Genomic DNA, 72,089 nt, shown 5'->3' on the forward strand with positions numbered 1-72,089 from the left:
AGAAAAAAATGAATAACACACCAGCTGCTGACCAGCCTTGGTGGTGCCAGTGACAGATAATTCTTCGATCCTCAGTTTCTCATTTGAGAAATGAAAGTTCTATCACAAAAGAAGGTGGTGATGGTCAGTGAGATTTTTGATGCTGCGGTGAAAGTGCAGAAAATCTCTGATTAAAGAATGGGAGCTTCATGTGGAATTTCTTCTTGGAGCGGAAAAACATTGAAAATAAGCTTTCTTCCTAAAAGTCAGCTAGAAATCTGTATTTTTCCCGTTTCCCTTGGTGTCTTAAAGTGGCTTTTGAGAGAAACTGCCTTCCTCCTCCCTGAACAGGCACATCTCTCATCTGAAAGCAGCTGAATTTCTGAGAAACTGGAAGAAGTTGTCCAGACTTCCACTGGAGAGACTGATCTAGGTCCCCTTGAATGCGTCCCAGACCTCGGCAGAACAGGTGATCTAGGTGAAAACAGATATCATTAATTCAAAGTCTTCAACTGCCCACTGCGGTCTGTTCTTCACAGTAAATCCTGGGATATTCGTGCTGTAACCAGCCTGAATAACAGAACCTGACTCTAAACTCTGCTTTTGAGTGGTGGTGGGCAGTGTCCTCTGTCTTTCTGTCTGGTTGCCAGAATTCCTCAGGGAAGCCAGATGCAGGGAACCAAAGGAACCGTAGGAGAAACCACCTTTGTCTTCAGCAGAGTTCTCACCTCTGTGAATTTGGATACCTCTGTAACTGCAGCCTGGCATGGACTTCCACAGAAACGTATTTGTGCTTGGTATTAGAACGTATGATTGTCATTAACATGCATTTCAGATGATGCTGTTACTTTTATGGATCTTAATTTATGTCAGACTCTACTGATCTGGCACCTGCACATCCATAGCAAGACACAGTCATGGCAGCAGGGAAGGACAGGATGAAAAGCAGGTGAGAAAAGACAAAGAGGAGAGGCTGGGATGGACAAGTAGAAGCTGTGTGAGGGAGGCTCCTCGGTGGCTGGTAGCAGACAGAAAAAGAAGACATGAGGGCAATCTAGGCAAATGCTTATATGAAGGCTTCAGCATCTCAAGGTGTTGTGGGGCCTGTCTGCTTTGCTAAGTATTCCTCCAGAAAAGTGTAGGCCGTGTGCATTTGCTTGCTGAGAAGATTTGGAAAGAGCAACATTGACTATGAGAGCAAAGAAAACTATCAGAGAACTCTCCTGAGGCCATGTATCTCTAGTGGAGTTTGTTTCAAGTCCACCTCTGGAGACACAAACAATGCAAGGGGCTGACCATGAGCAGCTGAGGCGCCGCTGGAGAAGGCACAGGGCAGTGAGCAGCAGACAGCAATGGCTTCAGGCAGTGCACCATCACTGACCATGTCTCTGGGTTTGTTTCCAGCTGTGTAGGAGCCCAGTTGGGAAATGAGTGTAAATTCCAGCCAGCTGGCCGAGAGGCAAGTCTGTAAACTAAATAAAACCTCAGCCTCTGGAGGGGAGCAAGAGCCATGAAAAGCCAGTGAGCTCCTGCTACAGCATCTCTGTTTAGGGTAATCCAAAGCACCATGCCAACACCAACAACGTGCCAACATGCCAACAACCAGCAACAGGTGGGACAGCTTGACCTCTTATGTCACCACGAGCGAATGGAGCAATGTGTCTGGGGACCCCAAGAAGGGCAGCAAGGTCACCCTGGTGGGCAGGTACTTCAGGGTCAGTTCTTAAACCACATACACTGCAAAGTTATTGAGGTGTTCTGAGTCCAACTTCTTGGAAATTATCAAAAATCAAAACTCAAAGCTGAAGATCATATTTGTTGTTATCTGTGCATAAAAGTTCTGAGGTATAATCTGTTCCACAGCTGCTTGCCACTGATGGAAATTACAGAAATGATCTTAAGAGAGGCCCTGTTCAAAGATACTTCTCTTGCTTACATTTTCAAAGTATCTATCTTTTCTTCCATTATTTGTTTTTTGACTGCTAAAATTGGATTAAATTCCACCTTTACTACATGGCCCTTCATGAAAGACATCTATCCACCTCCTTAAAAGTGAAAGCTGAGTTGGCTGTTCAACTGCGAGCATATATATCCCTCGCAAGCACACAGTTTCTGACATATCATATATTTAAAAATGAGGGAGAGGGATGTTTCACCAGCCACCCAAAGGTGGGACTGTGGTCTCTAAGCCCCCCAGCTCTGACCCCAGCATGGGGCTGTGAGATCCATGAGTGGCCCCAGCTGAGGCAGCATTGTGCACATGGCGAGTTGGTTCTGCACTGAGACAACGTGTGAATGGCTGAATGAGCTGCAGTCAGTTCTCTGGGTGGCTTGTAGGCATATGCTGCATCATGACGCATGCATCCAGAGGGTGAATCAAGGTTGCATAGCATAGATGAGTGCATATACGTCCATATGTGCGCAGCAGTGCAAGCTAAAGCCCACACAAGCATGACAGAGGAGAGCCAAGCATTTAGCAGTGGAGTTGTGGAGGGTTCTGAGCACTGGGGAGAACTGCTGGGAGCTGGGTTAGGAAGCAGAGAACAGGTGATCAAATTGCCTCACAGCCAAAATAGGTAAATTATAGCAGCATGCGCTTTTCTCACTGATGTATTTATTTTGCTCGCACCAAGCAGACATGGAAAAAAAAAAGCATCACAGCCGCATCTAATCAGTGTAGCCAGGCTGAGCTGACATCAGCAGCAATGAACCATTGGATGCCCCCTGTGCAGCACAGCCCATGCATGCAGCTCAGCACAGTGACACGTCTCCTCCTGCCAGCCCCCACCTTCCCCTGTGACAGCCCTGCTCCACGTCACCATGCTGCACAGCCTGCCAGGCCATCCCACCCCACAGCAGCTGGCCTGAAACTTTTCTCATGCAACCACCCTTATGGGGGTGTTTTCTTTGCTGGTGATCATTCTGTCAGTCTTGTAACGCACACAGGATGTGTTACCATGTTAAGTGCTGCTGGTGCCTTACAGCTGTTCTGTTGGTATTCTGGCAATGCATTGGCCCTGTTTTTTCTATTTATAATTTAACCAGTGCCAAAGGGCTATTTTCATCTAATGTAAAAAATGGACGCTTATAAAAATGCATGGGTTTTAAATTGCTCCACAGTTGGAGTAGCTAAAAGAACTAGCCCAGGGAATAGATGGCTGCTATTGCACTGAGCGCGTCAGCCATTTCCATGCAGGCTGAAACCAATCGGGATTCATCTCTGTTCCCACAGCACGCAACTGCTTCTCTTCTGTCACTTCAAGCTTCAGTGTCCCTCTTAATGCTTTATTATCACTGTTAAAAGACCACAGTTTTGACTGTGCACAGAGTAAATCTGTCATGATGCATTTAAGCACCAATTGGTTATGCTTTAATGGCATTAATTTTTATCTTCTTGCTATGTGTAAGCCAAGGTAACAAAAGGAGGTAATTCCCCTCTTCCTAAGCCACTGAATACGGTAAAACATACCGTACATGAAAACATAGCAGCACATCCACAAGTCAAAATTCTTTGTTGCCACTTCCAGATATTCTTTGTCCCAGCACCTGGGGACACTTGTCCCAGTAGATGACAACCCAGGAGCCCAGTTTGGCTGTGTCACACAGTGGAGGAGTGTGGCTCTAACAAAGGCAGCGGGAAGTAGCCTCCAGCCAAGGAGACCTCTGCTAGGTTTGCTGTTGCTGGTGAAGACCAGGCTTTGGACCAGGACACCCTGCATCACCCCAGCATTGAGAGAAGATAGGTCCCAGAAAACTTCTCTTGTCAGCAGAGCCACAGGTAAGGCTGCTCCTGTCAGCATGACCTAATGCCCATCAGTAGTAACAACCACTGCTGAATTTTCATTGGGAATTTTACTTCAGAAATACCCCTACTGTCCACATATTCTAGGGAGAGAATCTCTTAAAATGTCATTCTCCAAAGCATCTCTGATATAACTGCTATAGCAGTCTGATATAACGCTAGCACAGAAAATGCTAACCAGCTCCAAATTGTGTCAGGAAAATCGATATTCATCCTCTAGATGGTACTGGTTTTATTGGATAGCTTTTTTCTTGGCTTAGCTATTGCAGAATCCTACAAAAGGATAGAGAAAGAGAAGGCAAATAAGTAAGGAGGTGCAGCACACAATAAACAAGCTGATTCTTAAATTCAACACAAATCTTACGGGTTTATAAACAAGCATAATGTAGTAGAGTATAAAATGAGAAGACAAAGACTGGACACAGTAAAATAGGATGGAGAACACAGGAAATATCTGTTTTTAAAATTTGTTCTGTTGAACAAACATGTTTCGTCAAAATAAATCTTTTGTCCTTCTGAGATTCTGACATGGAAGGCTATTTCCCAAAAGTCATTTGTTGATGCGTGGGCAATCAAGACCCAAGACCTGCTGGCCCATTCAGCATGAGGGCTCTGTGCTCAGCACCTCAGATCGCAGAACATTTGGGGTTGGAAGAGATCTTAAAGTTCGTCCAGTTCATCCTCTGCCACGGACAGGGACACCTCCCACTAGATCTGTTTGCTCAAAGCACTGCCCAATCCAGCTTTGAACGTTTCCAGGGATGGGGCATCCACAACTTCTCTGGGCAGCCCGGGCCTCATCATGCTCTTATTGAAAAATTTCTTCCTTATATCCCAAAGCAGGTATTTCTCTTCTCCTACCCCTGTATGAAATGGATGGGGACTTCTGCACTGCTCTGACACGTACAGTGATGGAACTCCTGACATGGCCTTCAAGTCTCGGGATTTTCTCTGTCTGCTTGGCCTGCAGAGTGGTTCCATGCACCAGACTGGGGCTCTGTGGCAACACCTGGGTAGAATGAATCACTGAGCACTTTAAGCCTTCTCCGCTCTTCCATCTTTGCGGTGAGCAGGACCAAGGAGCAGAGGATTCTCCCATCCTTTGCCCATTGGTGTGGAGCTCAGACAGAAGGCCAAGCTGGGCTCTCCCTGGGAGAACGTCCTCCATTCCATATGGGAATACCAGTGTGTTGCTTTAGTGTCATTGCAGGGGATTTCTCTCCCTGATCCCATGATGGCCCAAAACTGCTGTAAATGTCTATATATAATGCCTATATCCCAAGCAGGGTGCACACCTCAGTCTTGTACCATCTTATTACACATCAGTGTGGCCCATGCTGGGAGAAAAACCTCCACCTTTACCTTCCACCACTTCACTATGTCATATTTTTCAACCTCTCATGCACCAGAATTTCCAAATTTTAAGGCTTTTTAAACCTTTATTTCTTTCTAAGAATTTTTTTTTTTTCTGATGCTTTTCACTTGGTTTCTTCTTGAATTGGTGGCAGACACATAATAGATGGCAAGCAAGCGCAGTTATCCCCACAACAGAGCAGCCAATTCTTCTCTATCCAAGTATGGCAAGCAGTGGTTTATAACGAGTGATCAACCCTCTTAATTAGCAGAGCAAGCAGCATCCGAATAAATTATAATAAATCACGTTAGATCTGTTCTCAATGCACATCAGATCTATTTGCAATGGCACCAATATTTATCACAACTGAGGACTGTACAGAAATGAAAACAGGAAAATACCATCTCGGCACGTCTGATGGCTGCTATACTGTGCTTGCTCAATATGTGAGTGTTCATTTTCTGCAGGTTTGCTGACACACATGGGAGGGACTTGAATTTCTGCTTCTGTTTGTAGTTATTTGCCTGGTTTGCATGATATCAATAGCAGCTATAAGTTCAATGCAATTGAATATCCTGATTGCTGGCAGGAATATTTGATGGGGGAATAAGGACTTACAGCATTCTTATGGGAGACTGAGGTGCCTGGATTGAAATGCTTCTGTGAGCCATGCAAAAACGATACAGAAATATACATAATAGGACTGCTCTTACATTAACTGAGTTGCCAGCAGGATGTGGGAGGAGGATGGGGAAGGTACAGGTTTGACGTAGGCACCATGCATAATTCCACACCTGAACTTTGCAGAGAGACATTATTCTAAACCTGTATCTGGACTAAACATTTCAAAAGCAGCTTTATCAACAAGCTGACGCAAACTCTCATCTCTAAACATGCAGAGATCTTGAAATTCTGCACTGTGTGGAGATCCGTACTCTAAATTTTGCTAATCTTTTAAGTGCTTTGGTGTATTGAGCTCATTTCAGAAGAGGACAAAATGTCGCTTGGCTTCACCTCTCCAAAATCAGGTTTTGAGTCTCCCTCGGTCACACAATTTCTCCCTAACATCGGCGAGAGTCTGGCACTGCCAAAGCACAATCCACAGGATCCAAGCTTGAGAGATGAGTTGCCCTCCAGAGGTGCATGTTTTTCTTCCCTCTCATTCTATATTGACTACAATGGGGGAGCTTCATTACTGTGGTCTGCCGATGACCCGTGAACAATTGATAAAGAAACTGGGCAACGTCAGCCTGTGTTCAATAAGCTGATTAAAATAGCTGTGCCGGGACTGCACTTGCCCTGGCAACGTTTAGGGGTCCTTAGATCAGAGGAGGTGGGAAGTCACAGCTCTAAACAGCCCCTGTTCTGGGAAAGGACAGCAAAGCAGACCGCAGTCAGCGCCCGAGGCACCGCAGCCATTCAGCCCTCCTTGTTTAGGAAACTGCATATTAACAGCTTCTTCCTGTAGCTTACCCCTGCATCCTTTTTTCTCACAAAGAGAATAGCAAAACGGTAAAATAACTTTGAAAGTCAGGTTATTCCTGTGCTTTAACACCTTCCAACAGATGTTGTTCTTACCCAAAGCAGAGTGCCTTGAATTATTAATGGTTTCCAACAGCTCAGCTTGAAATAATTTAGCATTTGAAAGAGAAAAGCCAGTCTCATTATTCAAAGTGCAGAAACATTTTGGTTATTAAAAGTATTCTCCTTAAAAAAAAAAAAAAATCTGTACAATTTGTATCTTTTTCTGATACCAGCAGGGGCACCAGATCTAGGAAAACCTTTGTGCTTGCCAAAGGTTAATTGATAAAATACAATGGAAAAGAAAATCTACATATTCCCTTTAAATTTGAGAAGCTTTTATCTGATCTTTCAGTAGCTTTAATTTTACCAGATTTATCCTTTTCACAGCTGGTGATTATTACATTCATCCTGTGTTTTACAGAGACCAAATTATTCATTGTACTCAAACTTCAGAAGGAATGCAGAGTGCCAACAGCCGTTGGCCAACGCCTCCCATGGACACCAGCAACAGCCCCTGTCCCTCTGGCTCTTGCAGGCCTCTGCTGTGAGCTGCTGTTGAGGTTTCAATGTTCATGTCTGTCAGTGAGACTGCAGTGAAGGCTGGAATATGTGTTAAGTGTTGTTTTGACTTCTAGACTAAGACAATAGGCTGGGTAAAGCTCACTTGTAGCATCTCAGAGCAAGAATCACAAAGGAGTGTCCTGGACTGGATGGGACCAGAGCTGGGATCAATGTCTGCAGAGCAGGGATAGATTTTCACATGAACACCTGTGCTTCCTCCAAAACCTGCCTGATGGAGGAGACAGGCTGATGTTTGCTGAGCATATGTGGAAGGCTGGGCTCAGTGCAGACTTCAGAGCTACTCCTGAAAGTGAGGCTGCATCTGCCCTGCCTTGATTCTACCCAGGACACCTTTCCCCTTCCAGCAGGGACCTCTTATATGGGTTCCAGGGCAACTGCAGTGGTGCATGCCCAAAAGACACTTCTGGAGGTAGATGCTGATATGCAGAAGACAAAATATAGCACTCTTCAAAGTGCTTTAGCCCCGTGTCCTCTCCTGTTTGCTCAGCTCACTGAGTCACATCTTTATCAAATTCTCACAGTGTATTGAAAGCGAAGGGATTAAATATTTATTATTGTGATTACCTGCCACCGTAAACAGCATTATGGTCCTGTCCTTTGTTTGCTTATCGATGTTCCTCTGCAAGTGGACACACACACACAAGGGCAGGGGGAGCCAGGGAAGGGGGAAGGCTGTGCCTGAGCCCCCAGCACTACAGGGAACCACAGACCTGCTGATGGCTTCCAAACAACAACAGTGGCTGGAGATGCAAGATTTAAGCACTGACATAGTGAGGCAATTCATCAAGCCCTCTCTTTGCTCCCAGAAAAGGGTAAGCCTTGAGGGTCTCATGGAGTTCAGCTGTTGTCTGGAAGCAGAGCACTATGTTGATGGATACAGACAAACCAGCTTGCTGTGCTCCTAGCTCCAGAGGCACTGGAGCATGTCTCTTGGATTGTGAGTGAGTGAAGCATCTCTGGAGGCAGGTTTCATGGACTCCCCAAAAGGACGAAGGCCCAGGCATTGCAAGCCCTGCCTCCTGCTACCATTGCCTTGAAAAGCAGTAACAAAGAGCCTGGCCTCTTGCAGGGGGCAGTGAGATGCTGTCTTTGGAAACCTCACTGATGTACGTCTTCAGATGCCTCAACACCTGCACTCATCCAAAAGTCACTTTTCTCCACCTTTGCCCATTCTATTTCTCCATAAACTCTTCTGGCAGTAGAATGACCCTTACTTTTTGCATGGGATCTGACCACACGTGATTCTAAAATAGTAACTAATTATAACCATAAATGTCAATTATAATCCGTGCTTCCATCTGCTCACCTTTGACCGGGATTTTAGAAGGGAAAGGGAGAAGATGAATTGCATTCAAATCTCGTTCAGTGTATTCTACATGCTTTCTGTTTGCTTATGTTCTTCTCATTACCAGCCTGCTCACTGCAGTAGGGCCCCTGCCTGTGTCACCAGCCCAAGGGACAGCCCCATGCTGCTTCTCCCTGTATACAGGACATGGAGGGACATTGATGCTGCCCAAAACTGCACTTGTTTGCAAAAAGCTGGATGCAGAATTTGGTCATTTGGCTTCCGAGCCACCTTTCCAACCCACAAGCAGGTCTGAGATCGGTCTTAGGATTGACTTAAAATCCACAGGAAAGAAAAAAGGCTTCAGAGAAGCAAAGGTTGCCAACAGCTGCAGCCTGGACAGACAGACTTCCTTTTCCTCATATCAGATGCTTGAACCTTGGTGACTTTTACTGCTCTGTCCCACCTTCCCACAGGGCAGTGTGCCCATACACCCATGACTCGCTCTTGCTGGGCTCTGTGTTGCACAGGGCCTAGTCTGACTGTGTATAGCCAAATCAAGGGACAGCAAAGTAAAAACTGTCTATGTCTAGGGAGCGAGGAGTATGGAAGTGAAGGCAGCAGCCATTTTCTCACGCCAGGGACTTCAGGGTTTCCTCACTTTTTCCAGTGGAGAAGTTGTGTCTAGGACTTCAGGAAGCTTCCTGTACAGTGGGCACACATCTGAGTCTGTGTGTGCATGTGTGTGAATGTGTGCACCAGAGCCCTCCACCCGCACTGATGTGCACACACATAGCTATTGATCCTCTCCTGAAGATCTCATGACCACTATTTCAAATGAATAACTTCAAGTTGCACATGGTTTTCTGATGACTCTACAGAATTATGACCCAATTTATGCTTTCTGTAATGATCAGCACAATAAGGCAGTAAAGCTGCCATAGCTGAGCACAACGAATTTATATTTTATCACTGCAATATAATCAATACAATAGGAAACCAATACATGCACATAGGCATCGCATAGGTTGAAGAATTTTACAAGTTCGCATCGTCCTCCTACAGCATTAGCAGGGACAGAGTCTCTTTACTTTGGGTCTTAAGGAAGTTTATGTACCTATTAGCTGTGCCTACTGCTGTTACATGATAAATTTGCCTTCCGCTGCTGCTGAGATCTCAGCCAACATGCTTTACAGTAATAAGAAAGCATTTTTGTAACTAGTCTTTTTATATTCAAAGCAAGAGCACTGAGTAAATAAAGTTGAGTTTTCTCTCTCCCAGAGAAATGTAAAATACAATGTGTTACTGTATTTCACCCTGTTTATTTAACAGCTGCTTGCACACACTGTAAAAGGAGCTCTGAAATGGCTAATAATGCTCCGCATTGCTTCAGCTGCTGTCAACAAAAGATTTCAGAACACTTCAGAGTTGTTCATTATTTGGCTCACAACACTCTGTAAAATATGCTTAAAACATGGCGTATGTACAGACACACGTACACTAATTTGCACGTATACACACACACGTATTCCTGTTTCCAAGTGAGAAAGCAAAGCCCTCAGGTGATTAAATATGGTGTCCATAGAAACACAGAGTCATTACGGATGGAAAGACCACTAAGACCATCCAGTCCAGCCCCAACCCACCCCACCATGCCCACTGACCATGTCCCTCAGTGCCACATCTCCACAGTTCTGAGCACCTCCAGGGGCAGTGGCTGCACCACCTCCCTGAGCAGCTGTGCCACTGCATCACCACCATCTCAGAGAAGAAATGTTTCCTAACAGCCAACCTGAACCTCTTCTGCTGCAACATCAAGCCATTACCAGAGTAGGAGAGAGAGCTAAAGGGAAACCTGCGACCAAACCCAGCAGTTGTGATCCCCATTTACTTTGCTTTGATCACAGAAAAACTCTGCCCCGCTGAATTAACAGCAGCAGAAATAATTGACTCTTTGCATATAAACATTTATAACATCATTTCTGTCTTCTGACTGAGACTCAGGTGAGACCTCTCTTCCATTAGGTCAGAGCTGTTGGTGGTGCAGGGGAAGGAGAGGTCCCCCATCCCACTTTTTAAATTCCTCAAATAAAAGATCCTTTAATTCCAGCAAAGCGTTTACAGTCATTAGATTCCCAGCTTTCTTCTCTCTGTAAAGCTCCAATTTTTCTCCTTAGATTTGTTGCTCTTTCTCCCCTGTTAAATCATGTGTGCTTCCCCTTCCCAGTTAATATAATAATTTAGATGAGCAGTGGTTAGCATATATCTAGACACTGAAGTACTTGCTGCTTAAAGCTGTGTTTTAGGAGAATTCTATTTTTGAGAGCAATGTAGCGTGTAAAGCTCTCTGACTATCTGAAATTGCATAAAGTGAGACCTGTTACTAGTCTGGATGGATGCTACTTTAGGAGAGGTTATTTTATGAGATGTTTGAGAGCCCATACGTGAGAACTACTAGGGCTTCTCAGGGCTGGGAAAGAGGACCAAGCCTGACGTTTGGAAGCAATGGGATCGACTGAGCAGCCAGCAATGCTCCCTTATACCTGTGCAGGTCTGTGAGCTCCAGCAGAGCAATCCCAACACGGCCCTGGAGTGACACAGATCGACTGGCCACTCGTCCATCCTGCTCATGGCACTGGTATACATCACTGGCATCATGGAGTTGGCTTTAAATAAATCATCAGGCTTAAAATAAAAATAATTATTTATTTGCCTCCAGCTTTCTGGGTCATTTCAACACCCACAGTTTGCATTTTTCAACTTATCTCTGCAATAAGAAAGCCAACTAGTTACTCTTCATTAAATATTCAGACTAGTGTAATTGATCCCAGGAATCCAGTGTCTGGATTTGAAGCTCACCTCTTGTGCTATAACTGAGCTGCGCTCCTGCAGTGCTTTCCATACCAGGGTTGGACATGTTTCAGGGATGGATGGGCCTCATGTCAGTGTATTAGAGATTACCCACAGTTTAGAGGAGGTTTCCAGTAGCAGGAAAGTGTTTCCAGAGCAGACGCAGCTTAAGGTTCAGGCAGGTGTCTCAGCAAACAGAAGCAGTATCTGGCTTTCTTGTGCTTCCTAGAGCAAACAAACAACTCCAGGCATCTCTTGCACACAACTTCATTTGGACAGCACTCTCAAAAACATATTGTGCACCCTGAAGATCTTCCATGCTTAAACTTTCCTCTTGGCTCCATATTGAACTACACATGCAGAAACACAAACAGACCCTTAGATGAGAAGTGGCTGGAAATTTATGAATGTTTCTACGATGTATATTGGTCCACAGTGGCAAAATGCAGGGTGGACCCCCTTCCTGCATGTGTAAAACTAGGACTGCACCTTTCAGGTGCCTCATCTTGCATTAACCAACTGTGCATTTCACCAATTGCTGGGATGTGCAAACCTGGAATATCTGTCTGTGATTCCTCACCATCAGCTTTCCTCTTTACCACCTTTCCTTATGTCCTTTGGATAAAAGGAAGACATTTTGCACAGTGAGGATGGTGAGGCACTGGGGCAGGTTGCCCAGTGAGGTTGTGGATGCCCACTTCCTTGCAGCATTCAGGGCCAGGCTGGATGGGGCTGTGAGCAACCTGGGCTAGAGGGAGGTGTCCCTGCCTACAGCAGGGAGTTGGAACGAGGTGATCTCAAAGGTCCAACCCAAACCATTCTATGACTCTATGATTCTATGATTCTATGATATGCTGGGTGGGACAAGAAAATGCTTTGATACCTGCCCTTCTTTCTGAACATAAGCATGATTTTCTTTTTGTTCCTGCCTTGATCACAGCTTCTCTTACACAAATATCTGTGCCATATTGCTGTAAAGCTGTATGGCCAAGCACAAATATCCCATAATCATTTCAAGGCAGTGGGGGCAGGGCAGTGGGCTCAGTTAGTGCTCACAATACCAGCTACAAGACTTGGTTTTGCCTCAGCCCTCTTGTGCATGAGAAACTCTGGGTCTTAGTTTTATAGCTGAAAATGGAACTTAAATGCCTCCAGGTGGCATTAATAGATGAAAGAGTCACTGACATCAGTGTGTTTCCCAAGTGCTATACTGAGGAAATATCTGGAAATATGACAGAAGACAGTGCATGCCTCATTAGCTGTGGACCAGTTTAAATTATCTAGATAAACAAACTAATTTTAATTGTACTTTTCTCCTCTTAAAAAATTCCAGTCATGAGATCAGGGAATAAGGCAGTGCCATGTGGCCCAGAGGGGTTCTGCCATTATAATAAAAGGGCAGCGATTCAATGGTCCAGAGGTGAAAATGCATTCATTCAGTCCATTCATTCAATAGCAAAGGGTGAGGGATGGAATTTTAGAAATCAGGAAAGCCTCATGAACAGAAAAAAGAATTAAGTTTGCTGAAATGAAAGAAGAAGGAGGGAAGTCAGTGATTTAAGTCACTAGACATTACTCACAGGAAAAATTAATACCAACACAGAATTTCAATCTTCTATAGCAGGGGAGAGAAGCTGTACAAATCGGTGGGGTCGTTCATCGAAGACCATTTATCACATAATCTTTGGCTGATAAGACCTTTTTTCTTGCAATGCTTTAAGAAGGGGACAGACACTTCAGCAGGATCTGTTGTGATAGAGCAAGGGGAAGTGGTTTCAAGCTTAAAGAGCAGAGATTTAGGTTGGATATAGGGAAAAAGTCTTTTATAATGAGGGTGATGAGGTACTGAAACAGGTTGACTGGGGATGTGGTTGATGTCCCTTCCCTGGAGATATTCAGGTGAGGCTGGACGGGGCTCTGAGCACCGGGTTGAGCTGTGGTGTCCTTGTGCAGTGCAGGGGAGTTGGACTAGATGGCCCCACCAACTCTAAGGATACTATGATTCTGTGATTCTATACACCTCTCTTCCTCTGTCTGTCTTATCAAATGAGGCCCTGAACTGAATGTAGCGCTTGGTAATTAGATTTCCCATTCCTCCCATTTGCTGCCATTTTTTATAGGTGAACATTTTAATCACATCAGGAGTTCTAGCGAGCAGCTCCAGATATGAGTATTTTCCAATTCCATTCTCCAGTAGTGTTTGCTTTGCAGGAAAAAGAGACGGGCAACCACAGAACAGCCAAAGCACAACTGCAAATCTGGGGCTAGGCCGTCCTACATCAGCAATCAAGATGACTGATAGCAGTTTCTGTAGCTTTTTTGTAATCTGGCTTTTACCAATCCTCATTTAACAGTTTAGCAGTCTGGTTGTGACAAGTCATATTTCAGTGTAGGCTCAATATATTGTCCAAAGAGTTGGCATTTGGTGGCTGAAATCCGTGGTACCACACAGGGCCAAATGAACCAGATGTGACCCAGCTCAGGAAAGTGTGCTTGAATGCAGGGCTGTCTCTGTGGGGCACAACTACAGTAATATCATCCTGGGCATGAGGATGTGAAAGGAAGGCGTTCAGGAAGAGGCAGTATTGTTTCTTACACTAACAAATACTTTTTAGGACACATTTCCCCACTCTCATGTCTTTTTTAAGGTCAGAAGTAGAAGCTACAAGTCTCAAGCTAAATGTAAGTGTTCCTAAGCATGGGAAATTTATAACTTAGTTCTTCCCCTATCCTGTACCTTTCTGCAACTTTTTTAAACCTCTTCCAAACTCGTGCATCTACTGATATTTGATGTATGTGCCTTCTGCAGATGAATTAGGAGCTACAGAAAAATGTACAAGCAAGAAAAAATAGAAAAAATTCCCCTTTCTTCTACTGAATGCCCTTCATTCTCACATTGTTGAGAACTAAATGTGGCTCAAGATCTTCCTAGCCCAAACCTTAAGTACCTTAGTGCTTTTCTTATGTGATACATCAGTCACTTCTTCAATGGACATCTCTCACTGCACCAGCCTCTATCACGAGCTGTGCCTTTTTGGCTTTTAGGCTGGATTAATCCTTCTGCAATCATCCAACAATCCGGAACAGATGGAAAAGGGATCCCTGATCATTCTGAGGAGCCTCTTGCTGGCACTGTCTTCAACAAAGTCTCTTCCTTGGGCAAAGTATTTAGAAAGAAAAGTCATTTTTTTTCCCTCTAAGAGACCCTGAAACAAAAAGCAGTGGATTTTCTACTGTTAAACTTTTGTCCAATTTCTTTTTTTTCTCTGTGCTAACGGACTGACGCAAAAGAGCAAGATCCTAATTGCTCAGAGATAAAGTAATTGAGTGGTCTCCTGGGTGCTATGTGGCACAACAAACTTCAATAGAGTTGACAAATGTCGATCCATAACACAGGATTAATAAGGCTGTGCTTAGCTTCCATTTCAGTTTTCCATTTGCTCCTTCGGTCTAACTAACACCCTGATTGCTTTGGGAAAACTGACAAATCTTTGCAGTTAATGAGGCCCTCTAGTAATTTATCAAGCAGGTTTTCTTGAATAAGAAGGGCGCAAAGAACGAAATGTTTTTTCTATGCTAAAGGAAGGAGAAACACTTCTGCCAGATCCTGGAGAGGCTGGAGGACTTTGCAGCTCTGCCCTGTGAGAGACAGGAGGTGGAATTGCTCAGTGGGATGGGTTTCTCCAGCAGCACTTGATATCCTCCTGTCTTGTGTGGATGTCACCAGCACCCTCCCATGTCACCTGTGAGACCCAGACAGGTGGCTTCCTGGGGTACCTCTGTGATACTCTGAGAAGTATCAGAAATGCATGATTTGATAAGCAAGTGCTTAACCCAGGCCTGGACACCACGGCAGCAAAATCTGAACTTTGTGTCACTGGAAACTGGGCCTCCCAGCCCCACCAGGCAGTCTCTATCAGCACACCAAAATGTAATTCTAAAGCGACTGCTATCAAGTCTCTGTATTTTCTGGAAAATGTCATCACTTCTATAGAAATTCCAGTTTTTCCTCAGCTTTTTGTTAAAATAAAGTTGCAAAAAGGGAACATGGGAAGAGCCAAATTGCTGTCACCAGTAATAGTTCTGCTCTGAGCAGCACAGAGAGCCCACAGCTCTCAGTGGTTCTGTTGTGGCTGTGACAGTTGTAAGTCTGTCCGTCATCCGCCTTATTTTTAGTGCAGCTCTTGGTTTTATTTCTTAACACAACAGCTTTCACATTAATGCAGAACGAGATCAATTTTACCTATAATCTTGATGGGAAACAACTGCCATTAAGCTATGGAAATAACTCAGCACTCGCTGAACGTTTTATCTTAGCGACAATTTCAGTGTGTTGGCCAATCTGAACCTGGATCTTAATGAGAGCTGGGGGAACCTTGGCAGGAAGAGCGTGTTGCAGTTGGCAGCGATTGCTTCTCAAGGGCCACATTTGCACTGTTATGAGAAGGGTTGGCCGACAGGCTTTGTGCCCTGATGTCCAGAAGGCGTTGGTCCCCAGAGCTGTGTCCATACCCAAGTCCACGCTGCAGCCCCATGCAAAGGGAGAAGGGACAAGGCTGCTGTCTGCTGGGAATAGGACTTTGTTGCCCACATCCAGTTTTTCATCCTGGTTTTATACATCTCAGGGATGATTTGCAGCAAATATCTCTCTGGGTGTGCTGCTCAACACTGGGCATCTTCATGGGAAGCAATCAGTTGGCTGTGCAGTCTGCAAGTTGCAGTATCTCTCCGGTACATGAGTTTGGTAACTGTTTGCTGTCGGGGATCTCAGAGGGCATGGCTTGTTCTGCTCCCCCAGAATGTCATTATGACCCCAGGGCTGAGGTTTGTTTTGCTGGCATCCATGCACCTATGGATAAGAGCAGGCAAATAGCTGGATTTATGTCTAAATGGAAGCATTCCCTTTGTGTAGAGCTTTTACTGAGGCTGAACCAAAACAGTGTGCTGAGCTCCTCCTTGCTGCCACTGAGCTGGATGGATAATGGATAGAAAATACTGATTTTAATGTATTTAGCACAGAGATGTCTTTCACAAACATACCTTGTTCTCTTCTGGGGAAATTTTTCTCTCTCTGTGCTTCCTTCTCAGAGTGTGTGTGCTTTTCCATCTCTAGAACACCAGTCTCAGAGGTTTTTTTGTTTATTTTCCAGCAAAATTCCCCATTACAGCTTGCAGCCATGTGAAGCACCACTTGCACCTAAACTCTGGTATGCTTCATCTCTTACTCCCAGCTCTGTGAAAACACAGATGCCCTTGTCCCGTAACAGCACTGAAAATAGCTCCACACTCATTATTTGGAGAAGTGATCCATTTTGGAGAGATCTTTGCCAGAATTATGAGGAGAGAAGGAATTATCAGGAGAACAGATGCTGTTGGATGTCCCCGGAGGGGGGTTTGAAAGAGGAAGAGTCCTCAAAACACCTGTTGTGGTTAAAATCTGGAGAGCCATGGTTATGCTTAAGTTGCTTGTACCTCCCCCTAATATAATAAACAAACACATAAAAAATGTCATATCCACTTTGTTCCCTGTGTTCACACCACCTTTTCTGGTGTGGGATTCCTCATTCTGCATCTTGGATTGCCCTGCTGTGCCCCATCCCTCCAGGCTCTGGGCACGTCCAGCCAGCACCAGGTTTCCAGTAATATACACTGCAAATTGCCTCCCAGCTCGATTGGCTGCAGAGCACCACGCTAATGCCATTGCTTTTAGAAGGCAGCAAATTAATGATCCAGCACAGCTGGCGTCCTCCCATTGCAGAGCCAAACTGGAGGGACAGGAGAGCCCATGTTAAAAGCAGAACGGGGCAGGCGCTGGCTGTTTCACTTCTGTTGCAGCTCCTTAATGAGAGGGATAAAAATGCAAAGCTGAAGCATCGTTTGTCAGAGAGACAAGAAGAACAAGAAGGGATTATTTAGTCAATCATCCTGTCTGTTGTGGTTACGCTGCGGTTTAGATTCAGAAAACCACATTGCTGGAGGTATTATTCTGCATCTCACATCTGACTTGTAAAATCTGCCGCTAAATCTTGACATCAGAACCCAGACTGAGAAGCTGCTTGTTGTAATCATGGGATTTCACCAGAACATCTGACTCCTTTGTAAGTGGGGAATTGTGTTTACATGTTTGTCCCCTGCGCAGGGGTTACAAAGCCTGTAAAAAAAAAAAAAAGCAGAAAATCATAAACCAGTCTCATGATTCAAGGGAAAGCTGAGACAAAAGCCAGACTTGGTGCAGCTCCATGCTCTCTTAACAAGTCGCAAAGGAGTGGCTCCAAACAAGGGGAGAGGTGATTTCCCTCCATGGCAGTCCCCCACGGGGATGATGCTGGTCCTGCTGGACCCTCCTCTCACCTCAGGTTAAATCCCAGGTAAATTTGCTGAATGCATAGGGCAGGATGTAGGGGGTCTCATTTTCAGGTGTCAGCTCAAACTATCCTGAAGGACCCAACGTCCAGAGTCCTCAGCCAGGTGCTCTCAAATGCTTTCAAGCAGACTCTTAGAAAGTGAAGCCCTCTTTCTGTGTGTTCTTTGCTTACCATCCTAATGTCAGTCCTGCTGTCTTCAGGCAAAATAATCAAAATAGACTTCCATGTCAAAACTGAGAATAGAAGAGGCCATTACCTTCTCGCCCATCTACCAAGCTAAGTATTTTATAGAATCAATCAAAGAATCACAGAATATCCCAAGTTGGAAGGGACCCATGGGGATCATGGTATCCAACCCTTGTCTCCAGGCAGGGCCATCCAAAAACCAGACCCTATGGCTGAGGGTGTTGTCCAGATGCTTCTTTAACGACTTTGGTGCCTTGACCACTAACCCTTGGAACATAACTTTCAATTTTGCTGTGGATCCTGGGACATTTATCTTTTTTTTTTTTAAATTACAGATCACGATGATGAAATAATCTTGAGTTTATCTGATTCTGAAGAAAGTTTGGGACAGTCATCAAAAGGCAATGTCAAGAGTGAAACAGAAGGATTTTTTTGTCTATTTTTGAGCTCTTATAAGTTTCTAAGCCTTACTTTCTAAAGCCTTGGAATTTTTGACCATCCATCTTTAGTGATGATGTAACCAAATACACCCACACAGTACTGCACTATAACCGTGGGATCTTGCTAGGTTCAACATTTCAAAAGCAATTTAAGACCCTCATTTGGCTCTCGTGTGCACAGTGGCTGTTTGCACACAGCAGCTGGAAGCCTGAAGCCAGTTAATGCTACAGAGCACGGGGCCCCAGGGGTGCCAAATCACCGTCCTGCGCAGCCTGAAAGCAGGACTTAGAGCTGAAAAATCCCTCCTGCGTCCGCAGAGAGACTATTTACTGTCAGTCTTGTGTATAATTGCTGTTGTCGTGTCCTTATCCTTGTAAAAACGCTGCAAAGGATGTAGAGTTTATTTATATATTTATATTCATTTCTCATAAACGATTCCTTGGGCTCAGATGAAGCCTACGAGCATGGCCAGGAGCAAGGACAGGGGTAAATGCATGGTTCAGGGGAAATGCTTGGAGGCATTTGCCGTGGAAATCTTCAGCAGCTCCCAGTGCCTCCCTGCCTTAGTTCTTCCTTCAATGCGATCAGCAAAACGCCACGGCTCTACAGTTCCCTGAAAGGAGGTTGCAGTGAGGTGGAGGTCGAACTCTGCTCCCTGATAACAGCGGTAAGATGAGAGGTGATGGCCTTAAGTTACACCAAGTGAGGTTCAGGATGGTTATTAGGAAAAAAAAATCTCAGAAAGAGCAGTGATGCAGTGGCACAGCTGTCCGGGGAGGTGGAGCAGTCACTGTCCCTGGAGGTGCCCAAGGAACGTGGAGACGTGGCACTGATGGATGTGGTCAGTGATGCTGATGGGTTGGCATTGACCAGATGATCTTAGTGGCCTTTCCAAAAACGTAATGATTCTATGATTTCATGATTCCGTTCTGGAGGCAAATGGTAGGGAAGAGTTTGTATCCTTGTCCCTGCGCAGTGCCTTGGCCAGGCTCATGGTCCAGCATCCTGGGATGGTTGTTGCCATGAGGTTTGTGTTGAAAGAGTGAGATTTCCTCTCTCAAAAGTGTCAGCAAGTGTAAAGAAGACTTCACTGGGATATTAATTTGCCTCTGAAAATATCCTAAATGCAAATAGCAAGCAGGCAGAGTGCTCTTTGATGGGAGCACACAACTGGGATGCCTGTGCTGCAGGAAAAGGGCTACTGCTGGTGAGCCACTGAGTTCATTTCCATCTTCATTTATCTGAATGAAATGAAGATAAAAATGGCATTAGAAGAAAACAGGATACAGCATTTCAAATGTATAAATTTCTGCTCTTTCTCGTAATCAGACTGGACTGCATGCAACCTGGAGAGAATTAAGGAGGGAAAATTATTTTTATCACTGTTTTCGTAAGAAATGAAGCTCACAGGGCATTATTGGCCAGGATTTCTCCTATGCAGGAATTGGCAGGGTGGAGGGACAACCTGAAAGCTGCAGATTCATCTCTTTTTTTTTCTGATTTTAGTCAGAAATTCTTAATTTTTCTTCTGACTGTGGGTCTAGGGATTTGGGTAGAGGTCTTCACTGCCCAAATTTCCTCAAAACCTCCATTTGAAGCTTTATGGTCTGGAGAGCAGGAGGACTCCATGTACCACAGATATTTGGGCATAAGACAGTTTGAAGAGCAGTGTCCAGATCTTGCTGGGGTCGCTAGGTGGCACGATGTCCAGGACAAACTTTACCTGGGTTTGGCTGATCCGTGGAAAAATTAAGGGGAGAGGTCTTGGGATTTCCAAAAGTGACACAGATCTGCAGAGATGTTCAATTGGAGGCAGAGGGGTATGGATATGAGGGTGAAGAGGCTGGAAAATCTAGGGGATGCCAAAACTGGATGTTCCCAGAGAAGTCTGAGGAAATGCAAGAGTGAGTCAGTGGACTGAACTCAAGACTGCAGGCACAAGATGGGAAAGAGCAAGGACCTTCCAGCCAAGAGCAGGAGCTGGCTGCCAGCACCTTGCCCAGACAGTTGCTTTCAGCTCCACATCCAATTGAGACTGCTGGACACAGCTGGGCTGAAAACCAGCATGAACAATAGTATTTGATACCACATGAACAGAGCTCTCTCCAGCTCTATGTCGTGTCTTCTGCATGAGCAGGTGAGTATTTCTGTACCAACAGCAAAGGCATTTATGCTGTTTTGGGAGGGGAATTATTTTTTCACGAATGACTATCCTTAATAAATATGCATTGCAAAGTCCTCTTAGCCTCCCTTGATTTACATCTGGGACTTTAACTTTGCATTACTGGGAACCTGACTTGTCAAAATCCCATCTATAGTTATAAACCTGCATGGGGAAAAGGGACAACAGCAGAAGGAACGAACCTATTAGGAATTCACTGCTCAAATCCAAGCCTGTAAAATGCGTCCTGTTTTCAGAACGATTTTAAAGGCTGAAAGGCACATTATGTAACAACACAAAGCATCACTTTCACAGCTGCTGATGAATTTAAACAGCGATATTCATTGACCACACTACTGAAGCCTGATTTTACGCTCCATCCTAGCATAGCCAGGAGCTGAGCCTCCAAAGTCAACACAATTATCTGTGCAATGGCCCTGAACTTCTTCAAGTCTGACTTTTGCCTTTGCTGGAGAGGCAGAGCAAGGTGCTGCATGGGGAGGAAGGAGCAGGGGGAAGAAGGGGCAGGAAGTCCCTTGGGCAGCATTTTGGTGTGGGCTCAGAAGTAACTTGCATTTCGTTTTGAAAGTCTTCTTGTAAGCAAAGCCTTGCTGAAAGTTGCTCTACTGAGGGGGATTTCCTCAGTGTTTGCATCAGAACTAATGAGATTTCCCAGAAGTCAGATAGCAAGATTAAAACAAGCTGAGCAAAAAGGAAGAATAAGGATGGGAAGAAAGGAGAAATCTCAGACAGGATGCTGGGGTGGAAGAGAAAATGAGCTCACATCCCTGCTCTCAGATACACAGCGACGTTATCTGCAATGGGATGCATAAGAAGGAGAACTAAGGCTGTCAGAGTGCATGCTTTCCCAGCTCTAGCAGTGAATGCTCGCACTGCATCTCAGCAGTCATGGGCACTGCTCTGCGTTGGGCTGGTGTTTCTTCTCTCTGCAGTGAGACATTATGGGGGCTGTAAAATACCTGTCACAAGGCAGGAGCTCTGCCACAGGCTGGCAATGTGTACACCCTCTGTACTGCAGTAATGTCTCGGGTATTGAGGTTAATGTAGAAAATCAATATGGACCACCATAAGTTCAGTGAAGTGGCAAGGGGCGATTACAGAGCTCAGGACACGTGCCTAGATGCGCCTTCTCTCCCCTCCAGAACAGCTGTGTCCATAGAAACCTCTAATCAGCACCATTGCCCATGTGGTGGTGGCTTTAAAAACTAATTCCCAGTTGCATCAGAGCTTCAACATCAGCAATGGCAACGGCTGGGAGAAGGGTGGGAGGAGGATAGTCTGATTCTGTCACTGGAATAGTGTCCCTGGTCACTAGTGAAGGGAATCTGATGCAGCAGCTGGACTCAGAGGGGTTACTCAGAACATCACACATGGTAGGATGTGGACAACTGCCTCAGACAGAACTTCACCCTGCTGCCCTCGTGTTGGTGGATGGAAGAAGGTTGGAGCTGAGCTCACAAAAGAGATGTCTTGTGCCCTGCTGGTCAGGTCCCTGTGTGTCCACTGTCAAGGAGCAGTTGGTGATGGCTGGTGGACACCAGAGGTTCTGCTGGATCCAGGTGACAGTGGTGCCCAAGAATAGGGCTCCTGAGCTCAGTTCCTTTTGCACAGTTACCTTCCTCCTGGCAAGGAGCCAGGCCAGCAATGCATCCCATCACCTGTCTGTAATGATCCTCCCCACTTCTCGCATGATTAACTGGTCTCTGTAAAGAGACCAACAAGCACATCATCCACCTCAGCTCAAGTTCTGACTGCCTAAATGATGAGATGTGGGAGAGAGACCTTGGGTCCTTCTTCAAAGCAAAGGAGCACATGCTCCCATGAGCTCAGCTGAGGTCACCAGCCCCTGTCCATAAATGTTGTTTCTCTTTATTTGCAGCTGCACTCCTGTATCATGGTCACTGTGCAAACAGTCGGATGGGCTACATGTGTGGGTACAACCCTAGCTGAGTAAAGTCCATCAGCAGCATGAATTTCTCCTTTTCAGAGCAACAGTGAACAGCCTCTGTTCACTGTTCACTTCGTCGACAGCCTCTGCCTGGCTTCTGTGCCTCAGGTGTGATGGATTCCCACCTACCTCTGAAGCAAGTACACTGTCCCAAAGCACTGCCTGGAGCATTGTTCAACCTTGTAGAGTCAAGTGTAAAACCCCACATGCCACAGGCAAATTTATCTGCACTGTGCATTTGGATGAGGAGGATCCAGTCAAAAATCACCAAGTGGCTTTGAGGTGCTACAGCTTTCTTGGGAAAGCAGCCCATGTCCCTAGAAAAAGTAATTCCCCCAGCAAGGCAGCACTGCTGGTTTCTGGACATCACATAGGTCTCACCATTCAGTTCAACTCCTGCAGTTCTGCAGACCCTGAGAGCCACCACCACCACTCTGTCCCTTGCAGATCCCAACACATCCTGTACCAAATGATGGATGTTTGAGTGTGAGAGAGAGTTTTGAGCACCACCCTGAAACCCATGGCCTGGGCCACCTCTTCCATCACTGGAGGTGTGATGTGGACCTTCCTGCTTGTTCAGCTGGGTCCAGCTCCCCAGAACCAGCCAGTACTCCTGCAACCTGTCTTATATCCCTCTGTTGAGAACACCACACAGCAGTGGCTCTGCTCCAGACCTCGCTTTTCTGCTCAATGATTGCCCTGTGTGACTGAGCAGTGACTCAGGCTCTGGGAATGGAAGACAAGTGTAGATTCTGGTCAACAAAGAGTTGGGCCATCCTCATCCCAAAATGCTGCTGATCCCTGTGTCCTTTGTCACATAGGACAATCTCCCAGGTACATTCTGCTTTAGCAAATGCTGCCTGTTGCGTTAGCAATATGGTAATGGTGCAAAGGAATTACCAGGCATGCGCATTTCTGAACCACACAAGGAAACAAGATAAGAAACGACTCCTCTGAGTCCAAACTGAGCAAAGAGGGCAGGACCAGGTCCAGATCCATCGTTCACTGGTTGGAAACTCTCAGTTTAAAGCATGATCCTCCTTTACATTGATGCCTGTCCCTGAGCATTCCCCCAGAAGTGCTCAATGACTGCTGCAGCTCCAGACATGATACTCCTGCAGAAGTCAGGCTCTTGCTGCCATACATAGGCTGCAAGTCATGCAAAAGGTCCTGAGCAAAATGGCATTCACAAACACAAAGTGAAATTCATGAGCCTAGAGGAAACCCCCAAGGCTGCCAGGAGGCAGTGCCTGGGGAATAAGGGGACAAAGCACACTGACACTGTGGATCAGAAATTGCCAGGACGGGCAGGATGGCCCCAAGGAAATGGTGTGGAGCTGGGTGCCTTCTGCTTCAATAGATTTCCCCGAGGTTCAGCCTTCTGCACATTGCTCCATCTGACAAGAAAAGAAATTTATGTCCTTGCCCTGGGGATGCTGAAACAGCCAATGGAAAAGTGATTTTGTTGATGGGATCCATCTACCTCCAGTCACCGTGAGCCACGGGCAGGTAAAACATTCTCCCCTGAAACCAAATGGTTTTGCAGAACTACTCTGCCACCTTGCCACCCTTTCAGCCTTATTCATTAAGGCTGCATGGTGCCATTGTTGCCCAATCCTCTGTGCTTGTCTTTCTGCCCAGGGTAGGGCTGGGAGGGAACCAGCACCTTGTTCTGCTTTGCAGCACTGGGAAGCAAGTACTAAAGCAGAATTTCATCAGCTTTGATTGCTCTTGCTTGCCTGCCTGCAGCACATGTGGGGAGATGGTACTAAATTTTGGCCATTGCCCCCGAGGCAGCGTGAAATGCGTAGCCATGTGCAGAGCAGCACAAAACCAGTGCTTCCCAAGCATCCCCAAGCTGGAAGACAGCAGCTGCTGAGTGCAGTGTATGCAGACACTGACCGTGATAGAAAGATAGAAAGAGGCATTGCAAAGAATGACACAGCCTATGACTTCGTGGGAAATGGATTTATCTTCTCCAGTCTGGTGTAAGGAAACATGTGTCACTGTGGGCATCAGAGTCTTCTGCCCGTGTTCTTACTCTGGGTTATACTGTCTGAGGTCACCTTCCCATTAATCTCTGTCCAAACACCATTCTTTTTTCCCCATGCAAATACTGAACTTGAGAAACAGTGTCTGCTTGGGAGGCTGGGAGATGAAAAAGTGACAAAAGCAGATGAGGACTGGCAACACACACTGCACCCCATGGCTTGGTGGTGCCAGGGCTCAGGGACATCCACGGGCACTGGAGCAGGGGGATGTGCCTGCATCCATCGGCTCTGAGGTAAGCTGGGGGAGGAGGAAAGCACGAGGACTGCAGATATTGAGCTATGCTGGCTGAGGGCACTGGTCTGCATAGACGAGCTCAGTCTGCAGCTGGCTGCTGCTATTAGCATCTCTGCTGCCTGCACTGATTGCTCTGAGGAAGCCTTGGGCTGACAGCTAGCAGGGTTTGGCAGTGCTGCAGCAGATCCTGAGAGGCCACAAGCTCCAAGGCAGGAAGGTGAGAGGCACAAACTGTGAGAGTGCCAGATCAAAGCCAGTAATGGTCTCAAGGTAATTAAAGTCATTAACAACACAAACTAGGATGAATATCTTCATCAGTGACCTGGTTGAAGGGATAGAGTCCACCCTTAGCAAGTTTGCTGTTGATACAAAGCTGGGAGGAGTGGCTGACATACCTGAAGGCTGAGCTGCTATTCAACATGACCTGGACAGACAGGAGAGTTGGGCAGAGAGGAACCTGATGAGGTTTAAGAAGAGCAAGTGTCGAGTCTTGTAGCTGGGGAGGAATAACTGCATACATCTGTACAGATTAGAGGATGACTCGCTGGAGAGCAGCTTTGTGAAGAAAGAGCTGGGGGTCCTGGTGGACAGCAGGTTGGCCATGAGCCAGCAGTGTGTCCTGGTGGCCAAGAAGGTCCTGAGGTGTATTAAAAAGAGCATGGCCAGCACGGTGAGGGATGTGATGCTCCCCCTCTACTCTGCCCTGGTGAGGCCACATTTAGAAGACTGTGTCCAGTTCTGGGCTCTCCAGTTGAAAAAAGACAGGGATCTCCTAGAAGGAATCCAGCAGAGGGCCACAAGGCTGATAAAGGGCCTGGAGCATCTCCTGTATGAGGAAAGGCTGGGAGCTCTGGGGCTGCTCAGCCTGGGGAAAAGCAAATTGAGAGGGCATCTGATAACTGTCTGTAAATATCTAAAGGGAAGTGGGAAGCAAATGGATGTGGCCAGGCTCTTCTCAGTGGTGTGTAGCAATAGGACAAGGAGAAATGGCCTAAAACTTGAACACAGGAAGTTCTGTACCAACATGTGGAAGAATTTCTTTATGGTCAGGGTGACGGAGCACTGGAAAGAGCTGACCAGAGAGGCTGTGAAGTGTCCTTCTACGGAGGTATTCAAAACCCAGCTGGATGCCCATCTGTGAGAAATATTGTAGGGAACTGCTTTAGCAGGGGTTGGACTTGATCCCTTGAGGTCTCTTCCAACCCCTGCAGTTCTGTGACTGACTCTGGGATTTTGTGAACATTAGTACACAACTGCGCTCCTCTCTGAAATGCAGACCTCCTGGGCTTTTCCCACCACATCTGCAGATGGAGCATGAATTGGCACAGCAATTAGAAAGGCATCTGGGAGATGAGCAGAGTGCTGATGAAATGTGGGGAAGTGGAGAAGCTTTTCAAGTGTGGCCCTGGGGGGTCACCCTGTAAGGCTGACTCTCTCTCAGGTGGTTTGTGGGGAGGGTTTGTGTTCATCTTTGTGCCAGAAACCCACCACTGTGACAAAAAAGGGCAGTCTGTCAGTGTAAAAGGGGTAACAGAAAGAGTACCATCAACGTGCATTGCACGCCAACCGCTTCCAGCTGCTGGGGCTGAGCACTCATTGCACAAACAGGAGGTTAAATTTGATTCAGGTCACAGGCACTCCTATACAAATTCCTTTTATTTCCTCTCTCATCTCACAGCTACACAGGTAACTGCAGGCAGACCTCGGCTGCACTCCAGGGCAGCTCCTGGCTGGCACTGCAGCTTGGGCAGAGACGCCTGGGTTTCCTGGCCTTAGATATGTGCCAGTTGTGCCCACAGCTTCCCCTCAAGCCTTTCTTGTGAGAGTGCTGCAGGTTTTTGAAGAACACAACTGCAGCCTCAGGACACGTCAGCAGGGCTGGTGTGTTTGTTGTGCCCTTACAAGCCCGGCAGTACCTCGTGGTATCATCTGTTCACAGACACAACACATCTTCTCCCAGCACCACCAGCTGAGCTCATGCATGAAATCAAAAATTGTGTCTGAGAGGGAAGTGGAGTTAAACAAAAATTGTGCACAACAGGCAGTAGGATGGAAACCTTTCTAGAAATAACCCTTTAGCACCAACTTAAACGCTTTGAAGTGAAGGTTCAGATTTCCTTGAATGTTTGCCGCATGGCTTTGCATTTTTCAAAGCCTCTTTTTCTCTGTGATGCCCCTCACTACGCATTATGCTTGCTTCTGCATGCCCCAGGCCGTAAATGATTCAAATTATAGAACTCAGCTTTCTGCTTGAGCGACCATCCTGTCTGTGTGCTGTTCACTTTGGTCACCGTGTCTGACACGTTCTTCCTTGTGATACGGTGGGCACATTTAAGGAGGTGGAAGCCATTCTTCCTCTGCTTGCATGTTGCTTTGGGGAAAGAAATGGGATATCAGCACCAGTGTTGGGTCGTGTCACAGTTTCCACAGCAAAACAATGAGAACAGTGGTGATGTTTTGGTCCTGACACTCTCTCAGATCTCCAGGTCTGCTGGAGGATCTGCACTATGATGATGTTGAGAAAAAAGCACGTCTCGTTTGCCATCTTGTCCTCAGTGAGCATCGGACATGATGCAGCTCTAGTTCAGGTGGAATGCTTGGTCCTCAGACACTGGAATCTGCTGGAAGCCCACCTCAGAAAGAAATGAGTCTACTCTTGCTCTCTGCAGAAACAGGTTGGCAGTATGGACTAGATCACTGGTCTCATTTCAAAGATAATTTTAGGTTTCTTCACATCCTTAAGTCCAAGATTCAGACTCCCTTTGGTGGAGAGGTCTATCCAGGCAATGCCTATGGAATTTGTTTACTTACCTGAGACCACAGCCCAGCCTCTAGAAATCTGACATAGCTTGGCAGATCCCAGTCCTCCCTCTTATCAGTGAAGATGCTCTTATCTGCACTCAGGTGCTCCAGCTAAGGCATGAATGTCTGTGAAGTGATGACTATTCTTGAGGCCTATCTGCTCTGGGAGCTCCGTTTCTTTAGGGCTGCAGCATCCCTTGCATGACACTGGGTAGCTCTTTGTGTCAGACCTCAAGACCAATTTTCTGCAGCTACTGAGCTCTGCACCTTGGGTTGCTGCATTTCACTGTGGCATTCAGGAGACACTATGAGGACATCAGCACCAAGTCAAGGTAGTGTCCGTGCTCACAGCATGGCACTGAACTCAAGAGCAGTAAATGGAACCACTTAGTCCCAACCATGTGCACTCTGCTGTGGCTCTGCGCCTCCGCAGTCACATTCCTGGGCCCAAACACAGCCAGAAGGGGTGAGACATTCAAGGGCTGAACTCAGGAGATCTCCAGGCTATTTGCTTCCCTGCCTCTGTCTGGGACTGATCAGGGGAGGGTTGGATCAAGATCTGGGGGAGCAGAACAGCAAAGGAGGGAGCGAGGTTTGAAGGAGAGAAATGCTGCAGTTCTCAAAACAAAGCAGCAGGAGGTAATGCATCCCCTCCAGCACTTCTTCAGAGTCTGAGGCCAGAGCAGTCCCAGCATGGATCTCAGATACTTCATTTAATTTTAAATATCAGAAAGAAAGTTCATGTTGGCTAGTCTGTGTTACGGTGTTGGGAGAAGTATCACAACAAGGGATGATTGAAACAGATTGCATGGGAACATCAGAAAAATATTGGCTAAACTTACTGGGCCAAATACTGATTTGATTCTGGAGCTATGGAAAGAGGCTAAAGGAACTGGGATGGTTCAGTTTGGAGAACAGGAGGCTCAGGGGAGACCTTCTCTCCCTCTACAACTGCCTGAAAGAAGGTTGTGGTGAGGTGGGGGTCGGCCTCTGCTCCCAGATAACAGTGATAGGACGAGAGGTTATGACCTCAAGTTGCACCAGGGGAGGTTCAGGTTGGACATTAGGAAGTATTTCTTATCTGAAAGAGCGGTGATGCAGTGGCACAGCTGCCCAGGGAAGCGGTGCAGCCACCGTCCATGGTGACGTTCAAGATAAGGGTAGATGTGGCACTGAGGGACGTGGCCGAGAGTGGTCACAGGCATGGGTTGACAACTGGACTAAATGATGTTGGTGGCCTTCCAGTCTTAATGATTTTGATTCTATGACTCCTGGGGTGCTCTGCACATAAGCTGTTTTCCAGTTCAAAAGTAAAACGTGTCTTTTATGATCATTTGAAATGGAAAATGGGAAAACAGAATTGCTGAAGATGATGGCCTTCACCTCTAAAAAAATACTAAAATAAACACCGAATCAAAAGAAAGACATAATTTCAAACAGGTAAAAGTGTCATTTTGAAAATGCCAGAACTGAACGTTGTGAATAATTCAAATGAAGAGTTCAGCACTGAGATGAAAAAGTATTACCAGATATTCACTCTGCCCTAAAAACAGCATGACAAGCTTTGCCAGTTGGAGTCTTCGCAAATTCCCATCCTGGCCAGCACCCTGAAGCTGGTTTTTGCTGGGGAAGGCTCTGCCTGGAGCCTGTTAGAGGCACTGGTGGAAACTGAACCTGCAGGAGCCAATGTGGGGCTTGCTGAGACACAGAGTGCTTTGTGGGTAATGACAGTGATGGGGAAATGTGCATCGCAGAGCAAAGAAGAAAGCAGGCCATAATTAGATATGCCGAAGTGCAACATCATAATTACAGTGGACTAAGAAGTAAGCAAATGACACACAGCTAGAAAGCAGCTGATCAGATGGATTCTGAGCTGATTATCATAATGTAAATGCCAACAGCAATTTGCTTGAATCAGAGAGGTTTATTTGCAGAGCTGAAACTAGGTTTATCAGTCCTAATCAAAATAAAATCAATGTATATTTCAAAACAGATTACTGCTGTGAAACAAAGCAGCCATGATTGTTATTCATTATCTTCATCAGCACCAAGAGGGAATCATTTATGTTACTGCTTAATTACATAGATGTTAACAATTAATTAAGTCAACGCGATGATAGCCAGTGATTTGTGAAATGGAGAGAAGATCGTCCCCGATTCACGTGCTTTTGTTTTCTCAGCCCAGCTCCAAGCACAGTGCTGCTGACACTCTCTTTGGTGACAGCTTGTGGAAGCAGGGACACAGGCTGCTCGAGTCCTTCCCCTCTGCCCCACCTCAGAGATGATCAGACCCTGCTGACCTCCCCGAGGTCTCCCCAAGCCTTTGCTATCAGATCGTCCACCTCCCTTGGCTCAGTGAGCAGAGTTTGCTTCTGTGCTCTTCCAAGGAACTCATTACAGATTCTGGACTACAAAGTTTCCTTTCTGCAAGAAGAAAGAGCTGGAATAGCTGGATCAGGATTCCAGGGGGGTGTAAGAAGCAGAGCATGCCATACCCAGGGCAGCAGGATGCCTGCAGGTGCTGAGCACAGAGGTGCTGGGCACACTGCTCTCCTGGGTTCACCTGGGGCACGCTCTCCATCAGCAGTGCCTGGTGATGCTGCGGAGCAACAGGGCACAGAGGAGCTGTATTTCCTTCATCCAGACATCACTTCTCACTGACACGAGGCATTCAGCACAGAGAAGCTGGAGCAGAGGGCTGATCCAGACCCATGTCACTGCCTGGTTGTGCAGAAGGACTCCAGCCAACACCACCAGCTGCTCCGGTGCAGGCCAGAAGGAAGAGCCTGTCTTCTTGGAGAAAGGGAGTTGCGTCTGAGCGTTTGGCCATTTGGTCCAAACATCAGTCTGATCCTGAGCCACATTTCCCAAGGCATCCTACCAGGCTGGCCATGACATCTGAGACACCCAACATGAGCAGCCTGACCTCCTCCCCGATGCATAAAACATCCAGCACCCAGGGCTGAGCCCCACAGCTTGGCTCATGGTCAGACAGCCCATCGACGTGAGATCTATTGGTCCTTCTGACAGTGTAACAGTGCTACTGGGACCTTGGTAAGTGATTTTAATGGAAACGTTGCCTAAAAAGTCCTCTTCGGCTCTGGATTGCAAAGCTGTGGCCCTTCCCTGCACACCTGCTGGTTTGAGTTCAAGAGGTTCTCAATGTAAGGTATATTGCCAAAACCTGCAAGAAACTATTTTTAACAGCATTTTCCTTCTACCCCGCTGAAGGAAAAGTGGGCCATTTATATTCATTGTGCTTTACAAATGTACCCACCATAACAATCGCTTCTGATTATAGCAGACTTTGTTTTCCGTTGAATTTAATACCAAGAGAAAAATGACACATGACACAAATTTAAATAACACTTTGCTCCCCTCCTTCCTCTTTCCTTTCTGATCTGTAATCCACAGTTTATATTGAAGAATGGTATTGTTTCCAATTCTCTTGAATTATATTTTTTCATTTTTTGGAAGAGGGGAAGACTGCATTAACGAGTTTGCTTTTCAACAGCCGGGATTTTCCTTCAGCTCTCAGATGCTTGACAGCTCGAAGAAACAGACTGAAAATATTTGTAAGGAAAGTTTGATTTTCAGGGTCAGGAAACTGTCTGATCGTCACGTATGTATTAAAGATCTTACTTGATAAAGTCATATCCAAGCTGTAATCATGGATTTCGGTCTAACTTTCTCATCTAATGACTTGGAGTGAGGCCGTCCAGGGCGATGGGCCTCACAGGCTGCTCTCTGCCGTAACAGAGTCCTTTCTGACTGCAAATAATTTCATAGTTAAAGAGAAGGGAGGGATGAAAGCATTCAGCACAGCCCAACTATTCGCCTGTTACCTAACAAACTGCAGTGTTGCCGTTGATTATACTGAGAACAGAAATAGACCATGTTAAGCACATCTGAACACCACCTTCCTCATCCAGCTGATGTATTTTATCACTGTGAACATCATGCAAATGTTTTCTCTGGATATGAAGATATTGCTATCACCCTCTGTTACTTCTCCCTCACTAGCAGGGCTGCAGGCATCCAGTACCACAGGGGCCGTGGACGGGAGTCTCACTCCTTACGTGATTTGCTAAGACTGATATTCCTCTCTAGAGGTATCAGGTTGAACCTGGTATTACCATATGTGCTATTCCACATGCTACTGGTGAAATGCATTCATAGAATCATAGAATCACAGAATGGCCTGGGTTGCAAAGGCCCACAGTGCTCATCCAGTTCCAACCCCCTGCTGTGTGCAGGTCACCAACCAGCAGCCCAGGCTGCCCAGAGCCACATCCAGCCTGGCCTTGAATGCCTGCAGGGATGGGGCATCCACAGCCTCCTTGGGCAACCTGTGCCAGTGCCTCACCACCCTCTGGGTGACAAACTTCCAACCTAAACCTAAACCATTAGTATCCAACCTAGTATCCAACCTAAACCTAAACCATTCACGTTTTCCTACAACAACCCGCTCACCCCAAGGTTTAAATATAGACCAAGTGTCTTTCTGCCCACCTCTCATCATCTGATTTCCTTTTGCTCCAGTAGAATTTTGTACCTTCCGCTTTGTTTTAGGGTCTAACGCAAGAGATCTCAAGAACCCAAAGCACTGTAGTTGCTGAGCTGCAAACAGAGATAGACTCTTTAATATTGAGGACTGCTGGTCTAAATTACAGCCAAACCAAACCTGGAAGCCTGAACCCTCTACACTTGCAGCTCTGAAATCCGGACTGGTGGTCTTCTTCCAAGGCTCTCTGGCTCATCTATGAATATTTTAGGTGAAACAACAGAGCAACCAGAGCTGTAAGCACAAGCACTGTTTTCAAGCATTTGCTGAAGCTGTTTTGCATTCATGCAGACGTTTGCTACCAGCTAAGCCTGCAAAGCCCTCGTGTTCCTGCACTCCCATGGCAGCCCCCTGCTCAGAGGCAAAACCCACAGCACCAAAATCCCATCCTGATTTTTCAACAGATGGCAATGGCACAAGATCTCTGCGCAGCACACAGACACGCTGCCGGCCTGCTGCCACAGACAGGAGCAGCTTTAAGTCCTTTGGCTGTCAGAATTAATCAAGCATTAAAGCCAGTGACGAGCAGATTTTGCTGATTTAATGAATAATTCCAGCTCGTTTGGTCCATCTAATTCCAACTATTAGAAGTGGATCTGAACTGACTACAGTCTGTCCCTGCTTATCTTTGTCAATAGCTTTAGATATAGGTCAATGCAGGTAATCACTTTTCAAGGGATTCTTGAACACGGTGATAGTTGCTATTTGAACCCTTTTTTCTACCTGTAAATATCCTTTCCCTCATTGTTGCTATTACTTTTTGCCATTTTTTCCCTTGTAAAATCAAACATTTCCTTTCTTTCTCGTAATGAAAATGATTCCTTCTGTCTCCTAATTGAATCTCTAATTCGACATGTAAGAGCTATGCCTTCTTAGGGCTCTTCTCTCACTGAAATAGTTTGTAATAGAGGAGAATGAGCTCTGCGAATTCTCACTGTGCTTAAGACAACCCTGTAAGTGATCATGATTAATGTGGTTATTGCTTGAGTGGGAGAAAATGATGGACGAAGGAATTGAATGGCATCCAAGGAATGCTCTTTTATACCAGAAATGCTGCATACTCGTTTCTTCTGTTCAAGCTAAAGAGAATTTATAGACAGAGACATGCTGCTTAGTTCATCAGATAAAAGACATTTAGATCTCATCAATCTTAACCACTGCAGAAGAGAAAAATGATTATTTCTGACAAATTGATGACATTTGTTTTGTACACAGGTAAAACAGATCCCAGAATACCTGCACAGGCATCAAAGATGGAGCCAGGACAGCAGTTTCAGAAAGTCTGGGCTTCACAGAGGGCTCAATATAGGTATACAGTATAGAATCATAGATCATAGAATCATAGAATCCCCAAGGTTGGAAAAGACCTCTAAGATCATCCAGTCCAACCGTCCACCTATCAGCAGTATTTCCCACTAACCATGTCCCTCAGTACAACATCTAAAATGCTTCTTGAACACCTCCAGGGACATTGATTCCACCACCCACCAGGGCAGCCTGTGCCAATGCCTCACCGCTCCCTCACAGAAGTATTTCCTAATGTCCAACCTGAATCTCTCCAAGCACAACTTGAGGCCATTCCCTCTTGTCCTATCACTGTTATGTGGGAGAAGAGGTTGATCCCCACTACATCACAGCCTCCCTTCAGGCAATTGTAGAGAGCAATAAGGTCTCCCTGAGCCTCCTCTTCTGCAGACTGAACAATCCTAGTTCCCTCAGCCTCTCCCCCTAAGACTTGTGTTCCAGACCCTTCACAGCTTCACTGCTCTTCTCTGGACACACTCCAGGGCCTCGATGTCTTTCTTGTTGTGAGTGGTTAAAGGAAATCCAAGACACCCTTTAAAGATTAATAATGATTTTTAGACTTCTATAGGTTACTCTTGCAATAACGAGTAAACTGCATTCTGAAAAAGGGGCAATATTAAAACCAAACAAATGTCAACTTCACCAACAATACTTTTGCCTTCTGGACTACGTCAGAAATCCTCCAAGAATTAAATTCCCTGCCAGAATTAATTCTACCCTAAACGCTGACAAAAAAAGATATATATTTCTTCTATATTTACATATTATACATATTTACATTTTTTTTTTTTTTTTAATACTACAGTTGCAGAGAAAAAAAACTGGATACAGATTTATTATCTGCTTTAAAATGTCCCAACAGTATTTTTTCCCTTTGAAAAATGTACAAGTCTTCTTCAGGTCCTTTGAAAGTTAGATACAGTCCACATTCCTCAGGCCACCATCTGCAGTCAAAGCACCAAATCTTTCCAAAATATGATTGTTCTCAGCCAGCTCTTTAACAACCCCTTCCATTTCCTCCTTTAGTTTCTTCATACCAAGAGTCATTTCTACTAATGTATTTGAACTTGGATAAACTGTATTCATGGTATGTTTCATCCCAGTGGAAGCTGCAAACATTTTCTGAGGCAGAGCATCTTGTAACTCATTTGTATAATCCTGGTATTTGGATACTTCTTCTTCAATATCAAAACACTGGTTGGTGAGAGCCAGCAACTGCTTTCTTGTGTGAAGCATTTTCCTTGTCCAGTCCTCAGCCTTGTCCAGAAATGCATCATACTTGCTGACACACTCATCTTTGAACAGAGCTATGGCTTTGGTAGCATGCAAATACAGCTTCTGCTTGTCAAACTTGTGAATTTGTTCTTCATTATAGGGAAGCCTTCGTTCTTGTTTGTCTTTTTTGAACTGATAGTAAATTTCTGTGATGGAAGATAGCAGTGTCTGCAGCCTTTCAGGATTTCTGTCTCTTGGATGTGTGCCTTCTTGATTCACCCAGGTGTCAGCTAGTAAACCACCAGGAGAAAGTTTGGTCTTGATATCTTGAAGACTTGTTTCTATTGTGCCCTGAGAGCTGGAGAGACGCAACAATTTCGTGTTTATCTCTGAAATTTCATCCACTTCTGATGATTCCAAGTTGATCTGCATCAAATTCTCATATATTTTCTCTGCTTTTTCAATGTTTCTGCTGCAGAAATCCAGTCTGATGACAACCTTAGTCTTTTTATGAACCATTTCATTGTAATCATCCTTGATTATCTCATTTAGCCATCGTATTCCTTTTCGCATCAGCTCCTGGTAAAGCAGCAAAGAACTGGCAACTCTACAGGCATAACACACGATACGTTATAGGTACACACGATACAGTATAGGTATACAATATAGGTATACAATATACAATATATCAATATAGGTATACAATACAATGAGACCCATACTCAAATCCCCTATAGTGTCCCATGGTTCAGTGTTTAGCAAATTTAGGAGCACCTGTCCAGAGATACCACAACTTCTCACTGAGCTGCCCTACAGAAAACACAAAGTAGGAACTTCTGCTCCCAGTTTTCCCACTCTGAACAGTTAGGAAGGAACAGAAGTCAAGCAAAGAGCCAGCAGATCCTGGGAAACACTATCCATTGTATTCTCTCCTGGAAGTACATAGCTGTTCTGTGGAAAGCAGAATGCATCTGGTGTATTCAGGCAGGTCATGGGATATACCAGCAAGCGGTGGACTGAAGACAAAGTCTCTTGGGAATGCTTGTACACTTGCAGGCAAAGATTATGTGTGAGTAAAACAGACGCACTGTACAACTTCTGCAGTAATGGAGAAGCCGGTGTGTTTGTAGTTACAAGAAATTAGCTGCATCACACCTTGCCTTCCCAGAAACTCAAGAGCTGCATTTGTCCCACAAGATGAATCAGATGTATTTTCTTTGGATTTGAAGTATGAAGAGGATTTAAGAGCTCATTAGTCTTACACAGTGTCACATAGGCTGGTAATCAGGGCTTGTCCAACTCCATCAGTGTGATTGATCTTAGGGCAAGGCAAAGCCAAGTCCTGCAAAATTCCTGACCTGCCTGCAAACAACTGCTTCCAAGTAATGAGCTGCAGACTGCTCAGCAAGGAAACAGTTCATCCCCACCTCTGTGCCTCTCTGCCATGCGTTTGGGGCACATCTGGACATACAGGTCTCAAGCAGAGGTTCTGTAGCAGTGGTCCTGCAGCTTCCTCCATCTCATGCTTGTCCTGTGACATCCCAGCTTTTCTCTCTCACATTGCTGAGAGCAGACAAGCCTGAAGCAAAGCCAGTCCACAGATGGATTCAGAGCAAATCTACAAAAAAGGTCCTGAAATAATGCACATTTCAGAAATTAGGGAGGAGGTGGAAGGAGCAATACCAATAAGCACGGATGACGATATATGCAGGATATTTGAGGATGACCCGAAATTCCAATTTTATAAACGGTGATGGAGGAGAGCTCTGTCTGAAGGCTGCAGGAACTTGGAATGGGATTTCTATGGCTGTGTTTGGGGAACAATAGAATTCAGTGGTTTTGGAAAGGTATGAAGAGCCCAGAGATAATCAAATAGAGTATCTGTGAGCTCAGAGAAGAGATGAATAACTGTCTGTATGGATTTGTCAAGAACAAATATGTCAAGCCGATCTAAATTTCATTTATGACAGTGCAAAAAGCCTTGTGTACAGAGAAGAAACAGCCAGTGCCATAGATCTTGATTTTAGAAGGGTTTTTGACACTGGCTCCCATGACACTTTCATGAGATAGAAAAATATCATCCAGATGAATATATAATTGGGTAATTTCCAAGCTAGTTAGAAAATTATAGATGGAGCGATCATTGACAGATTATTGTCAAAATGGGAAACTTACTGTATGGATTAAGCTTTCAGTGCTTTCAGTACTTGCAGTAATGGTCTCCTCTGTGTTGCTTATCTTTTAGGCTCTGCACACATAAGGTTAATGTACAGCCAGTCATCTTGTCCCTGCATGAAACACAGCATCACTTAAAATGATTCATCCTCTATACAGCAGCAGCAAATTCAGCCTTCAACATATTGGGGTCCCTAGAATTTCTGGTTTGGTCTGCCCATCTATACTCGGCACCAAATTTCTTCCAAAAATTTCAAGTCATGCTACAGGCTTCAACTTCAGCAAGAAGCATACTGTTCCCTTCCAGTGTTTGTACAGTGCCAAACGTGTGGGGTCAAAGTGATATCCAGAAAGAACCACTGTCTGTGGTCTAACAGAAGGGATGCATCCTCCAGTTCCAGGAAAGACAAGAAGTGGCAGGGGAATAGAAAAAAAAGAAAAAAAGGAATGGAAATCCAGCTGAAAAAAATATAACAGGATGGAATGGGATGGGATGGGATGAAAAGAGGAAGGGAAGGGAAGGGAAGGGAAGGGAAGGGAAGGGAAGGGAAGGGAAGGGAAGGGAAGGGAAGGGAAGGGAAGGGAAGGGAAGGGAAGGGAAGGGAAGGGAAGGGAAGGGAAGGGAAGGGAAGGGAAGGGAAGGGAAGGGAAGGGAAGGGAAGGGAAGGGAAGGGAAGGGAAGGGAAGGGAAGGGAAGGGAAGGGAAGGGAAGGGAAGGGAAGGGAAGGGAAGGGAAGGGAAGGGAAGGGAAGGGAAGGGAAGGGAAGGGAAGGGAAGGGAAGGGAAGGGAAGGGAAGGGAAGGGGAGGGGAGGGGAGGGGAGGGGAGGGGAGGGGAGGGGAGGGGAGGGGAGGGGAGGGGAGGGGAGACTCCAATTCTGGTGTGAAGATCAAACTATCCAACTCTGCCATTAGATTTCTTTTGCTACCCAATTTTCTCTCTTGAGAATCCAAGGGTAGAACCAAGCTGGGGAACTAAGCAAACACCTGTGACAAGGTATGCTTTGCTGGTTTCTGCTTGAATAAATAAACCCCATCCTAAAAGGACAAATTATGACACAAACTCTTTTCATCTTCCTGGGCCCCTCCGCATGCATACAGAAAAGTCATGAGTGCTGGCGTGCTCAGAGCCTCTGGATCCCTCTCACTTACATTTTTTTTTTTGTTGAGAAAATCTGATTAAAGCTGTGCAGGAGAGAAGCAGATGGCAGTTTTGACATTAGGTGAAGATGGCTTAATCTCCATCTGTGCTGACATTTTCCCATCTCCCTGTGAGCAGTGGCCCCATGATACTCACCGACACAGAGCTGGGGGGCCAAGGGCTGCCCTTTCAGAGAGGATTTGCCAGGCGGGAGGCTGGGAGCTGCCAGAAACTGGAAATGTGCCGTGGTCCTCGCTGAAGAAACTGATTATTATTCAGCATCTCCATGATTGGGCTATCAAGCTCATTAGTACCCCACACACCTAGGCATTGCTGAGCTCGGGCTTTTGGAAAAAGGCTGTTTCAGCGCTGCTCCATTGGCACCGAGCAGCACTGCGCAGCGCTCCAAAGAGGCAATTAAGGAAGCTTCAGTGCAAAGTTGGGGGAAAACAAGACCACAAAGGCTGTGCGTAGTTTCAAAGCAAGATGATTACGAAGAGGTCCATCCAAGTCACAGCAGCCCTGAGTACTCCTGTGCTTCTGTAAGTAAGGAGGATCTGTAATTAAGTCTGTGGTGTCTCTTCTATTAAGTGTCCAATTAAATACACAGCATTTTGTTGTTGGAGAATGGCATGCATCTGCCAGGGCACTTCTACAGTGGCTGGCCAGGCAGAAATGCATTTGCCACCTTTATCTACTGTAAGGACACTATCAGGCATCCACTGAGAAAGCTCAGGGGAAACCTGATAATGGCCTTCCAATACTTAAATGGAGCTTAAAAGTAGGAGGGAAGTCAACTATTTTTGTGATTAGATAGTGACAGGACAGAGGGGAGCAGTTTTAAACTAAAAGAGGGGAAATTTATATTAGATTTCAGGGAATTTTTTCACAGAGGACAGTGAGGCCCTGGCACTGCTGCCCACAGAAGTGTGGGTGTCCAAGGCCAAGGCTGGGCAGCCTGACCTGCTGCCTGATTTAGTGGCTGACAACCCTGCACAGCAGGGGGTTTAAGGTCCTTTCCAACCCAAGCCAGTCTATGACTCTACAGTACTATGATTCTATGCTTGTATGATTCTTTGACTCTATGATGCTATGATTAAGCTCTGGGCTGAGCATGGAGGTGAACTTGATGCAGCTGCTGGGGACACATTGTGAGACTGTGGTAGCTTTGGATTTTGAGCAGTATCAAGTCTTGTGAGCTTCTGCTGACTTTGGTAGAGATCCAGCACAGACAACTGTTGGTGACTTAACATCACGAGGCAGTAATTACTGCAGCCCCAGCTTCCCTGTAATCTCTCTACCCAAAGCATTTACCTGCCTATCCCACCCCAATTTACCAACAAAAACACCAGCAGCAGCCACGGTCCAGTGCACAATATGGCTCTTGACAGGAGTCCTATGTCCATGTATTTGGAAGATTCTCTGTTGATCATAACATATGAGTGCAGGAATGGAGTAAACTGCAAAGAAGCCTCGGGTCCAGAGGCCTCCATGGCAGCATCTTCTGATAGCAAACAGCTTCTGGAGATCCATAAAATAACAGTCTGTGCAGACAGGTTTAGGAGGCATCCTATGGCTGACTGACATCCTGATAAGCTGCTGCATGGGGACCTTTGTTGGGCAAGCACAGCAATTTATAGTGCAATTGTACAGTTCAGTATTCTCTAGTTAGGGGTTGTGGCTTTAAGGCAGTGCATGAATAATTCGTTTCTCAACTTCACAGAGCATCCTTGAAATGCTACTTGTGCCATCTTGTGTTTTTCCTGCTCTAGATCAGTTTAAGTGCTTTGTTCTCTCTGGCACTTGTTTTTATATACCTACCCAACTCACACACACAAACCCATAGACATTGCATTTCTAGGCAGGTAAACAACCCTTTGCTCTTCAGAAAGGCCAGCTCAGCCTAACAGGTATTAGGGGTTCTGACCCTCTGCAACTTGTTTAAATCAGCCGAGCAAAAGAGATATTTTGATGACCACGTGCTTTTCTAGTTACAATCAACCCGTGTCAGACAAGCAAGAGGTTATCGTGTAGAACTGAGAAAAGGTGTCTTTGCTGGGAGGTTTGAAGAGAGCTGAAAGGTCACCATGAGGTGACACCACTATAAAACACATGTATTTCATTCTCCTATGAGAGGGTTGCTGATGACTTTTGTGTGAATTCTGGGAACAACTCGTCGCTCAGGAGATTTGGGACTGTCTTGTTTGGATAAAATCCTTAATCAGAGTGAAACTTAGGAAACCCAAGGCTAGAAATTAAATGGCTAGAAATAAGCCAGAGATCCATTCACAGCTTTGGAATCACAGAATCTTTCAGGCTGGAAAAGATCTGCAAGGTCATTCAGTCCTACTGCCTGCCTACTAACAGTACTGCCCACTGACCACATCCCTCAGGGCCACATCTCCATGTTTCTTGAACACCTCCAGGGACGGTGACTCCATCACCTCCCCAGGCAAAAATTAGCTACAACTAAATTTTTCTAGCATTTCCTTCTAAATTTAGAGTAGTTAAAGTCAACCAAGTTTATCACAGTATCAGTGAAATGTCTTCTCTTTCACTTGGAATGTATTGCTTGCCGTTGTCAAGGAGCCAGAAGGAGCTGTGCCCATTTCAAAGAGTGGCAGAGCTGCTCACGATACGCTTCAGCGCTTTGGAGCTTGGATGCTGCTTGACGTCACATCCAGTCCTCCCGGCTCCCCGGTCGCTGAATGACACTTCATAATCTGGAGAACAATGTGTGGCAACTAAAAATAGCTGCTCCCTGTGCGAGTCCTCAGGTGCCAATCCACTTGTGATAAGCATCGTGGGATCTGTGAAGGCTCTGACAGATAGCTGATGCCTGCCCCAACACTTGCGAATAGTAGCTAAGCTGATCACAAGAAATCAGATTTGTCAGATTCCGTATTGTTCTGGACTGTTCTTCAGTATTTACTTGGTTTTGTCTCTACTTTCAGTTATATGGATAGCTTTGAGATTTCTCCCTGCTGGGAGGTCAGAATTGGGTGAGGAACTGTATTATTTACAGCAGCCTCTTTTCACCCCATTCAATCCCTGCCTTCCTGAAAATGATCTGCTATAACAAGTGGTGGGTTTGAGCCTGGGAGAAATCAGGCTCTCCTTGGGCTGGAATTGGAAAATAAAATAATCTAGTGGTTTTGTTTTGTTTTGTTTTCCTTTTTTTCTCCTTACAAAAGTTATTTGAAGAGAAAAAGTCCAAGATTTTGGATTGTATCCTTTAGCTCCTTGTTTTCAGGCTCTACATAGGGTTATGGCTGACGATTTGTGATTAAATGACAAAAACATGATGTTGTGAAAGCACCTGTCATCCAAACTTCAGTCTTTCCTCTTCCTTGTATACCAATGGCAAGAAAAAAACACATACAGAAAATGTGTGAAAACAAATGCAAGCAGACCAGGACAGAAAAGACAACGGGAACTTCAAGCTTCTGGCAAAGAGGAAGAAGAAAGCCCATCACTAACATCACACTCCTCCCAGAGGAGGATGCTGAGAGCTGAGGGGAGAATGAACAAAGCTCCTGCCAAGATGGGGGAGGTAGTACCAGAGACTAAACTTTAACTGACATTTGGTTTAAGACGACAATTCAGACTGTGAGGCGTAGTAAAATTCTAATTGGATGAACAATAGTAGTAATTTGTTACAAGCTGGTTCCACTGCTCAAACTGCAAAATGGACCAACAATGAATTCTTGGCTTCCCAAAGAAGAGGAGCATCTCTTGAACCTCCTGCCCAGGGAGGTGGTACAGTCACCATCACTGGAGGTGTTCAAGAGAAGGGGAGATGTGGAACTGAGGGACGTGGTCAGTGGGCATGGTGGGATGGGCTGATGGTTGGATTGGATGCTCTTAATGGTCCTTTCCAATCTTAATGATTCTAGGATTCCTTAATTTATGGCTACACCAAGGCCTGTGACAGTGATCTACTTCTAGTATGTGTCCATCCCATGTCAGTGTTGCATAGGATGCATTCCCTGCTATCTTGCTTCAAATACATCAGGTAAGATCAAAAATTAAAACAAAGATAAGCAATCAGATACGGATGTTTACACCTCAGGCTCAGTGGCCTGAATTTAGCAAAAGTTTATAACGAGTTGCTGACTTCCTTGCCAGTCCTCTGATTCCTGACTTTTTTTATATTTCATAATACTCCAGCAACCCTAGCTCCCAGGCATCACTTTGAACTCCAGCTACTGCTTTGTAAATGAGACTCCAGACTGGAAAGGAAAGCTTGAAAACAATGACCTGAGGCACCTCAAAGCTTCAGAAAGCAGACGGAGGAAAGTGAGCACTAAAATCAGAGTTGCTGGTGCTGCTATTTTAACTTTCCCTGGTTTCTCAGCCCATCTTGTTGCTGGGACACCCAGCCCACAGTGGCCAAGCTTTGCTGCAGGAATCCACACCCTGCCTGGGACTGACTCTTGGAAGATGCAGTGGTCCCAGTCCCCAAGAAGTTAATAGAGCACTGCACCTGCCATTGTCTCTACTCCTCCCATCAAACTTGCTCTGGGAAGCAATGACATTCTTCCTCCCCTTGGATAACAGCATCAGACTGCTTGATGCCTGCCTTCAGCTCCAAAGAGAAGCAGTGGGGGAAATAACAAATGGGAAAACACGTAATGAAGGAGCAGTTTGCAAACTCTCAGCCAGCTTCTTTAAAGGCCTTAAGCGGGAGGTTAATGAGCTTTGGCACACAAGCCCCTCTGCTCTGAGGGATCCCACTGCTGCAATGGTGAGTGGTGCCTGGGGTCACTCAGGATCTGGAGTGGGTAACGTATCTGAGTGATCCCTCACCGGGATGCCAGCAAGGATTGCTCTGCAGGCAGCACTGCAGCACAGAGAGGAGAGAGCACTGGGAATGCCCTGTTTGATGTTTCTCTTGCCTTAAACCTTTCTGTTCAATAAATGAAGTTTTCACTGAGGAAATTAAAGTGGATGCTTTATAATTCTCAAGTCTCAGTCAGTCAGAAGTTAAGCTAGGAAATCAATGTGTCTTTGAGAGGGGTGCACAGCAGTGCACATTGGGGTCGAGCGCAAAGACCGCTGCTGGGAAAGGAGGAGTATCTCTATTGCTGAGACTGCAATGGTCTCCTGCACATGGAGATGCTGGCACTGCATCCTGGAGTGATTCAGGATCTCAACAAACCAGCCTGAGCCCTTCTGCAGCTGCTCTGTGATAGGAGAAGCTGCAGCAGATTAGGGTGGCAGAGAGGATTGTGCCTGGAAGGCAGGTGAATCGGGATGCTATGGATATAAAGGAAAGGAAGACAGATGGGCTCCCGACTTTCGTATCATATAGCTTCAGTGCATATCGTTTATTCTAAATTTTCAAGTGTACTTATAAAGGAAGTAGATGGGGAAGGCTTCACTTACTGCATCTCAGTAAGATTCAGACAGTGATGCTGCTGATGGAGAAAACACAAGAACTCTGTCTGCCAGCAGAAAACAGATTTCTCCCCTTAAAAAAGAAATCCTACCTGGACGTGAACTTGTGATAAGCTGTTCTGGCTTCAGCCAGGCCCAGCAGATGGCTTTCCCAGCACAGCCCAGTGCTGATGCACCGGTGATGCCCTGACTCAACAGGCACAAAAAACAACAACAGGCAACAAAAACACAGTCAAAATGGCTTCACAAAGGCAAGTATAAGGTCCTGCATCTGGGTTAGGGCAATCTCAAGCACAGGTAAAGGTTAGGTGGAGAACAGCTTGAGAGCAGCCCCGAGGAGAAGGATTTCGGGGTGTTGATCGATGAGAGATTCGACATGAGGCTGCAGTGTGCGCCTGCAGCCCAGAAGGCCACAGGTGTCCTGGGTCGCATCAAGAGAAGTGTGACCAGCAGGTGGAGGGAGGGGATTCTGCCCCTCTGCTCTGCTCTCGTGAGGCCCCACCTGGAGCACTGCGTCCAGATCTGGGGCCCCCAACACAAGGAGGACGTGGAGCTGTGGGATCAGGTCCATAGGAGGGCCATGGAGATGATCGGAGGGCTGGAGCACCTCCTCTACGAGGACAGGCTGAGAGAGCTGGGGCTCTGCAGCATGGGGAACAGAAGGCTCTGAGAAGACCTTAAAGCAACCGCCCAGTACCTGAAGGGTCCTACAGGAAAGCTGGGGAGGGACTTTATAAAAGCATGTAGCGACAGGATGAAGGGAAATGGTTTTAAACTGAAAGAGGGCAGATTTAGAATACGTATCAGGAAGAACTTTACTGTGAGAATGGAGAGATTCTGGAACGGGTTGCCCAGCAAGGTTGTGGATGCACCCTCTCTGGAAGCACTCAAGTCCAGGCTGGACGGGGCTGTGAGCAACCTGTTCTAGAGGGAGGTGTCCCTGCCTACAGCAGGGGGTTGGAACGAGGTGATCATAAAGGTCCTTCCAACCCAAACCATTCTGTGATTCTATGACAGAAAAACAGGCCAGATCTCCCTTCTCATTCCACATTATTTCAGCATCATTTAACTACAAAACTGGCTCTGGGATAACCATATAAGGTGTTTGTTCCACATGCAGCATCACCTGTGATGGAAGCCAAGGAAACCTAGAGCAGGCCTCAGGCCTCAGCAAGGCTCAAAGCAGGGCCAGCCGGAGAACCGGCAGTGAGTGCACCCAGAATGGTCTCCACGCAGCTGCAGGGTTGCCGGGTGGCGGCGCGGGGACATTGTGATGGCATGGTGATGCAACAAAGGGTGAGCGTGACAGAAAGCTGCGGGCTGGGACTGCGGTCGGGGTGGCCTCAGTTCGCTGCTGCTGGAGCGAGAGGTGGCAGCGGAAGGTCGCAGTTCTCGGAGAGTTCCTGCAAGGAGCCATGGAGCGCTGTGGCAATGCTGGGTTCCGAAACCCGGATGATGAGCACAGATTTCTGAGCACAGAGGGGAAGAGCGGAAAGGTGAGCACCGGGTCCTCAGAGAGGATGAGTGCAGAGCCTGGGCTGTGTGGGACTGCTCTGGGGCCGGAGATGCTCTCTGGAGGCTGAGGGGCATCTTCTCATGCTGGCGCTGGAGAAGGCTTGCAGGGAATCGTGCCTCCCTGCACATCCCAGATTTGGGCTAAGAAGTGGGAAGGGAGCTGCCAAAGGGAATGGAGGTGGGGCTGGAGAGGGGACCGGAGTGCCTGAGTGTGCGAGCGTGTCTTTGTCTTTGTCTTTGTAGCTCCGACCCGGAGGACGGAAAGTTGGGGCAGGAGGTAGCGGGCTGCTGGATCTGCCACTCGGCGTCAAAATCCCTGTGCAGCCTGGCACCAAGCCTGTCTTCTGCAGGACAAAGCTGGGGGAAAAGGTGAGAGGAGGAGGAAAGGGTCAAAAGGGCCTCTTGTTTCCTGGGGTAGCCATCATGCCAAGGAGGCCTTGTGGGACCTGCTGGAACTGCGGCCCTGTGCTCCAACCGCGCGGGGGAATGAAGGCACACTCCTGGCTCCACAGCAGGGAGACAGCCGAGGGCTTGCCAATAGCAGTGCCCAGTGGTCAGGAGAGATTCAGAAAGCTGGGCTCTCCACACAGAGGAGCTTGCCAGCACTAATTCTATTACCTTATCTGGCATCAGGCAAGCAGGTGGGTGGGATCCTGAACAAAGCTGCTGCTGGGTACCAGGGCCAGGCACCCATCTGTCACAGCCAGAAATGTGGAGACCGGGACATTCCTGGAGGAGGGTGCAGCCTTCTCCTGCTCTCCCTCTTGGAGGACTTAGAAAAACCCAGACGTGTCTGTTTGGGAAATGCACACAGCATGCTCCTCCTCCAGCTGGGCCTGCAAGAGGCCAGCCTTGTCTGCGAGCAGCTGTGAAGCCTCTTTGTCTCTTTGCTGCTCTCTCCTTCCCCATTCACACTCTGTAACGTATCTCTTCCAGCTTCACCAGCCTTCTCCATATTTTGATCTGGGAGATCCTTACTGTCGCCATCTAGGCACAGAATACAACAGCCTGCATGACCCATGTCTGCAGGAGTACCACAACCGCAAAGACAACCTGCAGAACCTGAAGAAGAGGGGCCTCGTCACCAAGGATGGCAACGTAGGTTTGGAAGTTGGGTTCACCAACACAGGTCTCCTGAGGAGGGGTTTCCAGGCAGCAGGCAGGGGCCTGGCACCCCAGTGTGGAGTCCCGTTGGTCCTGGGAAGGAGGGAGGAGGCAGCGTCCCCTCGGCTGGGGAGGGGAGGGTGGAGAGGAGCAGCTGCCCCGCTGCTGGGGGCCTGCACATTGCTGGACGGCTGTGTGGAAAGCTACCTCAAGAGTTGTTGGGAGTCATCTGCCCGTGTCTCTCTGTAGGTTGTCTGCACTCTGAAAGAGTTCAACGAGTACAGGCAGTACCTGACCAGGCTGAAGCTGGAGCAGGAGAAAATCAAGAGGCAAAAAGAGGTAGGCCAAACCTGGTGTTGGCGGGCACGTGTCAGTGGCATGGCACCGAGGGCACGGGCTTGACTTGATGGGTCTGAGGGAGATGGGGAATGCAGAAAAGGTGAGGGCCGGGCTGGTGGTGCAGGCATGGAGGCATGGAAAGGACAACTCAGCTCAGAGCTGAGCTAGCACAGCGTGCTGACGTGCAGGTGACCTGGAAAGCTGCTTGCTTGCAAACAGAGCACTGAGGCAGCTCTTCTCTTCTGCCCTCACTGCATGGCTGAAGCAGAGTGCTGGCCCTCGTTGGCGTAAAGCATCAGCCTGCAGCGTGGCAAGCACTTTCCGAGACAAGACCGAGCCTAAACCCTCTGTTCCCTTCCATGCAATGTTTCTTCAGGAGATCTCCAAATTGAAGAAATGTGCCCACAGACCAATGGCAAGCACTGACAAGCTCCGGCCTCGTCCTGTGAAATACATTGTGGGCAAGAAAGCCAGCCCCAGGAAGCGTCACAAACCAGCTGGCCCTGCTCCTACATGCCATAATCTCCAGGCTGGCCAACGCAGAAGAGGGAATGTGGCGTTGATGCAGCACAAACTTCAGGGAGACTCACCAAGCACAGGACGTGCAATGAAGCTCCCTGAGAAGCTGCCCAAACCTGAGTTGGGCAGGGAAGACTCCAAAGTCCCCAGAAGCATCCATAGTGCTGCTGCCTCAAAAACAAAAACACAGTTCCCTGGATATTACGAATTCAGAGCAATGTCTGAAAAAGAAGCAGAGAGACTTGAAGAGGAGACTGAGACTTTGTTGAGAGAAGTAAAAAGGAAGCTGAAGGCACTGGATCATCCTGTCCGCTCCTCAAGGAGGGCTCCCCAAAAGAGCAGTCAGAAAGTGCTTAGGAGTGCCAAAAGAGCAGAGCCTTCAAAGACGCCCCGTTTCAGTCAGGAGCAGGAAATGGCACGGCTGGCTTGGGATGCTGCAGAACAAATACTGAAGGAAGTTTGTAAGTAGCATTCATTCGAATCCAGCACAGCCAGTACGCCTGAGCCAAGGCCAGCAGCCAGGCTGTGGGAGCAGTCCGTCACGGGAATAACTTCCAAAGCAGGAAAACCGGAGCAAGGGAGGCCTCTGACAAAGCATCCTCGCAGGCTTCCCTTCAGGCTTCAAGTCATACTAGAAGACCTTCAGATGTCCCTGCATTGCACCTCTTCCACACCCACATGGGAAACCCAGACGGAGCAGAAGCTGGGGAGCACCGCTGGCATCTTCCCCTCCGAGGGGTGCGTGTCAAGGCCATGCTGTCCAGACCCAAAGAGCTCAGAGCACCTTCTCGAAGCCCACAATAAAAATTTAACATCCATAGTGCTTCCTTGTGCCAATATTTATTCAATCCAGGCCATGCTGTGCTTGTGGATTTTCCCTGTGTTCTGCTCTCTCATGTGCCTGCCTCCTCCAGCCTCCATCAGGCCGAGACCCAATGTAACAGACCATTGGAACTAGCGAGGGGAGAAGTGGCTGCAGAGAAGGACGTGGTGGCCAAAAAGCAGGATGTGAGCCAGCAGTGGCTCCTGCAGCCAACTGCATTCTGGGCTGCATCAACACGGAGGACACGGCTCTTTGCAAAACAACCATGTTGACAGAAAGGCATGCTGGATCAGACTGGGGAGTGCTCTGCCTGCATCAGCACCTCGCTCCTCTCCTGTCACAAGATATTCACCTGCATGGACTGCACAGGCCTGAGTATTTTGGCAGCTGAGACGAGACAGAGGCTGCGGGCTGGGAGCACTAAGAGCAGCAGTGGCTGCACGGATGACAGTCCTGTTGTTTTGCAGGCAACTGACAGTGATAATGGATGCCCTGGGCCTGGAGTAGCATCGCAGGCCAGTAAGACAGTGCCTATGGTTCAAGATAAGGAAACTCGAACTGGTAAATCAGCCTCAATGGGAGCCCAACTCAAATGCCCATATACCAATGTGCAGAGCATGGGGAACAAGCAGGAGTATCTGCAGGCGTGGGATGACTGCCATGACTAGAATGTAGGAATAATGGCTATAAACTCTTCAGGAAAGACAGGCAGGGGATAAGCGGAGGGAGTGTTGCCCTCTACACCAGTGATGATCTGGAGTCCATGGAGCTCCACCTGGGGATAAACGAGGAGCTGACAGAGTTTATGGGTTAGGGTTAAAGGGAGGCAGGGGAAGGCAACATCATAGTGGGGGTCTGCTACAGGCCACCTGATGAGGAAGGTTGAGTGGATGAGGTCCTTTGTAAACAGATAAGAGCAGCTTCACATTCAGAAAACACAGTCCTCATGGGGGATTTCAACCACCCTGATATCTGTGGGAGGGACAACACAGCACTGCACCAGAAATCAAAGAGGTTCCTGGAATGTGTTGATGACAACTTGCTCTTCCAAGGAACACGGGAACCTCAAAGATCAGGTTAGGAAAGTTAAAACCCAGACAGAATTATATCTAGCTAGGGACAGAAAGGGGAAAAGTGATTAAAGAGAAGGTAAGTGAGGATGAGGGCCCTCTTCAAAAGGAAACTGGAGGCCTGGTAAAAGGGAAAAGTTTGGAGAAGGTGGATCTGCCTGCTGTAAGTGAAGATCAGGTTTGAGACCATCTAAAGAATCTTAAGGAGCACAAGTCCATGGAATCTGACAAGATCCATCCACAGGTTCTGAGGGAACTGGCGGATGGACTTGCCAAGCTGCTATCCATCATATTTGAAAGGTCATGGCGGTCTGGTGAAGTTCCTACTGGAAGGTGGAGAGGAGCAGCTCCCCGCTGCTGCTTCGGAATAGCAGCTAAATACAAGTTGGATTCCACTCCTTTGATCTCTGCTAAAGTAAACAACTCTAGTCTGAGGAGACCCTGGAGGCCAGGTGTGAAGTTACTTTGTCTGCCCCTAAAGACGGAAAGAGCATCAACGCTGGTGGACATAAAGTTGGACTAGGTTTGGCGTTGGAAGCTTGGAAAGGTGAAGAAACTGCTGCAGAGTACGGATATCAGAAGAATTTGGCCTTAAAACGTTTTCCAATGTCACCAGCAGGCGTTTTCCCAAAACGAGTACAAGAGCTGTATTTGTATTTAGGCAGTTACTTGTTAGCTGGTTTCTAGTTAAATTGGTGACCCTCTTGTCACATCCCACCTACCAAGAAACCTACCAAGGTTTCTCAGGGCCATCTAGAACCCTCCTGTCCCCACCAGGTGCTGGAAACAGGAATTGCCAGAGGTAGTGGCCATGCACAGAGACTTGCAAAGCACAGCAGGAGGCAGTGTGCTTGTAGGCAGTGTGCTTGTGAATACACCCTAGAGAGGAGCAGCTCCCCGCTGCTGCTTCGGAATAGCAGCTAAATACAAGTTGGATTCCACTCCTTTGATCTCTGCTAAAGTGAACAACTCTAGTCTGAGGAGACCCTGGAGGCCAGGTGTGAAGTTACTTTGTCTGCCCCTAAAGACGGAAAGAGCATCAACGCTGGTGGACATAAAGTTGGACTAGGTTTGGCGTTGGAAGCTTGGAAAGGTGAAGAAACTGCTACAGAGTACGGATATCAGAAGAATTTGGCCTTAAAACGTTTTCCAATGTCACCAGCAGGCGTTTTCCCAAAACGAGTACAAGAGCTGTATTTGTATTTAGGCAGTTACTTGTTAGCTGGTTTCTAGTTAAATTGGTGACCTTCTTGTCACATCCCACAGCTGCTGGGAAACCCTGGGCAATTTCGCTGTGGGCTGCTCCAGACATCAGTCTTGTTAAGGATCTGAGTGTGCTTACTTATTTGTCCAGGAAAAATAATATTAGAACTTGCTCTTTTTTTCTTCTTCTTCTTTTTTTCCCAATTTCCAGTGTTTCTAGCTCTGGCAGAGCTGCAGAAACACAGCTGCAGGTGGTTTCATGAGTTTCTGCCCACATGGGAAGCCTGGATAATGGTGCCTAAACAAAGAAAATCCAAAGGTTCCCAGGTATTATGCATCTTTGCAGTGGTTAAAGTTTGCAGTGAGCTCTGGGCAGCAAATTCACTGTGGTCTTGACCTGAATGGGAGGAGGTCCTGCTTTCCTCATGGTATGTAGTGCTTTCCATATCATGGGCTTGTGGTGGCCAGGCAGCTGTGCCAAAGAAAGCAGGCAAGATATTCCTTCCTCTGTGGCCAGCCCTCATGGTTTGGATAGCAACATGCTCTTCAGAAATCAGCAAGCCATTTGTTCCCTATCACCAATGCCAAGGGAGGAAGGAGGCCAGTGACAAACACATTATATAAACTTCTGCGAATGCTATCAGGCTTTTATTATTATTATCTCCTGGCTAGGTTGTTATTCTACTCCCTTGATGATTTCTTCCATTCCAATTCTATCAGAGCTGTGTCTGTCAGCCTGCTGCATTAATACATGTGCTTTTGCCTCCTTGTCCCTTATTAGCTATAGGAGAAAGCAGGTTTGGTGGTTTCACATCAGAAAAGCATATAACTCCTCCACATCACGCTACCCCAGGGGTCAAGGCTCTGCTGGCCGACCCAGGTCTACAGGATGTATGTGGCTGTAACAGAAACAACCTTCATTATGCCTCTGCACAAATGCCACAGGCTGTTTTCTGTGTTCCTAAACACACACCAGCATGAAACAAAAGCAGCCTGGGGAGATGAGAGGTGGGGGAGTGGGGAGCTCTGCTCTGCTGGAAGCACCAGCAAGAAGTACTCAAAGGGAAGGCTCACACTGTCAGTAATTAAGTGTTCGTGTGAGACCTTTTTGTTTTGAGGATCTCAGACTACTTAGCAGTTGACATCTAGGCACTGAATCAGTCCACAGTCCATTTACTCTGACATTCTGCATCCACACAGGAGAATCCAGTAATTCCAGGAAAGGTGACTGGGACACTGAAACATCTCCATTTTAGTCCTGCTCTCTAGCTGGCCCGACATCCAGTCACTTCTTGCTGAGCCTAACTAATCTTGTGGCCTTCTATGATGGAGTGACGGCATTGGTGGACGAAGGGAAGGCGACCGATGTCATTTACCTGGACCTGAGCAAGGCCTTTGACATGGTCCCCCACCACATCCTCATCTCCAAATTGGAGGGAAGTGGATTTGATGGGTGGACGACCCAATGGATAAGCAATTGGTTGAAAGGCCGCAGACAGAGGGTGGTGGTCAATGGCTCTATGTCCAGGTGGAGGCCGGTAACAAGTGGTGTCCCCCAAGGGTCTGTCTTGGGACCGGTGCTCTTTAACATCTTTATTAATGACATCGATGAGGGAATTGAGTGCACCCTCAGCAAGTTTGCTGACGACACCAAGCTGAGTGGTGCGGTTGATACGGTGGAAGGAAGGGATGCCATTCAGAGGGACCTCGACAGGCTGGAGGGCTGGGCTCGGGTGAACCTGATGAGGTTCAACACGGCAAAGTGCAGGGTTTTGCATTTGGGCCGGAAGAACCCCAGGCACCTGTACAGGCTGGGAGGAGTGGTCCTTGAGAGCAGCTCGGCAGAGAAGGACCTGGGGGTCCTGATGGACGAGAGACTGAACATGAGCCAGCAGTGCGCTCTGGCAGCTCGAAAGGCAAATGGGATCCTGGGCTCCATCAGGAGAGGGGTGGCCAGCAGGGACAGGGAGGTGATTGTCCCTCTCTACTCGGCTCTTGTGAGGCCCCATCTGGAGTACTGTGTCCAGGTGTGGAGCCCTCAGTACAAGAAAGACATTGAGATTTTGGAAAGGGTCCAGAGGAGGGCGACTAAGATGATCAAGGGGCTGGAGCACCTCCCCTATGAGGACAGGCTGAGGGAGTTGGGCTTGTTCAGCCTGGAGAAGAGAAGGCTGCGGGGTGACCTTATTGCAGCCTATCAATACCTGAAGGGAACCTACACCCAGGAGGGGAGTAAACTCTTCAAAAGGGCTGACAACAGCAGGACTAGGGGAAATGGTTTTAAGTTGAAGGAGGGAAGATTTAGGTTGGATGTTAGGGGGAAGTTCTTTACTAGGAGAGTGGTTAGGCCCTGGAACGGGCTGCCCAGGGAGGTTGTGGATGCCCCGTCCTTGGACGTGTTTAAGGCCAGGTTGGACGGGGTCCTGGGCAACCTGATCTGAATATGTATGTTGGTGGCCCTGCTAGGCAGGGGGGTTGGAACTACATGATCCTTGGGGTCCCTTCCAACCCGGGTGATTCTGTGATTCTGTGATTCTGTGAGCTTCTGCTTACTTTACTTAGAAGCAGAGTTAAGGACACTTGTGATTTTTCTCCCAGTGAGGGTATTTAAGGGAGTCCTCAGTGACAGCATTCTTTGGCTGGTTTCTTCATGTCCTTGGGCCAGCATGTCTTATGTTTTCTGAGTGGTACCAACAGAGCTGCTAGGGCCTGTATGACTCTCCTGGAGGGGGATTACTTAATTGCTTCCTAGCACTAAGTTGTTAAAAGTTTGCTTCTGCTCTGAAATGAGAAGTTTGAGCTCGCTCTCCCACACCTAAGAGGCACCAAAGACAGCCAAAACCTGCAGCCTCCCTCCAGTCCTCTCTGTAACCTGGCAGATGCACCCCTTGTGTTTTACAGCTCACCAGCTTGAGACTGTTGTAGTGTTTTAAGCTGAACAGCTGAAAATGCAGCCAAAATCCTCAATTCTTCAGGGGGCTGGGAAACAGGCCAAGCAAAAACCACTTATCAGAGCTGCCTGCACAGAGGTGGTGGTTGATATCTGTGCGGTGCTGGTCCCCACTGGTCTTATGCCCAGCAGCAGCACCGTGCTTGTTTATTTAGTAAGCCTGGTCCTGCCTGCCCAGTGTAGGAGCTCCAGGGTCTTGGCTGTGCCATGGAAACAGAGATTTGTACTCACAACCAGCCATCAGCATGTGATGTGATGCAGTGACAGGCATAAAGTTCCTCAATAGAGTTGTTACATGATTAATAACAACAGGAGCAGCTTAATGGATAAAGACATTCCCTCTACCTGGGATCCATCCTGGGACTTACTGCTGCAGAGCTCGAATGAACTGTGTGAGGACATTATTGCTAATCAGCGTGCATGAGTGCAGCCCGATACCAAAGGCTGCTGCTGAACAGCTTGCTCTATGCCACGTGCTAGAGACCCTTCCTTCCCATGAGCCGGAGCAGCTGTCAGCACAGCCACAGTGTGGTTTGCTTCCCTTGCTTTTCTTCACCATGATGGGAAAGTGCTGTCCATCCCAGCAATCACCGTTCCTCTCTGTAGAGCACCAGACTGTGTGAGTGAGGCACCCTGGCAGAATACACCCTATTGAGAAAAGATAAACAGTTCTTTCACAACCACGATATATGTCAGTAACAACTCTTCTGAAATATCTGCAAGCCTATATTTTAACTCCAGTTTCACCTCCCTTGAAAGAGTGTAGAACAAAACACATCAGTGACAGAAAATCCTGCCAGTTGCAGCAGTCCTCAGGCTGGAGCATGCTGCTGCTCAGCTGACAGAAGTTCTTCTGTTTCTATAAAGAGGTGTGACTCAAAACAGCTCTACAACACATCCTGAAGCTCTTCCTGAGAAGTCTGATCAGGGAACACGAAACAAGGATGCATAATGCTTCTCTTAGTTTTCATCTCTTGCCTGAAACCACTTTGCAAAGATCAAAATCTCACTTAATTCCTGCTTGAGATAGGAGAGCAGAGTGCTTCCGTGCTGGGAGGTCCCAAAGCAGCTGCACGTCCCAGCATCTGTCAAGAAATAGACCTGTAAAGGTTATAAATGCACATCCACAGCTCAAGATCTTACTCCTTGGCCAGCTGAAATAATGTCCTGTTGCTGAAATCTTCCTGTAAGTGCCATGATTCAGATTGTAGTTCTGTGCTCTGCAAGGTAGGGTGAACCCTGCTGCTAGAGGAGCCCATGGCCAAAACACAGGAGGGATTCTTTTTCTGCTTCCTAAAAGTGACACCTGCACTGGGATGAGAAGAGCACACAGCTGTTTGATCCAGTGACTGTAAATGGAGACGAGGCAGCCACCTGGCACGCAGCTCAGCTAGTTCTAGCTTGGAGCATGAAACCAACAAGTGGGTCAAACAGCAGGCTGGCAAAAGGTATCTCTGCTGTGCTATTGATGAGGAACTGCACTAAGATGTGGGCATGGATTGGCAGCCTTTGCCGGGGACACAAAGACCCAGCAGCACCACAGTGCTGCCTTGCAGCTGGACCAGCTCCTCTCCGATTGTCATCTTCTCCTTTCAGCCCCTTTGCAGAGCTGCCTGAGATGTCAGCAGCTGACCTTCCCTCCTCCCCCCCATCACCCTGCAGTGTGGGATGGACAAAACATCTCCCTGGTAGCTTTGCTCCATGGGACAGCATTTCTGAAGCTCTTCCCTCATTTCTAAGCAACGCTGAGATGCACTGACTTCCTCTCCCATTCTGCTGCAACTACTTATTTCACACTTGTTACTGGATTATTTATAGTAATTCTGCAAAGTGTTTTGGAATCGGTAGAAGGGCACAGCACTAAATACAATAGCATCACCTCATGAGATCTGACATTTAAAAACAGGGGATCTAATTACTGAAACCAAGGGAGACAGCAAATGTCAGGAAAAGCCAGTGGCTGTTGGCTTGATGCTGCGACTCCTGAATTGCTGCCCGTGATCTGCAGCAGGAACAGGACTGGTTTGCAGCCCCTGGTTTCTCCTGCTGAGCTCACAGTCCAGGAGAACCCAGCACCTCTTCAGAGTATGCAACAAGTGTTGCTTTTTGCAATGCTGTCTGAAAACAACAACAACAACATTGCTCCTGATGGATGGATAATCCTTCCACCCACATCCTTCCACTCCAGTTGGGAGGCTCAGATGACCCCAAGGCTTCCAGCCTGATGCAGAGAGTCTAAAGCAAATAGCAGCATCACAACCTGCTTTCTTCTCGCCAAGCAATTCCAGTGCAGAGCATGTCCAACCTGTCTGAAATAGTGCAGCTGCCTAAAAGCCCAAGTTAACATTCACGCATCGTGCGACATATCAAATACATCCACCTCTCATCGGCAGCGTCAAACTGTCTTGACAGTTAATGAGCTAGGCATGGGCTCTAAACCAGCAAGTTGTAACTGAATAAATATGATAAACAACCCGATTCCAGATGGCTTTTTATGTAACACTATTTATGCAGTGTTGATAGATGGCAAATTTTATGCCAATAAATCCTCGTATTTTAAAACATTTGCCTTCTTAATTGCCCAGTTTACACGTAAAATATGTTCATGTGCATTGCTAAGTTGAAAAGTGACATGGGAACAGCTCTGGACTGAGCAAGCACTGTTTGTATGTTGGCCCATCTGTCTGGGCTCACAGAAGAGCAGTGTCACAGGAATGTCACCTATGCAATCTCTTCTGCGTAGCAGGAGTCAGATTCTGATCAAGGCTGATATTCATATACACGTAACTGCTGAGCTCCCATCACTTCCCACATAGCGTTTGAGGGGAACCTGACTCCACAGGCTGGTGGGACTTTAAATGCCTCCAGGGAAATGCTGCATGGGGTGAAGCTGGTGCCAGAGGAGAGGCTGGGGGCTCAGGGTGGCTGGTGGGGCTGCAGCACCACCACTGGCCTCCCTATAAATGGGATATATGGTTCTCTGTGTCCTGGGAATGGCTTTAGGGAGAGCCCACTGATGGCTGTGTGATGCCCTGACCCTGCAGGGGAGAAGCCGGACATCTTCACTAGGCAGCCTCCTGCAGCATCCCAGGATCTCTGCCCCGCTGGGAGGACACAGTGCTAAAGCAAAGACACCCCAAACCATACAGATGAGAAGACTGGAGGGAGTTTGTGTCTTTGAAAGCTCATCCAGATGCATCTGTACATCTTCCAGCTTGGCCCTCCCAAAAGGTTCTGCTCCTGCCTGTCCCTGCCCTCTGCAGACATCCAATGCAGCATCAGGACCACACTCAGGCTGGCTTGTCCCTCTCTCCAGTCACAGTCAGTCCTCACCACTACGTTTTGGCCAGAGGCTGTCTTCTGAGCCTTCTGCACTGTGCCATGGAGGAGCACCCATCCTACTTCCACATGCCCTACCAAGGTTTCTCAGGGCCATCTAGAACCCTCCTGTCCCCACCAGGTGCTGGAAACAGGAATTGCCAGAGGTAGTGGCCATGCACAGAGACTTGCAAAGCACAGCAGGAGGCAGTGTGCTTGTGAATACACCCTAGAGAGGAGCAGCTCCCCGCTGCTGCTTCGGAATAGCAGCTAAATACAAGTTGGATTCCACTCCTTTGATCTCTGCTAAAGTAAACAACTCTAGTCTGAGGAGACCCTGGAGGCCAGGTGTGAAGTTACTTTGTCTGCCCCTAAAGACGGAAAGAGCATCAACGCTGGTGGACATAAAGTTGGACTAGGTTTGGCGTTGGAAGCTTGGAAAGGTGAAGAAACTGCTACAGAGTACGGATATCAGAAGAATTTGGCCTTAAAACGTTTTCCAATGTCACCAGCAGGCGTTTTCCCAAAACGAGTACAAGAGCTGTATTTGTATTTAGGCAGTTACTTGTTAGCTGGTTTCTAGTTAAATTGGTGACCCTCTTGTCACATCCCACCTACCAAGAAACCTACCAAGGTTTCTCAGGGCCATCTAGAACCCTCCTGTCCCCACCAGGTGCTGGAAACAGGAATTGCCAGAGGTAGTGGCCATGCACAGAGACTTGCAAAGCACAGCAGGAGGCAGTGTGCTTGCTGCAGCTCCAGCACTAAGCCTGGATCCCAAAGCACAGTGACTACAGGGGGATCTACCAGGGATGCTGCCTCCATCTCAAAGGGCACAGAGGTGGGAGATGCAGGAGAGGCAGAGCCCCATTAAACACCTCCAACGCAATCAGTTCATAGTTTATCCAAAATCTTATTACTGGCTATTTGCTCTAATAGATTCAGTCATGTGTAGCATTAACAGAAATTGACACCAAGCAGATTTATGCCTTTGAACGTGTTTTCTCAATTTAGGATTCCTGATTCTCTCTGTAGTATATGGGGTATTTTATTTAGCCTTTAACTCATTTATTGGGTATTTATAGAACAGGACTTCCCTGAGCAGTAAAACCAGATGGCTTCACACACTACAATACGTCCTCCTGACAGGTTTATATTGTCTTATTTCTTTAAGGGATAACTTTGCCTCGCTCTGTGCTCACCTTAGCATTGCCACTAAAGTCATTACAACAAACTCTGCCCCTGTATATCTTTGATGGCATTCAGGCAGCGTGGTCCTGGCTGGTTCTTGCAAGGCCAGGATTGCAGAGGAGGTTGGGCCAGAGCGCAGAGCTCCAACAGCTCTGCACATGGACCCACTGCCCTGTGAGCATCACTGTAACCTGCAATGAATTTTTCAGAGAGCTACAGGACCAGACCAACCAAACCAGCATAAGGAAAAATCAGTTGGGAGAAAACTTCTGGCATTTTTAAAGCTTTCCAATCTTGATTTTCAGGCATTTTTTGTTTCTGAGCTGAAAAAGGGCTTTCTTTCAATACACAGCGAAACTCAGACCAACCATCAGACAATGAAAGAGGAAGGGAAGTCAAATATCATATTCATCTGGAGTCTGTGAATGTGGGATGTCTGACAGCCCATAGCTGTACTTTGCTGTGCAGAAAAAAAATGCATGGTTTCCAAAAGAAAACTGTGCTTGGCAAAAAGAAAGGAATACAGAAAGGGGGGGGGGAGGGGGTGTAAAGAGAGATCTCCACTTTTTATCCTGGTTTGACATGGGAATATTTCTCTTTTCTGAAATCTGAAGAATTTTTACCAGACAAGACAACCATTTCCCATTTATGCTCCAGTTAGCACTGTGACAACCATTTTTATATAAGATTTTGATGGGAGAAAGGAGTGGAGAGAAATCCAGAACCTTCTGTGTTAACTTGTACGTGCAGCAATGGGCTGACACACAGCATTAACAAGCTGAGTGCATCAGGACTGGCAGGGCATCCACACAGCCCACAGAACAAGGGGCAAAATGCTCACACAGCGCCCGTGTCTATCATGAGCTCCCATGGAGACTGAATTAAATTGGGATTGATAGAGCAAAGGAATTGCAGCCTTGTTTCATCTCATCCCTCCAGGAACTGAACTATCAAAGAACCTCATCTCCATCCTACGTGACCAAAACTATCTCCCCACCCATAGCTTCCAACAGCCTGAAAAACTGGGAGCAGTGGGAACTTGGTGTGGCCTGAAGGTTTCAACAGCTCCTGGGGTGTTTGTTCAGACTATTGCTGGCAGCCACAGACTCTACATTGATGGAGCCATGGGCTGTGTTTGCACAGCTGTGTTGAAATGCTTTGCAGGCTGGTCCTGAAAGCAAGTTCAGGTTTGGAGTCACTGGGATGGGACTGCAGGGAGACAAATGGGCTGGGGGTCCTGGGAAGGGTCCTGCTTCAGCTGCCCAAGAAGTCCCTGTGCTGCCTGCATGGGGAGCATTAAGTGGGGAGGTGGAGGGTATCAAGTGCAGTACGTCTGTGGCCAAAGTTCAAGGAGAGCTTTTGAACCAAGGATGTATGAGCAAACCTTCTCTCTGGGCTGGCACCCATGTTTGTCTTGCAGTTTTTGCTCAAATTGCCACGATAAAATTTGACGTAGAAAAATTTAGGAATTTCTTCCCACTCTATGACAAAAGCAATATCTGAAGAAACAGCTTCTAAATCTGTTCTCACGTCCCACAAAGCATGGCCAAAACAGAGGGGGCATGGGGTGATGGCTGCCTGCCACCACTGCAGACATGAGTCCGTAAAGTAATGGCTCAGCTGCAAGTTCTCCAATCTCCATTTTTCCCTTCCATATTTCAGTGACATTTGAGAGTTCTCTCCGATTTTAAAACACATAGGTTTTGACGTTTTATTACTTGCTTGTCTCTGTTTTATGGTTATTAGGATGGGTGAAAAATTAAGGTTCCTGGAGGCTGCTCTGAAAACCTCTATTTATTCAAAGGGCATATAAAAAATGGCTGTATCCCCTATAGGCAACATAATGAGATTTAGGGCCATTTCTGGCTCTCAATCACTTGGCATAGCAAGCATGGTATTTCTAGTACCACAAACTCAACCCCAAATCCTTTCTGTCCACCCATCCACTCTTGTTTCAGCCCTTTGTGCCCCCAGAGGCCAGGGCATCCACCTGCCAGGGGCTGTGGGTACAAGGTGACATCTGAATCCCTTCACATACTGGTACAAGTATCCCCACTGTTGTGATTTCAAAGCATCCAGGATGCTGTTGGGTGTCACCCAAGACCACCAGATCAATGTGGAAATGATCCAGCACCTGAGGTCTGTATGAAACTCAGGAGATGGACTTTCCACCCAGGTTTCATGGAAGGCAGTGCAGATAGTAAAGCCTACAAGGGGTTGCGTTTTTGTTTTAGCTTGTGCTAAAACAAAACATTGATGCAGATCAATGGAAGTTGCTCTCACATGTCATTTCAGTGAAAGGATCACATTTTGGATTCCTGCAGCTCCACGGTTTGCTCACAGTGGGGATGCCCTTTGGGCTGTCCCCACACTGGGCTGCTGAGGAGACCAACCCCCTAGGTGATAAAATAGAATGGAAAACATTTTAGTGCCATGACCTCATGTAATGCTGCTAACTCTGCCTTCCAAGAACTTAAAAAACACCACAGGGCTAGAAGTGATAGTATTTAAGTGAGACACTGTCTGAAAGAGGAGGAAGGACCCTACAAGGACCCAAATGGAGCCAGTGTGAGGCCAGAGGCTGCCGGAGAGCAGACAGCTTTTGTCCGCACTTTGCCTTTGGGGTGAGTGGAAATACCCTGTGGCCTGGGCAGCTCTTCTTCTCATTGCTAGTGCTGTCTCCATTGGAGACATCATTTCTGCTTAGGAGGCAGCCTCTCTGTAAAGGATGGCTCCACCTCAGTGAAGAAAGCATTATTACAAGCCCTGTGTCTCCAGCCCTTGGGATGCCCAAGCAACATGGCTGGCCAAAGCAGAGGGTAGCTGCTGAGTTTCCCAGTGCATCTGCAGCCTGGCACAGGTGAGAATACATTGCCCCTAGCATCCAGTAGGATTCACATGCTGTATAGGATGAGAACTAATTCGGCCCAGCTGCAGAGCAGCAGGCAGCATCTGTGGGGAGCAGAGGTGGAGCAGAGCTGCCTGTGGGCTGGTGGAGCATCGTGTGCACCCTGTGGTCTGTCTGTCTGTACCCCAGAACCTCTCACTGCCCCATGCCAGGACAGAAGCTTTCACAGAGCCTCTAATGGTGGCTTTCAGTCTTTATATTTCTCTACAGTCATCTTTCCTTTGGAGATTGCCACTAAGACCAAAAACAAATAGGGAGAGCCAGATCAAACAAACCCTTCTCCTTTTTAAAAAAGATCCCTGAAATGGAAAAATGTTTCATTTTGGCTCAAATGTATTTTTATTCTGTCTTCCCTATGGGATTTAAAAAAAAAAAACAAACACCACTAAAAGCAAAACAAGGAAAACAAGGCTCCCCAGATTCAGCTAGACTACATGCAACAATTTCCTTTTTTTGGTTCAAAACACAAAGGAACAAAACTGTTTTTCAGGTGAGTGGCCAAAGAGCAGGATCTCACACAGCCAGGGGACAAGGGCAGGCTGGGAGTGCTGGCATGGGCAGCACGGTGTGGAGCTGCTGTCACTTGTGCTCGCTGAAGGATGCCCAGCACTATTGCTGCATCTCCTCTGGGCCCCCAGCTGAGCTCACTTACTGAACACACAAGCCTTTCCACTCAGCCAGCATCCTATTAGCTATAGCATTTTTACAATTCATGAGCCACACTAGGGCTTTGCTTAGTGCTCATTCACTAGTCTTTCTAGCTCGCTGGCAAGGTGTCCAATTAGTCGAAATGACACTTAGCTTTAGTAGAACTAATTGTTCCACGTTGCAGAGGGACTGCTCTGGAAGCACCTGAAGAGTCCCAAGAGGCCTTTTAATTATTGCTGCCATGCTGCTGCTACTCAGCCCCTTCCCTCCCTGAAGTCTCCCATCACCTCTGCTCCATGTTGCCATTCAGCCTAAGCGTGCCACCATTGCGCATCCGCAATTAATGCAAAACCCAGCAGGCAGGGGAAGGAACTGCCAAAGCTGTTTCTCCCCTGTTCTTCTGTTTGTTTGTTTGTTTGTTTCTGAAGAGCCACTTTCAGGCAGAAACACAAGCGGCTCGCGCTGCCAGCCTCTCAATTATTGCAGCCATCGTTAGTGAGCAAAGAGAAGGGCAGAGAAAATTAGAAGCGCTTGGGATTTGGCTTGTAATGTTTTACAGAGAGACTGAAACTGAGTTATTCAAGGCTGGTAAAAAGCGCCTATTGCACAGGTGTAACTATAAGGCATGTGGCTCTGGGCAGCCTGGTCTGGTGGTTGGTGACCCTGCACACAGCAGGGGGTTAAAACTAGATGATCACTGTGGTCCTTTTCAACCCAGGCCATTCTATGATTCTATCATCCTATGTCTCCTTTCCAGTAGAGACATAAATCTGAAACCCAAGGTGTAGGGGCTGTTTCCCCATCCCAGGCAAGCACTGATGGCTGTCACTATCCCTCTGCAACCCGACTGCCCTGACCCAAATCCCAGCCTTCCCCAGGGCATTGCTCTGGATAACACAGCAATGGGCAGCTATTCACAACTTTAAATTAGGCAAAAAGAGGGAGAAAACAAAGCATCTTTTGGAGGATATCACAGGATGAACCAGAAAGTAAGTGGTTTTCACCTATTTTAATGTTGTCCTTTTTTCAGATGTGGCTGAAATGTGTTCCTCAGCCTGAGATCCCCTTCCTTCTGTCCCTGAAAACTGGACACATTTCCCCCAGCCCAGCCTCTCCTGCAATATACAGAATATTTCTGTTTAGCTCAATTAATTTTGAGGAACGATTTGGTCCTTTAACACCTTTTCTTCCAATTAATCCAATTCTTAAATTTAAAATCTCACTAGGAATAAAGAAAGATACCCACCTCATGCACAACATAGGCCTTCCTATGCAAGCCTGATGATCTAACGTGCTGCTGTTCCTAAAGGAACACATTTCATCCAGGAAATTCCCAGATAACATTCAGTGGGTTTGTTGAAAACTTTTTCTGGCTGAAATCAGAGCTGCTTTTTCCATTCATTCTTCTGTATTTGCTGTTCTTTACTCCGTACATTTTCTCTGAAGCCTGTGGGCATTATGAAACAGTACAACAAAACCATATGGGACGGTTTTATCCCTAGTGAGGGATTTGGGATGAGCTGGGAGGAGCTGAGAAGGACCCTATGGTGTCTGAGCAGGAGCTCTCTCTGTCCCTCAGCAAGGAAAGCAGCTGCATCCTGTACGTGGACCCGAGTGTAGGAAAGCACCAATGAGAGCAACACCCTGACAGCAAAATTGTCAAAGACTCAGAAATGAGAAAAGATTGAAAACCACTGCAAAACAGTGGTGGTGGGCACCATCAATTCTTTTCCAGACTGTCAAATCTCCCTGTTCCTCATTTCTGCAGCTTATTGCTGTGAGAGTCAGGGCTCCATCTCCTTCCTCATCTCCTTTTCTCTCTCGTTCTTCTCTCCCCACTTTTTACAGCTGCTTCCCTCATTCCTTCTGTTCTTCTGCTCTTTTACTTCCTCTTTTTCTTTTCATTTTCCTTAGGTTTTATCTTTGACTTTTAAAAATGGAACCTGGCTGTAAAATTCCCCATATAGATTATCCATTTTTCAAAACAGCGCTCTTGACATTACGTGGGGAGGGAAATCAAGAGGAGCACATATAACTGCAGTCGAGCAAACAGCAAAAAATGCTTCCTCCAGAGAGTTCCTCACCATTCAGCAAGGAAAAACGAAGCCTAGGCACTGAATCATCAACCTCCAGCTTAATGACAGGCACACACTGGCATGGTAGGGCAGCACTGATGCTCTGCCTGCCCTGTATGTAAGCAAGGAGCTGATGGAGGCTGGGCCACCTAATTCTTCAAAAATGCTCCGCTTAGGAAAGGAAGCAGCGAGGACTCTGAGCAATTTCGGTGTGTCAAAGAACTGGTCATGGCACCTGGGAGAGGGAGGCGGGGATCGCTCAAAGCCTTTTCATCAATGAGAGGAGAGAAATGGGAGGCAGGGGAGAAAAATGCTAAGAGCTTGGAGGAAACGAGGAGAAAAAGAGGAGATTGAAATCATCCATCCCGTGAGTGGGGCAACGTGGAGGTAGTGGCAGCAATTCAGTGGAAATTGAATAGCCCAATTCCACTTCAGAATAACTGGTAAGCAGATTTTATAATCAATTTTATAAATTAAATATATTTTATAGTCAGTGCAATAACTGGAAAGAGGGGAAGGTTCGGTTCAGGCTTTGACAAGCAATCGTTTCTCATTTGGGAAAAAATCCACCTCCACCACCGTGCCCTCTGGTGAGGGATTTGGGGAGGAGCTGCAGGCTCACGCCCTGCCCCAGGCAGCCATTCTGTGACCTCCCAGTGAAAGCCGTCTTCCCTGCTGGCAGCTTAGGGCAATGTGGTGCCCCCAGGGAGGAGCAGGGGGATGGGATGCAGCAGCCAGAACATTCCTGGGTCCTTCATGTCCGTCAGTCCTCTGAACAAGGATGTCAGCCTGGCAGGCTGTGCAGCAGATGAACAGATAGACACACATCTGACAGCTTCCTGGAGCAACGCTGCATGTACGAAGCAGAATTCAAATGTCATGTGCCTGAACTCCTTCGCTTGCTTTTTTAAGAGCTGATGAGCAGTGTCCATGTGTCCATGTCCCATGGACCTCTCCAGCATCTGAATGGGAAGCCATCCCATTGCAGTGCACTGGTATAATTTAATCACCTGGCTAATGTTAGAAGGCACGACTGCTGATCAAATGTAAGGCCTTACCAGGCATCACACAGATGAATAATGCAGAATGTCCCTGCTCAAAAGCATTTGGGACAGGTTGGACATAACGTGGGCAAGAAGGCAAAGGAAAAAGACACGTCTTTGGGATGGCCCAGCTGCAGGGCCACCCTGCTCCATCCCACACTGCCACCTCACACCAAGAACAGGCTCCCCTGGTGGGTCTGGCTGTTAGGCTTGGTTCTGGGTTAAAAATCCAAGCATGTGACATGAATTGAAGCCCATCTTTAACATTAGTGTCATGGTTTTATATGTGTTACAGTCTTCATGCAGCAGAGATGTGAATTCTTCATGGCCCCTCCCACATCTCAGTTTGAATTGCATTTTATCTTAACTAACTCCCAAATCTGTGATCTCTTTCCCCATTATTCATCTGATCACGCTGGCATATTGTTTCTTTTCCTAATAAAGGAGCAAATTTAGTAGCTGAGGAGGAGCTAATGGGCAGGTTTCTCCATCATCCTCAGAAGCATTAGTGCTCATATCTTCCCTCTCAGTACAGCACATTTGTATGTTTAATTTAAGAAGGTTATCTGTCAAAAGTGATAATCTCAAGGTAACGCTGAGCTAGATAAATATGTCAGGAACAATGGCTCCTGCTGAGAGAAACAAATGTTCAGAACATTTGTATTTTGGAGGATCACAGGCCTTAGAAAATCAGGCCAGAATGACAGTTCTGCTTTGGAGCCATTTCCTGCACTATCCCTGTGCCCCTCCACAGCCCCAGCAAAGCTGTATCTCACCTGGGTTCCCCCACTCTCCCTGGGTGCTCAATAGTGTAAAAACTCATTTAGGCTTCTTGGCTCAGCTCCTAAAGGATAACAGGACATGGGCTGGGGAAGAAAACTTCCTACTGGCACAGTGGGACCTGGACCTAGGGGTGACACATGAGAGGTCAGAGCAAACCAGCCTCTCACTGCGGCTCACAGTGGGAATGGGTTTCCTTCTCAAATTTCATAATCACAAAATGAAAATGAATAAATAAAAGAATCACCCCCAAAGTCATTATTTTCCACTGTTCCCAGCCCCTGCAGACAGATGTCATCATGAATGATGCATTTAGCAAAGAGTCAATTCCCCTCAGCAGGGTGACATCCATCCCTATAGAGAGACAGCCCAAATACCCCTCAGTAATTCCCTCTTCTGGACCTCCAGCTAATTCTGGTGTTCTCTTATGGTACTGTGATCCTGGTAGAGGGGCAAGGTGCAGAGATCAGCCTGGCAGCTCCTTCAGTTCAGACAGGGAACAGACCCTGGAGACCACAGTCCCATCTGGAATATTAATCCAATTTTGGGCATAGATAGGAAAGGATCAGAGAAAATGGGACTTTAACCAGGAAGAAGCTGGTGGTGGCACTGGATCCGTGGGGTTTTGAGTTCTTACAGCAACAAGATGTTGTATCCTCGCAAAGGAGTTTTCTTTTTCAGACAGAGATGGAGGCAGAGGTAACATCCCCCCAGTCCTCAAGCACAGCAAAGACAGAGGAGTTCTGCTCCAGATTTACGTCTAGCTGATGGTCTACACGTCTGGTGTGTAAAAAGTAAGTTAGATGGTCTTCCTCCACAGAGAGAAACCAGACTTACCGTGGCCACATACCAGCCAGAGCCATGCAAAGGAAAGGGGCTCCAAGACCACCTAAAGGGCTGGTGGGGAGCATGAGCCCTTGTCCATGCTCAACTCCACCAGTAACTGACTGAGGCAGGGCTGGTTTGCAGTGTTACAAGCCTGTGCTTTCTAGAAATGGTTTCAGCAGCTGGTTCCCCTCTGACAGCTCTACCTGCTCTGGTTTGCACCTTAAGCTGTTTGGACCTCACTTGCCTCTTGCAGAGCACCCAGCATAAAGTGGATGTGAGACAACACCTCTGGATTTACAGCTGTTACTGCAGTGAGAAAAGCAAGCTCTGGATCGCAGAGAGCACAATCCCAGTGCTAAACCCAGCTCTTCTGACATACAAAACAATAAGGATCATGCACAAAACCCTGATAAGTGTACTAAAAGAACATATTTCCCTGAAGTCGACAGAAGGAAGGAACACCTCTTTAATCCTACTCTAAAATCAATGGAATTAAATATCTGTAGCAATTAAAGAAAGAGGATGATGGGGCTGGGGGAGACGCTGCCTCTCAGAGCATCCCCTGGGTACCAGGCAGAGCAGAACCCCATGACCAGCGCTGAGGAATGAATCCAACACGGGGAAAATCAGGTACAGAAACCCCCAGCGTCAGCATAAACAAAGCTGGTTCGGCTTCTGAAGATGAATACCTTAATCCCGGAGGTCAGTAGGCTAATGACAAGGAATATCAAAGCTAAAAGTGGCAAGCTCTTCAATTGAGTAAGTGATTAAAACCCATCTTCAAAAACCCCAGAGGTCCCTGCTGCTGCTGTCAAAAAGGGGAAGGAAGAAGAAAAAAAAACAGCACTGGATAAAGCTTAGCTCTTCAAAGCTTTTTCAGCTGATGAGCATTCAGCAGCTTCCCCACATTGGAGGATGCGATGCTTGGGGGGTGTCAAAACAGCCAGGACCCCCATCTGCCTTCCGCACAGCTGGAGATGCAGTCATTCACAAAAGGATGCTCCTGGCTGGGGCAGAGGCTTTGCTGTCCCCAGGTTTTCCCTTCCCTGAGATAGTGGGATTCAGAGCCCACATTCAGCCTTGGTGCTGTGAGGGTCCAGTGCCATAAAAGATATAATATGCCACAGCTGCACAATGAGAGACAGTGCAGGCTTCCTTCACTGGACCAACATAGCTCTGAGATCCACTCAGGTTAGCTTTGTGCTGGCTTTATCCCAGAAACCATTGTTGCTCAGCCTGTCCACGTCCCTGTTCTCTTGAGGAGCACTGCTCAGACTTATTTGTGGGTTCCAGTGCAAGGCAGCAGTGAAAAGGGCATTTCATTTACTGCTGCTGCCACTGAGATCACTGCTGCAGACTGCCAGCAGCTAACTGAAAATTCTCAGGATACCACTCCTGGAAGGATTTATTGTAAATGCATGTGTTTTATTATAAAATTCACATCTCCCAGGAATGCACCTCACAGGGAAGCAGTGACAGCGTGCAAACAGAATTAAAGGTTTGGAATAATCAGGGCTTCTAACAGCTGTCTTGGAAGAAGATGGATTGAGATCTGTCTAAAATGCAACTGGATTCAAATAATTACGAACTGCACTTAATGTCACGGGGCTGAAACAGTTTGGGAAATTTGCAATAGCAATAGTAATAACCTACCAGGAAATGGTAGGAATGGGAGGATTAAAAACAGGACATCTATTTTGCTTCTTTGCACCACTGCAGCAATCGAAGGCTTGCCGGCGCCCTGACAGCTGGGTACAGTCTGCTCCTTCTGTTTCAAGAAGAATAAAGTGGAACTGAAAAAAAAATCCAGGGAAAAGCAGCAAAAGTCATCAAGGGAATGAAACATCTTCCAATGAGAACAGCTAAACAGATGGGGACCTTCCAGGATGGGAAGTAGGAACCAGAATTGAGAGGCACAGGAAACAGAAAGCAAACAGGGAACTTGAAAATGACTGTGGTCTCTTCTAATATAATAATTTGTGAAACCAGTAACCAAAAGGCTCAGAATGGGTAAAATGAGGCTTCTGACATTGCATCACCCTGCTGTGGAACTTCTCATTGAGGCAGCCGACAGATACGAAGTTTTATACAGGCTCAAGAAGCAGTGGACAGGTTTGTAGAAGAAACTCATTAAAGGTATTCAAACTCAACAGCAGCAACAACTAAACCAGCCTCTGTCTCAGGAAGTGCACGAGCTGTGTGTCCAGGCTTTTGGGACCAAAGGAAGAATCATTATATTTGGCCCTTCCCGTCTGCTGTCAAAGGCAGACTCTGCACTTAGTGGGTTTTGTTCCACTTTAATACAGCTGACCTCAGCAGAGCACAATCATGGGATTCACTCTCTGATGTCTACAAGCACTTTAGTAAGAATTTATCTCCTTTTGCTCAGATTTTATGCTTCCGAGCATCCCATCTTAGACTCTCCACAGCACGTTTGAGCACAAGCCTAAGTGGATGCAGGGAGCAACAGTGAGCCCAGCAAGGTGGGCAGAGCTGTGGGCACACAGCAGCATCTCACTGCCTGCTGAGAGCACGGGTTGTGCTCAGCACCAAAGCAGGGCAAGATTTTACTGTGCGGGGCAATAGGCTCATCATCTCTGTTTGGAGAAATGCCTCTGTGTAATGTTTTACATCCCGAGGGCTGGGTGGGAGAGATGGGATGGGAAATGATAGTTCATTTAAATGCATGTTTTAATCAAACCCTTCAGATTACTCTAGGTGGTGTTTTAACAAGATACGATTGCAAAAGCTGAGCAATTCTATCATTATATTGTCAATCTTTTTTTTTTCTTTTTTTTCTTTTTTTTTCTTTTTTTTCCTTTTAATTTAACAACCAAAATACAGAATTCAATTTACAGGGCTTTAGCCATGGTAGATGAATTTTTATGGGATAAATTCGCACTCCGGTTTTGATATCAGGATGCACTACGAGGAGCCAGGCCTTTTTATTATTATTGGGTCAGGCTATCAGAGCTGGTTATATTGCTCTCCTAAAACTAGATGCAAGATTGCTTGCCTCTGTGCAACGTCAATAAAAATGCGGTTTTTCTTACTTCAAAGTGCTGTTCTTCATTCATGGAGAGAGCAGGATCACAGCCTTAGCTTCTTCTTCCACCTGAACAAAGCCATCTTTCCAAAGGCTCCGCTTGGCAAACAAACCTGCTGCTGACTCAGTGCAGATCAAAGGGAATCACTGAAGAGTCAATGAATTGGCCCCTGCCCAAAGCTGCTGCTGGGTACCAGGGCCAGGCACCCATCTGTCACAGCCAGAAATGTGGAGACCAGGTCATTCCTGGAGGAGGGTGCAGCCTTCTCCTGCTCTCCCTCTTGGAGGACTTAGAAAAACCCAGACGTGTCTGTTTGGGAAATGCACACAGCATGCTCCTCCTCCAGCTGGGCCTGCAAGAGGCCAGCCTTGTCTGCGAGCAGCTGTGAAGCCTCTTTGTCTCTTTGCTGCTCTCTCCTTCCCCATTCACACTCTGTAACGCATCTCTTCCAGCTTCACCAGCCTTCTCCATATTTTGATCTGGGAGATCCTTACTGTCGCCATCTAGGCACAGAATACAACAGCCTGCATGACCCATGTCTGCAGGAGTACCACAACCGCAATGACAACCTGCAGAACCTGAAGAAGAGGGGCCTCGTCACCAAGGATGGCAACGTAGGTTTGGAAGTTGGGTTCACCAACACAGGTCTCCTGAGGAGGGGTTTCCAGGCAGCAGGCAGGGGCCTGGCACCCCAGTGTGGAGTCCCGTTGGCCCTGGGAAGGAGGGAGGAGGCAGCGTCCCCACGGCTGGGGAGGGGAGGGTGGAGAGGAGCAGCTGCCCCGCTGCTGGGGGCCTGCACATTGCTGGACAGCTGTGTGGGAAGCTACCTCAAGAGTTGTTGGGAGTCATCTGCCCGTGTCTCTCCGCAGGTTGTGTGCACTCTGAAAGAGTTCAATGAGTACAGGCAGTACCTGACCAGGCTGAAGCTGGAGCAGGAGAAAATCAAGAGGCAAAAAGAGGTAGGCCAAACCTGGTGTTGGCGGGCACGTGTCAGTGGCATGGTACCGAGGGCACGGGCTTGACTTGATGGGTCTGAGGGAGATGGGGAATGCAGAAAAGGTGAGGGCTGGGTTGGTGGTGCAGGCATGGAGGCATGGAAAGGACAACTCAGCTCAGAGCTGAGCTAGCACAGCGTGCTGACGTGCAGGTGACCTGGAAAGCTGCTTGCTTGCAAACAGAGCACTGAGGCAGCTCTTCTCTTCTGCCCTCACTGCATGGCTGAAGCAGAGTGCTGGCCCTCGTTGGCGTAAAGCATCAGCCTGCAGCGTGGCAAGCACTTTCCGAGACAAGACCGAGCCTATACCCGCTGTTCCCTTCCTGGCAATGTTTCTTCAGGAGATCTCCAAATTGAAGAAATGTGCCCACAGACCAATGGCAAGCACTGACAAGCTCCGGCCTCGTCCTGTGGAATACATTGTGGGCAAGAAAGCCAGCCCCATGAAGCGTCACAAACCAGCTGGCCCTGCTCCTACATGCCATAATCTCCAGGCTGGCCAACGCAGAAGAGGGAATGTGGCGTTGATGCAGCACAAACTTCAGGGAGACTCACCAAGCACAGGACGTGCAATGAAGCTCCCTGAGAAGTTGCCCAAACCTGAGTTGGGCAGGGAAGACTCCAAAGTCCCCAGAAGCATCCATAGTGCTGCTGCCTCAAAAACAAAAACACAGTTCCCTGGACATTATGAATTCAGAGCAATGTCTGAAAAAGAAGCAGAGAGACTTGAAGAGGAGACTGGGACTTTGTTGAGAGAAGTAAAAAGGAAGCTGAAGGCACTGGATCATCCTGTCCGCTCCCCAAGGAGGGCTCCCCAAAAGAGCAGTCAGAAAGTGCTTAGGAGTGCCAAAAGAGCAGAGCCTTCAAAGACGCCCCGTTTCAGTCAGGAGTTGGATTCCACTCCTTTGATTTCTGCTAAAGTGAACAACTCCAGTCTGAGGAGACCCTGGAGGCCAGGTGTGAAGTTACTTTGTCTGCCCCTAAAGACGGAAAGAGCATCAACGCTGGTGGACATAAAGTTGGACTAGGTTTGGCGTTGGAAGCTTGGAAAGGTGAAGAAACTGCTGCAGAGTACGGATATCAGAGCTGGGGGAAAAGGTGAGAGGAGGAGGAAAGGGTCAAAAGGGCCTCTTGTTTCCTGGGGTAGCCATCATGCCAAGGAAGGCCTTGTGGGACCTGCTGGAACTGCGGCCCTGTGCTCCAACCGCGCGGGGGAATGAAGGCACACTCCTGGCTCCACAGCAGGGAGACAGCCGAGGGCTTGCCAATAGCAGTGCCCAGTGGTCAGGAGAGATTCAGAAAGCTGGGCTCTCCACACAGAGGAGCTTGCCAGCACTAATTCTATTACCTTATCTGGCATCAGGCAAGCAGGTGGGTGGGATCCTGAACAAAGCTGCTGCTGGGTACCAGGGCCAGGCACCCATCTGTCACAGCCAGAAATGTGGAGACCAGGTCATTCCTGGAGGAGGGTGCAGCCTTCTCCTGCTCTCCCTCTTGGAGGACTTAGAAAAACCCAGACGTGTCTGTTTGGGAAATGCACACAGCATGCTCCTCCTCCAGCTGGGCCTGCAAGAGGCCAGCCTTGTCTGCGAGCAGCTGTGAAGCCTCTTTGTCTCTTTGCTGCTCTCTCCTTCCCCATTCACACTCTGTAACGTATCTCTTCCAGCTTCACCAGCCTTCTCCATATTTTGATCTGGGAGATCCTTACTGTCGCCATCTAGGCACAGAATACAACAGCCTGCATGACCCATGTCTGCAGGAGTACCACAACCGCAATGACAACCTGCAGAACCTGAAGAAGAGGGGCCTCGTCACCAAGGATGGCAACGTAGGTTTGGAAGTTGGGTTCACCAACACAGGTCTCCTGAGGAGGGGTTTCCAGGCAGCAGGCAGGGGCCTGGCACCCCAGTGTGGAGTCCCGTTGGCCCTGGGAAGGAGGGAGGAGGCAGCGTCCCCACGGCTGGGGAGGGGAGGGTGGAGAGGAGCAGCTGCCCCGCTGCTGGGGCCTGCACATTGCTGGACAGCTGTGTGGGAAGCTACCTCAAGAGTTGTTGGGAGTCATCTGCCCGTGTCTCTCCGTAGGTTGTGTGCACTCTGAAAGAGTTCAATGAGTACAGGCAGTACCTGACCAGGCTGAAGCTGGAGCAGGAGAAAATCAAGAGGCAAAAAGAGGTAGGCCAAACCTGGTGTTGGCGGGCACGTGTCAGTGGCATGGTACCGAGGGCACGGGCTTGACTTGATGGGTCTGAGGGAGATGGGGAATGCAGAAAAGGTGAGGGCTGGGTTGGTGGTGCAGGCATGGAGGCATGGAAAGGACAACTCAGCTCAGAGCTGAGCTAGCACAGCGTGC

The sequence above is a fragment of the Lagopus muta genome, chromosome 16 (assembly GCF_023343835.1).
Source record: "Lagopus muta isolate bLagMut1 chromosome 16, bLagMut1 primary, whole genome shotgun sequence".
Lineage (NCBI taxonomy): Eukaryota > Metazoa > Chordata > Aves > Galliformes > Phasianidae > Lagopus > Lagopus muta.